This window comes from Nicotiana tabacum, chromosome 8 (assembly GCF_000715075.1).
Source record: "Nicotiana tabacum cultivar K326 chromosome 8, ASM71507v2, whole genome shotgun sequence".
Lineage (NCBI taxonomy): Eukaryota > Viridiplantae > Streptophyta > Magnoliopsida > Solanales > Solanaceae > Nicotiana > Nicotiana tabacum.
Genome location: NC_134087.1, coordinates 75,293,865 through 75,365,953, shown reverse-complemented (window position 1 = coordinate 75,365,953; position 72,089 = coordinate 75,293,865). Strand labels below are relative to the sequence as shown.

The window sequence follows — 72,089 nt, the reverse complement described above, 5'->3', positions numbered from 1 at the left end:
AGGATATGCCAAAGGAGGTGCACCACAGGTTGGAGGCATAGAGAGGATCAGGCAACCGGGGGCATGGGAAGATAGGTTTGTCAGTGAGGTCGCTTTCCACAAATTCAGGGAATGGTGGCCCAAGAGAAAGTTGATTCCGGAAAGGCGGTTCATAGATGCCGATCTTGTCCCACTCAACCCTCATGTGCAAGCACAATTCCGCACTAGAGAGGGGTGGGGATTCTTCAAAGAGCGAGTTGAAATTGCAAATGAGCACATGGTGAAGGAGTTTTATTGCAATGTCCACCACACAGTTCGGGACTCCAAAGCAACAAAAGTGAGGGACAAGATAGTGATGTTTGATGGGAAGTCGATGAATGACTTCTTGGGGTTTGAAGAAGAGGATGAGTCTCAGTATCTTGAGAAGCTGGCAATGAAAGAGGAGGTTCGTCCGTGGTTGGCCGAGCATTTAGCATCTCCAGGTACAGTCCATGTGTGGTTGAAGGCACATGAACAGATTTTTCGGAATACCCTCAACTTTGAAGCAAAAGGGTGGTTGACCTTCGTGTGTAGTCGACTTGACTCGTCTACACACGATCACTCTGTTCCGCTTCCCGGGCTGTCTTGGTAGCATCTATCATGGCGTGTTTCCCTCTGAATGTAGGTAATATAATGTCGAGAGTGATTTCTACTGTCGGTAATGAGACAAAAACAAACTACCCTTTTCCGAACACACTCTCCCTTTACTTCAGAGAGTTGAAAGTGAAGAAGAAAAGATATGATGTTACGGTACCTCCAGTGGCCCCCTACTCGTGGTATGATCAGTTGGGTCCGGACAACCCAAAGAGAGGCAAAAAGACTCAAGCTTCCACCCCCTCCGCACCTGGCCAGTCTGAAGAGCCAGTTGCTACTGAGCAGCCCCCTGAACCCACTACTGATGAGGCACTGCCCCCAGGCCCTTCCTCCATAGCTGATCCATCTGTCGCAGCTGATCCGGTGATTCCTTCATCAAAGACTCACCGGTTCACTGCCAACCAGCTCACTCACTCCCTTGCCAGTTTGAACAACTGGATATCAGTTGCGACATCCAAGTTGTCTACTTTGACCACTGTTGTGCAGGCACAGGGAGCACCAGCTACTGTTGATATTCCCTCCTCCATTGAGGATACATTGAAGAAGATCCTGGCCAACCAGGAAAAGATGATGGCGAAGCAGGATGCCTTGGCTAAGGCGGTTGGGGCACATGGAAAGGCTTTGGAAAAGTTGGCTCGGGAGTACAAGAAGCTAAGGAAGCAGAAAGCAGAAAGCTTCCAAGGAGTCAGTTGCACAGTTGAGAGTGGATGTGGACAAGCTGCTAGCGGATCAGATGCCACTCGACTTACTATTTGGAGATCCAGCTGGAGAGCCAGCAGCAATGCAGCCACAGGCAGAGGAGGATAGGCCAAGGAAGAAGAGAAAGCTCCCTAGCACAGAGGGAATAGTGATCGAGGTGGCTCCAACTCAGGTGGGCCCATCTAGTAATGCAAATGTTGAGCCCTCTTCAGTTCCACCAGTTGATGAGCCGGATCAGGAGCAGACACCTGTCCTAGCAGCACAACAGCAGCAGGCTGGGGACCAGTTTAATGAGGCTTGAGGGGCCGCTCTATATCCTTTGCTGATTTTTGTTGTTTTATCTGGTAGTTAGCATTGGGGACAATGCTAGCTTTTATTCGTGGGGGTGTGGTCCTACTATTTTGATTAACTGCTGGATTACTGTACATATTATCTTTACATTTAGCTTGTTGACATTAGTAATTGGTAGATGGTTTGTATATAACTGTTCATTCCAGATGCTCTTTAGATTCGATGTATATATTCACTCCCCCCTGGTTGTATATTCTACTCCCCTTTTGTACATATTCATTCGGTTTTCATTTTGTTTTTCTATTTCTCGTTAAAATTCTTCGTCTTAGTTGCAAAGTTAGGCTCAGAGCCTTTTTGTCTTGTTTTGGCGTTTGCAATAAGCCCTTGGTTTTCTTAATGCCACGGTTCTTTCCAAGGGCAGAGGTTGTGCGAACCGGGTGGCTCTTCCCAATGATAGATGGCGTGACAACCTTCTTAAGGGTTTGAGTCCGTTTTTGATTTTTCTTTTTGATTTTCAAGTTTTTGTAGTTAAGGGTACCTCAGGCAAAGCTTCACTTGGGCCTAGCACATTTGCCTTTGATCCTATGGTCAAAGACATTATGTTGTGTGTAGGATGGTGAAAGTTGTGGCCTTGAGACTCTTGTGTTGACCAAACAATCATCATGTGGTCATTTTGGGCCATTGTGCGCTTGAATCATATCTAAGGTCGTTGTGGGCCCTCGACTCCGTCTTAGTCAATCCTTGAGTGTGTGTAGTGAGAATTCGAATCGTGAGCCCAAGTACCGAGCCGATGGTCTAGAACTTGCCCTGAATGTTTGTTGAGGGGTAGGTCTCATTTTATTTGCTTGAGGACAAGCAAAGGTTTAGGTTTGGGGGAGTTGATAACTGTGATTTCTACATATTTTATACCCATTCTTACCTAAGCTTTGTGCATTAACTGCCGTAAATTATTCCCGAAATGCTTACAAGTTGCGCTTGATTGCAGGTTTGAGCGACAAGATGACAAATACTAAAGATCGGCTCAAAAAGGAGTGAGATCTGCCAAGTGTCAAAAGACAACAAAAGGGGGGGACAAAATGACCTGTGCGGTCCGCACTGTTTTGTCACGCGGCCGCACAGGAGAGTTCAGAGGCTGGGCATTTTCAAGCTCAACCTGCACGGTCTGCACTGTTTTGCCACGCGGCCGCACAAGAAAGTTCAGAGGCCATGCCATTTTTAAGTCAAACTGCGCGGTCCGCGCTCTTTTTCACGCGGTCCGCGCCCCTTTCCGTGCGGTCCACGCCCCTTTTCATGCGGTCCGCGCCTAAGAGTGTTAGAGACTCAATCATTCAAGGCAAAAGCCCACGCGGCCGCATACCTAATCAGTGTGGTCCGCGTGGATGAAGTTCACGCGGCCGCGCATCACTTTTATGCGGTCCGCGTCCCCAGTGCCAGAAGCAAGATATGAAGACCCAAAACCCTCCGCGGCCACGCGTCATTTGTGCGCGGTCCGCGCCAGACCCTTAGGGGTATTTTTGTCTGATTTTTCCTGTGTAGTATAAATAGAACATTTTACTTTTTAGCAGCAGTTTTTTTTAGATCTGTTTTGAGAGCATAGAGCAGCTGAACTTGGGATTTCATGATTTTAGCCTATTTTGGGCAATCTCTTCTAGTATTAACGTGGATTTGAGTAGATTAACATTGTAGTTAATTGTTATGTCAATTTCATCTATTATTTCTTCAATTTCTGTTCCTATTATGGCTAGCTGAACCCATTAGCTAGGGTTGTGGCTCAACCCTAGTGTGGGTAATTAATGGGTGTGATTGTTTAGTACATGAATGATGTTGGGTATTTGTTATTTGAATTAATCTTATGTTTTCATTAAGATTTGGTGGTTGCAAACACTAAGTCTAGCTTAGTGAGTCTTGACTCTTCTTGAGAAAGAGAGTCTATGACCCCAAGATTAATTCTAACAAGGAATTGGGATGGACCCATGAGAATGGTAGTCCCAATTAACGGGTTAAACCTCGAGAGAGTAATTACCCAACTTGAACCATAAGTTGCTTGGGCAAATTGGCCTACCCAATTGGTCTCGAGAGAGTCAATTGGGCAAAATCACTCTCTCTACCGAGAGGTGTGAGAGTGAGTGCAAAAGTGCAATGGTTATAGCATAAGTCCCATATTCATCATTCTTGCATTAGGAATCTCTACCCGTTAGTTGACCACCTAGGTACATGCCACGGCCCTAGTGCCTTTCTCTATATTGCATACAACTTAGAATCATAATTTTAGCATAACTTAGCTTTACAATTGTAGTTGATAAATTGTAGCTATTAATCAAAAGAAAACCAAAAATGTTAGAAGATCAATTAGGAGCTAAAATATAGTCCTAGACTATACAAACACGCAACTCCAAATTGAAGTTCCCTGTGGAAAATTGACCCCGATACCGCTATTGGGTAAAAGTATTAGCGCCCACTCTTCCTCAGGTCGAGTCCGCTGCGATCAGCTCTCACTCCCACGCCAGTTCTGCTCCTGCATTTGCTGTTAAGCCCTTTTATATCCTAGATCCTGAGATAAGATCTAGTGAAGAGGAGGATTTCCTAGTCAAGCGAAGGGAAGTGATCACCCCTGAGTCTTATACTAAGCGCCCAACTACAAGGTTACAGGTGAAGGTAGCTTATGATTCTGCCCTTCAAAAGAACAGAAAGAGTAGTCAAAAGAAAAGGAAGAGACTGGTGAAAAACAATGTTGTTGTGTGTGACAAAGAAGTCCCTGTGGTAGAAGTGGAAGAGGAAACACCAGAGGAACCTGGTTCCTTGGTGAGAAGGTCCCAGAAAAAGAAGCAGCCTGCTTCAGTCAAGAAAGTTTCAACACCCAGTTCAAAGTTGAAGGATGTTGTGAGTGAGCCCTCAATTTCTGATGAGGATGTGTTAGTCAAGTCTAAGGGAAAAGAGAAATCAAGTGGTGGGAAGTCTGGAAAACGCAAGTTTGGGACTGTTAAGGAACCTGTTTTTGTGAAAAAGCTGAGAAGTGAAAGCAGTTCTGTTTCAGAACGCCTAAGGCACCAAAAGGTTCTGTCGGGTCGTACTTTTGGCCCAGCAATCTCTTATATGACTGGTATGCGGCAAGTTCTAGAGATGGTTGAGTTTTAATGATGGGGGCATCTATTCCAAATGGATGCACCTAAAGTGTATGAGGATGAGGTTCAAAGCTTATTTGTCAGCCTCTTTCCTGTTGATACCGACCATGTAGTGAATGGTGTAGATATCGTGTTCGATGTGAGTGTGCTTAAGGATATTCTTAAGGTCCCTTCAATTGGTGTGTCCAGTGTGAAAGATGCGTATGGATCTAACTTCCAGAATGATGTGGTAAAGGATAACTCGAACCAAAAGGGGAACCATATTCACAAGAAGGCATTGCTCCCTGTTTACAGTTGCTCTTTGAGCTGGTGAACAAAGTTTTGTTGCCTCGTGCTGAGAGGAGGTCTATGACTTCTACATCTGATTTGTTTCTAATGGAACAACTAGATGGCTTTAACCCTGCGAACTTGCCTGCTATCATGATCGAACATATGCAGAAGGTAGCAACCTTCAAAGATGGCAATCATGGTCTTCCATACGGGTTTCTACTTATTCAAGTGTTCAAGTTTTTCAAAGTGCCACTGGGGAAAAGCAAGGTAGGAACCAAGAAGTAGACTTTCTCACAGACAACATTGGAATAACGTGAGTGCATAGAGAAGAATGGGGAGTTAGACAGTACATCAACCATCTCACAGCTCATTAAGCTCAAAATAGCGCAACTGAGGAGATTTGAAGGTTGAAAGCTAGGAATGCTATCCTGGAAGGTCAGCAGGCCCAAGGGGCTCCGGAGTCAAATGAGGAAGTGGCTCGTTTGACAAAAGAGAATGTTGATCTTAGGGCACAAGTGGAGAACCTGAAAGCAAAACTGCTCAATGAGCAAAAGTCGGCAAATGCTCGAATAGACCTAGTTCTCCAAACTCTTGCTGCAGCTTCCAAGCCCTCTACTCCTAGTGCCCCTAAGTAACCCCTTCAGTGACTATTTTCTGGGATGTTTCTTTTTGTTTTTATGACTTGGCAGATGTTTTATTTTTTTATGTGGTTGGGATGTAACAGTGCTGCTCCCGTTTTTAACAGTCCAATTCTGCCTTTGCTTTTTAAGCAAAGGCATATGTTTTCAATATATAAAATCTATCCTCTTTTATTATCTTATTGCTTGAGTTTTATGTTTCTCTTCTCTATCATGTCGTGTACACATATGTGGGGTGAGTTAGCTAGGCTAGACTTTTTTATGTTGTTTGACTACTTATATCTTTTTAATGATGCCTAAAGGGGAAAGTATAATCAAGGATCTGATTAAAGGGGAAGTATAAAGTTAGGGGGAACTTGTGAAGTTCCTATTACTTTATCTGGTTCTCTTTGCTCTAAATACATGTTATCAATGTCTAAGTTTGTCATCATCAAAAAGGGAGAAATTGATGGATTTTCAATGTCTTTGCCTTATGTTTTGATGATCTAACAAACTTACTATCAAGAACCAAATAGAGAACCTGACACACTTGGGCTATATTGCAAATCAACGAATTCCAGCTAAATGTGAACTGCTATAGCTTCAGGAGATAGAGAACCAAACAAGGACCTGATACCCTTGTGGTTCCCTCATAGCAGTACGAATTCAATTGGACACAGCTGGAAAGCAACGTGACTGCCTGCACGGTTTCTGCACTGCACTGTTTCCAGCGGTCACTTGTCCTTTGACCAACTAAAGTGCTTACATCATTCAAGTGATGTCATCAAGGTGTATTAACAAGAAGATTATATCAAAACATCACTTGAACACTTGACAATTCACCTCAAGTATTCAAGCCTTCTAAAAACAGTGAACTCAATTCTCAAGAGCTTGAAGAACAAAGTTAAACGCTACTACGGACCAGTTCCTAAAATCTAGTATTTTGTTGTCCTTAGTTGAGTTGTAACTTTGTGATTGTTTTTATTGTAATTCCTAAATTGCTTAGCTAGAAGCGTTGCTTAGGAACTGTCACGACCCCAAACTCGAACCCGGTCGTGATTGTCACGCCCCAACCTTGGGAGGCGTGGCTGGCACCCGGTGCCGCACTGGCCCGAGCGAACCACTCTGTAACAACTCATTCATTCCTTTGTAACTATCATGAGCCGACATGACCACAACTCGTAATGTATAACTATATGTGGGCAACACTGTATCACTGAACTATTTTTCTTAAATCATGAATACATATGGGCCGTCAAGGCCTCTGACATACTGTAAAAAATGAACATCTATCTACAAAGCCTCTAAGATAGCTTGACATCAAATGGGACAGAGTACCGACCTACCCATAAGTCTGTAGTAAAACTCTGACATGATGACTCATAGACTCGGTTGCACTCCGAATGAGATGGAGTCTTACCGATCCTTCATTGAATGCCAATCTCGTCTACGATGAGGGCTCGTCAAACTGATTATCTATACCTGCAGGCATTAATGCAGCGTCCCCAACAAAAGGACGTCAGTACGAATAATGTACTGAGTATGTAAGGCAGAACTGAAATATAACAATAAGTCAACATTAATTAATGACATATAAGAATCAACCTGCATCTCTGAAGCGCCACCGTATATTCATACTTGCATATATAATGCTTCGCTTTGAGACTATTATTCATATTGTATGATGCATGACTGCCCAACTGATCAGTGGTAACTACCCGACCGGTCGTAGCTCGGTGGTAAATGCATGACTGCCCGACCGACCGTAGCTCGGTGGTAAATTAAGATGCATATCTGCCCAACCGGCGGTAAATAATGATACGTAACTGCCCAACCGGTGGTAACTGCCCGGCCGGCTGTAGCACATTGGTAAATACATGAAGATGCATGTACATGTATCACTATATTATAAACATTAACTTCTCCATCATATACCATACACAACTTCATTCAACATTTTAATCATATTTATTTGCATAACATTAATTCTATTACTTATTACAACCTTGACACATTAGAATTATACTATATTAAACTATATGCACAATCGTATATCTTTTTTGTTAGTAACCCAAAAGTGGTCAAGATAGCCATTGTTAACAGTGCAATTACCAGTCATGACAATATGACTACTCTGCTATTAAATATCATGTAATAACATAATAGTGTAAATCTAATATTAAAAATAATCACGATATATTTGTTCATTATATGCATATAATTACTGCATGTTTAGCTAAACTATAAAAACTATATTTATAAACAAATCCCAACACATATATTTGTAACACAAGTTCTCTATCATATACCTCAATAGGGACTAGGGACATGCTTGAATAGCACTTTATCGGAATGAATAACATAGGCATTCTTAACTGCTAAGAGTAGAATCACTTATGGAATAGCATTACGTTTGCGTATCGTTACTTGGATCATACCAAAAGAAAGAAGGGATAGGCTTAACATACCTGAAAAATCGGAACAAATACCAGAATAGTGCTAATATAGTTGTGGTCTAAATAGTTTGTCCCATGCATAGCCAAAAGATAAGTTGTCAAACATAAAATACCAATGCAGAGAAACACCCAAAAATAGAAAAAAGTCATGTAACATGGATATAAAATTATCATATCACATAAAATTACACAGATCTGCACGAAACAATATAATAATCGTTAGATCTGCATAATCACACAAGAAAACACTAACTAAATTGATTACATTTCAATTAACCACAAAAGTTCAAAAATAAGCCATTTAGAAAGACCAAAAACCACAAACAGAAGATTTATTCAAAAAAAACATATACAATAGATATAAAAGAGTCCAAAGTTATCCTCCTAGATGCAATCAAACTATGGAACTAAATCGTAACAGAGAGCATATTCATGTTTACTCATTTATTACAATTATTATTTTTTGACAAAATCATTTCTATTCATTTATGCTAAGGTGGTTTAAGTCAAAGATTGATTCATGAATATTCATGTAAGACTAGGAAACTAAAGAGGGAGATATGTACTGATATTATTTTATTTCACCTTATATAGAATGAGGACCATACCACTTTAAACAAACAACTAAAATAAGATTCAAAATACATCGACAGTGTAAATAATTATAGAATTAGTGTAATTTAAATGATGATAACAATTTATTATTCTATATGCTATAATGCTACCATATAAGGCTTGCGATGAAAACTTACTTGTCTTTAGAGTATATGTTCATATACGTTAGTTACTTCAAAAACTCAATTTACGTCAAAATATCACAATACTGTCAAATAGCATACCTTCCTTGCAAACATACCATTTATAAGGCTTCACAAAATTGACAATACAAGTATACAGGCTTGTCCCTACACGTATGATGTCACAAAACATTCAAACTTCTGCATTTCGTCAGACTCGTTGTAAGCAAGACATTTAGGGAAAGTCAATTTAGAAGGCCAAGACGTCAAGTCTCCACTTACAGATTTTGGTACTTTGAAAATGGAATCCGGAACCAAAATGTGGTTTTTTTTACTCAAAATACGCAAATAAGTGTTAAAAAAAGGTTATCAAACTATATATAACGCCACAAATAGTGGCGCTATACAGTAACGTTAACTGCACCGTTACTGTATAGTGGCGCTATACTGACACACCTTACATAGCGCCATTAATAGTGGCGCTATACATTACCATCACACATAGCGCCATTAATAGTGGCGCTATACCCCTTAATACAAATCCTCCGTCTTCTTCTTCTTCTTCGTTCCATCTCCCTCATTTCTCATTTCTTACTCCCTTCTGGTCCCCCACCACCACCACCACCGATTCTGCCCAAATTTTGTAAAAAAAAAAAATTTGGGTCCCCCCGTCACATAAAAGTTGAATATTGGTGGTCCCACTGTCGAGTAGAGCTTCGTGTTATTGTGGATTCACTCTTCCGGAGTCAAAATTTTGATCTATTTACATTCCGAAAATTCTAAATCGAGGTATTTCGATTTATTTTAAGTTGAAACTTTTATAACAATGCATATTACTTTATTTGTATGTGTTCTATTTCGGTTTGTGTTTATTTTTTCCGAAACTAGCATGTTAAATTTTATCCGGATTTAATTTTATGTTGTATAAAAATATGTAAATTAGTCTAAAAATGTGTTTGTTAATATCCTCATGTATATTTATGTGTTTTTATGCCGTTTAGTTTAGATTATTTTTTAGCGTAGTAAAATGTAGACCTTTTTAGCGTAGTAAAACGTAGACCCTTTTAGCGTAGTAAAATGTAGAGCCTTGTAGCGTAGTATTGTGTAGTAATTGTTTAATTATCTTATATTCTAGCACGAAACCCATAATTATATATTTTATCCGAATTTAATTTTAATGTTGTATAAAAATATGTAAATTAGTCTAAAAAATGTGTTTGTTAATATCCTCATGTATATTTATGTGTTTTTATGCCGTTTAGTTTAGATTATTTTTTAGCGTAGTAAAATGTAGACCCTTTCAGCGTAGTAAAATGTAGAGCCTTGTAGCGTAGTATTGTGTAGTAATTATTTAATTATCTTATATTCTAGCACGAAACCCATAATTATATATATATAATTCTTACAATTAATTTATTAAAAAATATGAATAAAAATTATAAAAAAACATAAAATTATTAATGATAGTTTGGTACTACTGGGCCTCAGAAAATCTAGCACGAAACCCATAATTATAATATATATATATATATATATATATATATAATTTTTACAATTAAGTTATTAAAAAATATGAATAAAAATTATTAAAAAAACATAAAATTATTAATGATAGTTTGGTACTACTGGGCCTCAGAAAATCTAGCACGAAACCCATAATTATAAAATATATATATATAATTCTTACAATTAATTTATTAAAAAATATGAATAAAAATTATAAAAAAAACATAAAATTATTAATGATAGTTTGGTACTACTGGGCCTCAGAAAATCTAGCACGAAACCCATAATTATAAAATATATATATATTATTTTTACAATTTAGTTATTAAATAAATATGAATAAAAATTATTAAAAAAACATAAAATTATTAATGATAGTTTGGTACCACTGAGCTTCAGAAAATCTAGCACGAAACCCATAATTATAAAAATTATATATATATATATATATATATTATATATATATATATATAATTTTTACAATTAAGTTATTAAAAAATATGAATAAAAATTATTAAAAAACATAAAATTATTAATGATAGTTTGGTACCACTGGGCCTCAGAAAATCTAGCACAAAACCCATAAGTATATATATAATTTTTACAATTAAGTTGTTAAAAAATATGAATTTAAATTATAAAAAAACACATAAATTTTAATAATAGTTATTAAAAATTATGAATTTGCAGTTGACGACATGGATGCAACTATACATCCCGGCCCTCGGACGTCGGAGCTACTACCCCTACAGCCCCAGCATAGATCCGAGCATATATGGGGGGAGAGTTGCTTACGCAGACTTTTCGGGGCAGGAGAGTGGATTTATTGTGGGAGTTTTTGACTCCTCCCCACGTTCTACATCCCCGTGTGGTCCATCACCTGGAGGAGATGGGATTATATAGGATCATTAGCATTGGCCGGATATAGCTCGACTATGCTTTGATCACGGCGTTGATTGAGCGGTGGCGACCGGAGACGCACACTTTCCATCTGCCTATCGGCGAAGCCACCATCACACTCCAGGACGTCGAGATTTTATAAGGTCTGTCCACCAATGGCTTGCTAGTTTTACTGCCTGGGAATATGAGATATTTTAATCGGGCTTCATATATGGATATGCTGCACAGGCTCACGGGCTTCAGGTCCGAGGACCCAGATGTAGCAATTGGGAGCAGTCGTATGCAGTTGGTCCCCATTAGAGACCACTTAGTGTAGATCCACGATACTATCACCGACGACTCAGCGGAGGTGGATGTGGAGCAATATACGAGGCTGTTGTTGCTCCTTCTATTTGGGGAGGTCTTGTTCCCGAACACTTCGGGGAACCTAGTGAGCCTCTGTTTTCTGCATCATATTGCGGACTTCGATGATACAGTCAGCTACAGCTGGGGTGATGTTGTCCTATCTTTTTTGTACAGGCAGATGTGCCGGGCATCCATGGGCACACAGAGAGACGTTTCTGGCTTTCTGCCACTTCTACAGGTGACAACTTATTCAAATAATTTGTCGTTTAGTTACAATTCTATCTAGTTATTGTTAATCTTTACGTCAACTTTGTGTTTTAGGTTTGGGTGTGGGAGCGATTTCTGCAGCTTCGGCCACATCTACCACAGCTACCGGCTAATGTACATATTCCTGATCTCCCTCTAGCTTGTAGGTGGGTATTGCGTCGTAGACTTGCACGAGAGTATCATGGCCATCATAATCTCCCCTTCAGTAGGGATGTGTTGGATTTTATGGAGGATGCACAGGTGAATATCTAACTAAACTTACCAATTATTGTTTAACTAGGTGTTGCGCATACTAACGGTTTGTGTTATTATTTGATAGTTCATCTGGACGTCGTACAGCGAAGAGCTGATAGGTACCCTGCCAGCGTATTGCACGCACGACCGCCATATTTGGAGGGCTTCCGTCCCTCTCACGTGCCTCGATATTGTTGAGCATCATTCCTCAGAGCGAGTATTTCGTCAGTTTGGATTTTCGCAGTCTATATCGACTCGGCCTGCATGGGATCCTTTACATTATGAGAGGGATGATCGGATGAGAGTGGACGACACATTTATTGATTGGCTGACAGCACAGTTGGGTATTTGGGACAGCCGAGGGGACTTGACCCCAGCTCCGCAACACTTTCCTATCGAAGTTTATATGGCATGGTACCGCACTGTTTCCCGACTTTTTATCGGGAACCCAGTTCATCAGGTAGATGGTCGGTACGTCTCATACGCCGGGATACATGAGGCTCTGGTATGTTTTCTGTTATTATCAATTACATTAATAGTAATTTCTAGTCAAATACGTAGTTTATATTAAAAACTTTTGTGCAGGCGATTGGATTGCATACCGTATATCGTATGGGGCAGCAGATGCAGAGTTATGTCCACGATCCTGTGATCATGCAGGACTATAGTCGTCGCTTAATGGATGTGGCTGCCTAGACACTGCAGCGAGGCCGATCGGATCAGCGTTTGGCACACCAGCCAGATTATGTTGACCCAGCCACGTACCAGCGAGGTCGTGGTATACCACGAGGTGGTGGCCGACGAGCTGCTGCTGCTCCACGACGACCTGCTGGTGCTGGACGACGTGGTCGTGGGCGGAGAGGAGGTCCCCAGCAAGGGGGCTTTGAGGCTCCTGCTGATGATGTTGCTGCTGATATGGGAGGTGGCATGCATGAGACCGACATGCCGTCTTACAGCCTTGGCATTTATGACACTCCAAGGACGTCGCAGGTGACCCCATCGGGTCAATTCTTGATCACGGGCTCGGATTTTCAAGGAGTGGAGTTGGGTAGATATTTCCCTGGCCCGTCTACCACTTATGAGTCTCGACCGATCCGAGATTTTGATAGTGGGCACCGACTGAGTTATGGCAGCTCATCACATGCGCAGGTATGAGTTTATTAGTATTAAATTTTATTACTGTTTTTACTATAACTTATTTATTTTCTTTAACTTTATTAATTTACTTTTTTAAGCTTCATGCGATGCTGCGACATATGACTACATTCAGGATCCAGACACGATTATGGTAAGACAATATAAATTTTTGTGAATTGTTATGTAGTTTTCTATACTAAGTTTGATATTATTATGTAGCCTTCTACTGGACCTGACAGCACCACCGATACATGTCATCCTGTGCCGCATCCGGCCATAAGGAGACGACTTGATGATGATGATCCTGATAGCGTACCCGGGCGGCAGGGGATGCGCCTCAGGCCAACGACTACTTTGAGACACACCGGATGCGGGACACATTGATTCGGTCTTCCATATTTTTGTTTTTTTGGTGTAAATAATATTTTGTATACATTAACAGCAATATTTAATCGATATGACAGTTACTTTTTTTTAGTTCTCATTTCGTTTTATAGTATTTGGTATAGTAACACAACAACTTAAACTTAACTTCCACTTAAATTAAAATAAAATTTAGTACAACAAACAAGGAAAATATTACTACAACACAAACACAAACATAACAGGCCAACATAATAAAAATACATGACATATGAAAATGACACTAAACACATACACGCCAATGCTCCATCCTCAGTTGTCATTTATTCTTCGCTCCAACCACTTAAATCGTTCTTCCATTTGTTCTTTTTCTTCTTCTAACTCTTTCACTCTCGCCTTCACCTCCGCAAGTTCCCGTTTATATTTTTCGTTGCGTTCCTTGTGTGCTTCACAATTCCATTCTGCTCTCCATTTTTTATCTTCCACCTCCTTCAGTTTCTCCCTCATTTCTGTAATAATTCTATCTCCCTCCTTTTGTATTCTATGCTGGTATAACCACATATTATGAAATTCCTGTAATCTATCCCTGTAGCTTTCCTGATAACATGGTTCCTCAGCCCATTCATCAAATTCACAAGTAGGTTCATCGGGTTGCTTGTACAACGTGTTCATACAGCACCAATAGCGGCGTCCAGCGTTAGCACCTTCCCACCCACAATCCATCATGCATGGTTTTCCACATAAGCAAATTGGTGGACGACCAGGTTGAGCCATTTGTGAAATATTTGCTTATAATAAAAACCTTACTTACTTTTAATGAAATATTTCTTGGGGGAAATTTTTAGCACACAAAATAACTACAATGACCCCATTATTTATAGGCGAAACAACACACATATAGCGTCATATCTAATGGCACCATATCATAATGTTGACAAGACGACTTTATGTCAGCCGGTCAGCTTTTTCAGTTCGACAAGACAAGACACACATAGCGCCATATATAATGGCGCTATATTTTGTGTATTAAATATCGTGATAGCGACAAGACAACACACATGATAAATATACCGATAATTATATTAAATTATTATTTAAATAGGTAAAAAGGGAAAGTACAAATCATAATTAACAAACAAGAAAATATTATTTCATAAATACTTAAATCGTATACATAACAACTAATTATTACAACATGAACTCATGGGTAGTTAGGTACAATAGAAGAACACCCGCCCTGAGCTTGATTATTGTTGCCACCCAAAGGACATTTTCTACGGTCGTGGCCTGTTTGCGAGCATATACCACATTTGCGCGCATATACGATATCACTAACATCCATTTGGTTCCGTATACGTGTTCTCTTCTGCACCTGTCTTTTACGCAAATAGGACTTGTTACACACCATTTTAAATGGTTCTGGGGGCCAGTAATGCTCAGAACCCACTGGTTGCAACTGACCACTATATGTGTTTAGGTATTTGGAAACACTATATTGTTGATCAATATAGTTGGTCTCCGCATAACCAACACGTTGAAAACACTTGATGGCATGTGAACAAGGCATGTGGTAGATTGACCATTTCCCACATGAGCATAACCTTGTGGATTCATTTACAGTATGTACATTATTACCCCGATTATTATGGATAGCGGTGCGAACTTCAAAAATACCTCGTTCGTTATCATATTGCAAAAAGGAATGTCAATGTGCTCGCCGTCTGTATTTCTCTAATCTCTTCATAGGCACTGGCATAAATTCAACACCTCTTTCCATCAATTCCGTTGCAGTTGCAGACCATTGCACAAACCTCTCCGCCATCTGCTTGAACGACATATGCACCATGGCTGTGACGGGCAATCCTCTTGCCGACTTTAATAACCCGTTGAAGGATTCTGACACGTTTGTAGTAAGAATTCCCCAGCGTCTGCCACCATCTGCATGCAACGTCCACTTTTCAGGATCATGTCGCATTAACCAACGATATGCTGCCTCGTCTTCTTGCCTGATAGAATCCATATGCCTCCGGAATTTATGTTGTTGGTGGTCTGTTGCTGCCATCCACATCAAATCATGTAGATCTTTTTTGGGATGTGCCTTCTTGAAATTGGCCTTAAAGTGCCTCACACAGTAACGGTGGTATGCATAAGGTTCTTGCCAGGCAGGAAGGTTCTCCACAGAACTTAATATACCCCCGTGCTGATCAGATATTAGACAAATACCTGAACGATGTTTGACAACGTGCTCTTTCAAGTGGTTCAAAAACATTGTCCACGTCTCTGTGCTTTCATTTGCACAAATAGCAAAGGCTAGAGGAAATATCTGTCCATTAGCATCCACTGCCACGGCTATCAATAGCTTGATATCGTACTTTCCATAGACATGAGTTCCGTCTATGGATATTACGGGCCGGCAATACGGAAAACCATCAATTGCTGGCTTAAACGCCCAGAACACGTAATTGAATATATATTCTGGTTTACCCGGACTCCGCTCAAGCTTCCATTCAATAACTGTTCCGGGATTAAAGTGTTGCAGTGCAGCCATGTACCTAGGCATATCTGCAAATGACTTATCCCAGTTACCATAGACTATTTCAAACGCTCTTTTGCGCCCAAGATATGCCTTTCTTTTAGTAATTGTGTGGCCATATTCCTGGTGGACTGCTGTAATGCACTCTTTGATTTTATACCTTATGGACGCTTCGATGTGCGGAATAAGTACAAGAGATATCAAGTCAATATCCAAGTTGAAGTGATTCCCGTTGAAAGTGTCCATTTTGCATGTGTGGGTGGGAATGTATTTACCCACTTTCCACATACCTGTCTTCTTCTTCGACGCACGCAACATCCAATTACATGGCCAAAACCACCTGCGGCAAATAGCCTTGTATACCGTCGGACTTGACTCTGATACCTGCATCTCACGACACTCTTTAACATTGTGCATTTTACAAGCCCTGCTTACGCGTGCTTTATCAGGAAAAAGCATCCCCTTTGCAAGCACCGTTGGTCTAGACTCATCCCACATTGCTGTCCGGATTTCATCAAAATCCCTTGTGAGAGCTTCCACATCCGGCATGGCTGGCAAGTTATCAATATAAGGAATCTCCCTTGAATGAAACGGCACTTCAGACTCGTACACTTTTCGTCTATGGGGGGCTTTCTTCAAATCGGGTCCTTCCTCCTCATCCTCTTCATCACCATCCTCACGAGCAAATGGTGTCTCGTCTCCCGATTCATCGGCATTGTTATCGTAATCGCTGTTCTCTTTCTCACTCTGTGCATCTGCCAGATCCTGAGTAATACGTCGTTTTCGGGCAATTGAGTGAGTACGGGTAGTTCAACTTGCTCGTTTTCACTGCACATTTCAACAAAATATAAGCTACTAAATTAATAAATGCTTTATATATGGATGTAGCTTTTCACTTACAAGTCGTAATGTGATGACATTCCATGATGGACGTTTTCAGTTAGGTGATGACTACCGGATGGGCCACTTGTAAAATTCATATCCGGCCGGTACCCCCTATTAAATAAATGAGCGTTAAAATTAATTCAATACGCAAAAATATACATAATTAAAACAAATGAAAATTGAAGTTTACCACTCTTCTTGTGAATTATGTAAAGTAGGGTATAAATTATTTTATCGCTGCTCATTCACCGACGGTGATAAATTTAAATCAAGAAAAAATCTTTCATCCGGAACATGTCCGGCAAAAACTGATCCAGAATAACCACCCGATGACTGAGGGTTATCTCTACTACGCACAACCTCATTTTTTGGAACGTCTTCGACCTTCACGTACATCTCCAACATTGTGATTACAAGAAATTCCCGACATTCATCCGGAGTCCTCAAGAAATCACTCAAAATGTCATCATCGTCGATGTTAAACTCTGAGTAAAAAGCAACCCCTTGCGGCGTAACGGAATACGGATATCTTCCGGTTACTTTGAGTATCACTGAACGTTTTCTTACACTCATTTTTTTGCATAACAATGATATCAATGTTTCGTACTCCATTGAAAGTGGCAATTTAACATTACACTTAGCAGGTAAACTGTAGCCCACAAAGTTATTATCCATCACAACCTCACCCCCCCCCCCCAATATAATGATACTCTTATTCTACGTTCTTCAGACATAATGAAAAAATGCTGGAGAATTTAACAACAATAGAAACCAACAAGAGTTAAAAAAAAAATTTGAATGAAGTTGTGGCGGTTCTACGATGTTTATATAGGAAATGGCTAGCCGGGGGGTATTTTTTTTTTTGTATATAGCGCCACATAAAGTGGCTTTATACGCTTTTAAATTATTGAACCCAGAAATTATTGATGGGGTCAGGTAATAAGGGGTATAGCGCCACTATTAATGGCGCTATGTAAGGTGTGTCAGTATAGCGCCACAAATAGTGGCGCTATACAGTGCCGGTGCAGTTAACGTTACTGTATAGCGCCACTATTTGTGGCGTTATATATAGTTTGATAACTTTTTTTTAACACTTATTTGCATATTTTGAGTAAAAAAACCACATTTTGGTTCCGGATTCTTTGAAAATGTGTACAACTAAAAAAATGTCCAAAACAATGACAGAGTGATATATTATCACACAAGCACGAAACCCAGTCAGTCACATAAATCTAGTAATTGTGCCACCTCCCAATATTGTTTAAGAGTCATTAAAGGGGTAAAGGGGGTGTTGCCACGTGGTGGTGGGGTGGGAACTTAATCTTATCCGATAATCAATTAATTAATTAGGTAATATCCTGCTATTCGGTAATTAATCAATTACCCGTATAATTAAAAATTATCTTAAATTACTTAAAATTTTACTTATTTTTAACACACTTTATATAACTTTCTATCGTGGTCATGAGGTACCATATAAAATAAATACATACACTATTATTTAAAACATCCATGTAAAAATACATATATTTTCCCAACTTCTAATTTTCCTAACTTCATATAAAGAGTATAAATTTTCGTATGCTTAATTCTTAAAATGGTAAAAAGATAACCTTCTTTTCTTGTGAGAAAATAATTTCTATCTTTATAATAAAAAAAATCTCATAAACTTTCTTATATTATGTGTATAATTTAAAGCATTTTCGAAAGTAGTAATATTAATAACTATATAAAATCACACTTTTTAAATATTTTTCTACAATAAATATTCCACTCAAAATAAATACCATAAAATGTATCTAACGGTATCAATGTTGTTAAACTTACGGATTCTTACAATAACACAATCACAAATTCTCTATAATTTCATGAATGGTCTTAATCCCTTCTAGCTCATATGGATTACTATGACTAATTCAAATATTAAATTACGGGATGTAACAGTGATGGCGCCTCTCGCGAAAACAAGGCCAGCTGACACTTTCCATTTCAGTTTTAAGCAATCAAATAATAAGAATATATGTCTAAAACATGATAATTAATCCAAAAGTGAATAGTTAACATTATAGTTGCGGAAGATAAACCCAATACAGCCCGATGCCGGGGTGTCACTAGTCATGAGCAACTACCGAATCCGGATAATACAAGAAAGGTCTACAAAACTACTACAGAGACACTAATCAGGGACAAGAAATGAGATAAAGGGGGAGAAACACGGGGCTGTGGACGCCAAGCAGCTACCTCGTAGACTCCGAAGTCTGTCGGGAGCTCTCAACTCACGCTGGCAGGATCAGTAACGCTTGAATCTGCACACGGGGTGCAGGGAGTAAAGTGATTACTCCAACTCAGTGAGTAATAATCATAATAAAGACTGAAAGCACAAAATCACGTAAGGCACATTATAGGCTATAATGAAGCAGTAAAACAAGTAAGAACAGTGATTCAGTAAAGATATGTAAAATCATATACGTTCAGTTTAAACTTCAAGAAATGCCTATTCAGCAATTAAATAGGTAAATAACGGACAATTAAGACAGATAAGCACATAAAGGATTGCCCCTCGGGCACAATGTCAACAGTACCAGCCCCTCGGGCTATTTCTTACATCACAATGGGTACCCGCGCTCACTGGGGGTGTGCAGACTCCTGGAGGGGCCCCTTACGACCCAAGCGCAATATCAAGCCATCTCGCGGCATCATTGATCGCAGCGGACTCAACCTAAGGAAGAGTGGGCGCTAATAATTTTACCTAATAGCGGTATGGGGGTCAATTTTCCACAGGGAGCTTCAATTTGGAGTTGAGGGTTTGTATGGTCTAGGACTATGTTTTAGCTCCTAATTGATCTTCTAACATTTTTGTTTTTCTTTTGACTATCAAATACAATATAGCAACTACAAATTTAAAGCTAAGTTATGCTAAGATATTAATTCTAAGTTATATGCAATATAGAGAAAGGCACTAGGGTCGTGGCATGCATCTAGGTGGTCAACTAACGAGTAGAGATTCCTAATGCAAGAATGATGAATATGAGACTTATGCTATAACTGTTGCACTTTTGCACCCACTCTCACACCTCTCGGTAGAGAGAGTGATTTTGCCCAATTAACTCTCTCGAGACCAATTGGGTAGGCCAATTTGCCCAAGCAACTCATGGTTCAAGTTGGGTAATTACTCTCTCGAGGTTTAACCCGTTAATTGGGGCTACCATTCTCATGGGTCCATCCCAATTCCTTGTTGGAATTAATTTTGGGGTCATAGACTCTCTTTCTCAAGAAGAGTCAAGACTCACTAAGCTAGACTTAGTGTTTGCAACCACCAAATCTTAATGAAAACATAAGATTAATCCAAATAACAAATACCCAACATCATTCATGTACTAAACAATCACACCCATTAATTACCCACACTAGGGTTGAGCCACAACCCTAGCTAATGGGTTTAGCTAGCCATAATAGAAACAGAAATTGAAGAAATAGTAGATGAAATTGACATAATAATTAATTACAATGTTAATCTACTCAAATCCACGTTAATACTAGAAGAAATTGCCCAAAATAGGCTAAAACCATGTAGTCACGAGTTCAGCTCCTATCTGATAAAAAATCAAAACTAAAAAACTGCTCCTAAAAAGTAAATTGTTCTATTTATACTACACAGGAAAAATCGGACAAAAATACCCCTAAAGGCCTGGCGCGGACCGCGCACAAATGACGCGCGGCCGCAGAGGGTTTTGGGTCTTCATATCTTGCTTCTGGCACTGGAGACGCGGACCGCACAAAAGTGATGCGCGGCCGCGTGAACTTCATCCACACGGACCGCACTGATTAGGTGTGTGGCCGCGTGGGCTTTTGCCTTGAATGATTGAGTCTCTAACACTCTTAGGCGCGGACCGCATGAAAAGGGGCGCGGACCGCACGGAAAGGGGCGCGGACCGCGTGAAAAGGAGCGCGGACCGCGCAACTTGACTTAAAAATGGCATGGCCTCTGAACTTTCCTGTGCGGCCGCGTGACAAAACAGTGCGGACCGCACAGGTCATTTTGTTCCCCCCTTTTGTTGTCTTTTGACACTTGGCAGATTTCACTCCTTTTTGAGCCGATCTTTAGTATTTGTCATCTTGTCGCTTAAACCTACAATCAAGCGCAACTTGTAAGCATTTTGGGACTAACTTATGGCAGTTAATGCATAAAGCTTAGGTAAGAATGGGTATAAAGCATGTAGAAATCACAGTTATCAACTCCCCCAAACTTAAACCTTTGCTTGTCCTCAAGCAAATAAAATGAGACCTACCCCTCAATGGAAAACACCCAAGTAATTCCTGTTTATCCTAAAGTAACCTCAACAAGCATCAATTGGGACTAACAATTGCCCTCAGTGCGAATGCATCATTAACACATTTAAACTTTGAAAACTTGTGGATCAAGTGCGACACAAGAGCATCAAGAGTTGACACATTTCATCAAGGAACCTTTCTCAATTTCTTTGGTCATTGTGGAACCCAAACTCACACAACCTCGACTTTCCCTGAGTGAACCTCACCTTTTAGAGTATTTGCACACAAATCGAGGTGAATGGACTTCTCTTTCATCTCTCACAAAGAAAAGGCCCTAAGTCCGGCTCTAAGTACCATATGATTGCCCCTTATGTAAGTATCCACTAATGTAGGCTTCCCTCAACTCAAGATCATATAGGGCTTTTGAGGAGTTATTGTGAAGGCTTTAGGTAAAGGTAGGATGTGTTTTTGTTCAAATGGGTTCAATCTAGGGTCCACAACGACCTTAGATATGATTCAAGCGCACAATGGCCCAAAATGACCACATGATGATTGTTTGGTCAACACAAGAGTCTCAAGGCCACAACTTTCACCATCCTACACACAACATAATGTCTTTGACCATAGGATCAAAGGCAAATGTGCTAGGCCCAAGTGAATCTTTGCCTGAGGTACCCTTAACTACAAAAACTTGAAAATCAAAAAAAAAATCAAAAACGGACTCGAACCCTTAAGAAGGTTGTCACGCCATCTATCATTGGGAAGAGCCACCCGGTTCAATCAACACTCTACCCTTGGAAAGAATCGTGGCATTAAGAAAACCAAGGGCTTATTGCAAACACCAAAACAAAACAAAAAGGCTACGAGCCTAACTTTGCAACTAAAACGAAAAATTTTAACGAAAAATAGAAAACCAAAATGAAAACCGAATGAATATGTACAAAAGGGGAGTAGAATATACAATCAGGGGGAATGAATATATACATAGAGTTTGAGAGAATATGGAATGAACAGTTATATACAAGCCAACTACAACTACGAATGTGCAGAAAGTAAAAGAATATATACAGTAATCCAACAGTCAATCCAAATAGTAGGGCCACACCCCCACGAATAAAAGCTAGCATTGTCCCCAATGCTAACTATCAAGATAAGCACAAAAATGAAAGAAAGGATATAGAAAGGCCCCTCAAGCCTCATCCGTCACCCTGTGCTGGTCAGTGGCTCCTAAGTCCTCTGTACTGGCGGGGACCTCAGACTGGTCTCCGGCCTGCTGCTGCTGTGCTGCTGGGACAGATGCCTGCTCAAGAACTGACTCATCAACTAGTGGGGCAGTGGAGGGACTCTCCTGAACTGGTGCTACCTCAATCACAACTCCCTTAGTGCTAGGGAGTTTCCTCTTCTTCCTCGGCCTCTGCTCCTCCTCCTGTACCTGTGCAGCTGCTGGCTCTATAGCCGGGTCCCCAAATAGTAAATCAAGTGGCAACTGATCCGCCATGAGCTTGTCCACATCCACTCTCAACTGTGTCACTAACTCCTTGGAAGCCTTCTGCTTCCTCAGCTTCTTGTGCTCCCGAGCCAATTTCTCCAATGCTTTGCCATGTGCCCCAACCGTCTTGGTCAAGGCATCCTGCGTCGCCATCATCTTTTCCTGGTTGGCCAGGATCTTCTTCAATGCATCCTCAATGGAGGAAGGAATCTCAATAGTAGCTGGCGCTCCCTGTGCTTGTACAACAGTGGTAAATGTAGACAACTTGGATGTCACAACTGACATCCAGTTGTTCAAACTGGCAAGGGAATGGGTGAGCTAGTTTGCGGTGAACCGGTGAGTCTTTGATGAAGGAACTACCAGGTCAGCTGCAATAGAAGGACCAGCTGCTAACGACGAACCTGGAGGCAATGCCTCATCCGTAGCAGGAATGATGGAAGGCTCATTGGGCTGCTCAATGACCGCTGGCTCCTCAGACTGGCCAGGTGTTCAATCCACGCGGACCGCACTGTTTTGGTGCGCGGCCGCATGGGACTTTGTCAGAGACTTGGTACTTCTTGGTCCTCCAGCGCGGACCGCACAAAAATGTCACGCGGCCGCGCTGGGTCTTCTGGGTCTCAGCCTTTCAACTGCTCACACCTACGCGGACCGCACTGTTTTGCTGCGCGGTCGCGTAGGCCATATTCAGAGACTGACCATTTTTTTTTGCACATTTGCCCTGCACTGGTTCAACATTATCCCTGCAACACTTCACAAATTATCAGCTCAAAAATCCTACTCTTCAACAGAAAAACAAAGAAAAAGACATGGGTTGCCTCCCAAGAAGTGCCTGATTTAACGTCGCGGCACGACGCGTGTTACCATCATAGTCATTTCAAATGAATGAGCGCACCACGTGGTTGTCATCAATCTTTCCCAAATAGTGCTTGACACGATGCCCATTGACTCGGAAAACTTTACCATTCTTATTTTTGAGATCAATGGCACCAAAGGGAGTTACACCAACCACTTCAAATGGGCCGCTCCACTTAGACTTCAGCTTGCCCGGAAATAACCTCAACCGGGAGTTGAAAAGAAGAACCATGTCACCAACTTTGAATTCCTTCCCTCGGGCATACTTGTCGTGAAGGTACTTCATCTTGTCCTTATACAAGGACGAGCTGGAGTAAGCATGAAACCTAAATTCATCAAGTTCATTCAATTGCTCAACCCGGAGATTTGCCGCGACATCCCATTCTAAGTTCAACTTTTTCAGGGCCCACATAGCCTTATGTTCCATTTCTACCGGAAGATGACAAGCCTTCCCAAACACCAACCGATACGGCGACATACCAATCAGAGTCTTGAAAACTGTACGATAAGCCCAAAGAGCATCATCCAATTTCTTCGACCAGTCGGTCCTATTTGCATTGACAGTCTTGGACAAAATACTCTTGATCTCACGGTTGGACACCTCAACTTGACCACTCGCTTGGGGATGATAAAGAGTGGTCACCTTGTGGTTTACCCCATACTTAGCTAGCAAAGAGTCAAAAGCCCGGTTGCAAAAATGACAACCCCGTCACTAATGATAGCATGTGGAGTGCCAAACCTCGTGAAGATACTCTTTTTCAAGAACGCCACCACACTTCGAGCTTCATTATTTGGCAAAGCTATGGCCTCAACCCATTTCGACACATAATCAACCGCTACCAAGATGTAGGTGTTGCCACAAGAACTAACGAATGGTCCCATAAAGTCTATCCCCCAAACATCAAAAATGTCAACCTCTAGAATCGTGTTAAGGGGCATCTCATCTTTCTTCGAAATCCCTCCGGCACGTTGGCATTCATCATATCTTTTCACAAAGTCACCGGCATCCTTGAACAAAGAAGGCCAATAGAAACCACAACTCAACACTTTAGACGCTGTCCTCGCCCCGCCATGATGGCCACCATAGGGCGAAGAGTGACAAGCTTCCATAATACTCAATTGCTCTTCTTCGGGAACACACCGGCGAATTACACCATCGGTGCAAATTTTGAAAAGATACGGCTCATCCCAATAGTAGTCCAAACAATCCGCTTGAGCTTCTTCCTTTGGTTAGAAGAGAGCTCATACGGAATCACACCGGTAATAAGATAATTGGCAATGTCGGCAAACCATGGCATGTCTAGCATTGAGACCGAGAGGATTTGTTCATCCGGAAAAGCATCATTTATCTCAAGGTCATCCAAAGGCCTCCCTTCCTCCTCCAATCGAGACAAGTGGTCTGCCACTTGATTTTCACTACCCTTTCTATCAATAATCTCCAAATCAAATTCTTGAAGAAGAAGCACCCATCTCATTAACCTCGCTTTTGAGTCTTTCTTCGTTATCAAGTACCTAAGGGCGGCGTGATCGGTATGAATAATCACTTTGGCCCCCATAAGGTATGGGCGAAACTTCTCCATGGCAAAAACAATGGCAAGTAATTCCTTCTCGGTGACCGTGTAGTTCCTTTGAGCTTTGTTCATTGTCTTACTTGCGTAGTACACCGGATGGAACATTCTGTTGATTCTTTGGCCCAAGACCGCCCCCACCGCAACATCACTAGCGTCGCACATGAGCTCAAAGGGTAAGCTCCAATTTGGTGCGGTAATGATGGGGGTAGTCGTCAACTTTTGCTTTAGAAGCCGAAAGCCTCCATACATTTCTCATCGAACACATATTTTGCATCTTTCTCTAGCAATTTACACAACGGGTTAATTACCTTAGAGAAGTCTTTGATGAATCTTCGGTAGAAACCCGCGTGTCCAAGAAAACTCCTCACCCCTTTGACAGAAGTAGGGGGAGGGAGCCTTGAGATAACCTCAATTTTTGCCTTATCAACCTCAATCCCTCTTTTTGAAATTTTGTGACCCAACACAATTCCTTCTTCTACCATAAAATGGCATTTCTCCCAATTGAGAACCAAGTTTGTGTTTTCGCATCGGGCCAACACACGATCTAAGTTTTGCAAGCAATCACCAAATGAGTCCCCAACCACACTAAAATCATCCATGAAGACCTCCAATATGTCCTCCACCATGTCGGTGAAGATTGCCATCATACATCGTTGGAAGGTCGCCGGTGCATTACATAATCCAAATGGCATTCGAGAGAAGGCGAATGTGCCATAAGGACATGTGAAGGTTGTCTTTTCTTGGTCTTCCGGGGCAATGAGAATTTGGTTATAGCCTGAATACCCATCCAGAAAATAATAGAAAGCCCGGCCCGCAAGACGATCAAGCATTTGGTCCAAGAACGGCAATGGGAAATGATCCTTTCTAGTCACCTTGTTCAACTTCCGGTAGTCCATGCATACCCTCCAACCCGTCACAGTACGAGTCGGAATAAGTTCATTGTTGTCATTGGTCACCACCATCATTCCTCCCTTCTTTGGCACACATTGTACTGGAGAAGACCACGAACTGTCAGAAATTGGATACACCACACCGGCGTCAAGCCACTTGATGACTTCCTTTTTGACCACCTCTTGCATGGCCTCATTGAGTCTCCTTTGATGTTCAAGAGACGGCCTAGCATCCTCCTCCAATATTATCTTATGCATGCAAAACGCGGGGCTAATGCCCCGAATATCCGCCAAGGTCCATCCAATCGCCCGCTTGTGCTTTTGAAGAACCGCCAAAGTGGCGTCAACCTGCACGTTAGTCAAGCAAGAAGAAAGAATAACCGGCAAAGTGAAATTAGGACCAAGAAATTCATACCTAAGGTGAGGAGGGAGTGGTTTCAACTCCAACACCGGTGGCTCCTCAATAGATGGCTTGGTGGGTGGAGTTTTGCGGTTTTCAAGATCAAGAGATAACTTTCTCGGTTCATAAGAATACGAGCCCATGCCATGTAATGCGTTCACACACTCCACCCTTCTAGCATCATCATCAACATCCATGTTCAATAGCACGGCCTCAAGTGGGTCCTCAACATTTGCCATTGCGCTTGTGTCATCCACTATCACCGCCGTGACAATCTCAACAAACGAGCACACCTCGGTGCTATCAGGTTGCCTCATTGATTTGCATACGTGGAACACCACTTTTTCATCACCAACACGGAAGGTCAATTCTCCCGCTTCCACATCAACCAAGGCCTTCCCCGTAGCTAGGAAGGGCCTTCCAAGAATGATAGGCACCTCGAAATCCACTTCGCAATCCAAGATCACGAAATCGGCCGACAATATGAACTTATCAATACGAACAAGGACATCATCAATTATTCCCAAAGGCCGCTTCATTGACCGGTCCGCCATTTGAAGCCTCATAGAAGTTGGACGAGGTTGTCCGATTCCCAAGGTCTTAAAGACCGAATATGGCATTAAATTGATACTTACCCCCAAGTTACAAAGGGCTTTTGCAAAGTCGGCACTTCCAATGGTACATGGGATAGTGAATGCACCGGGATCCTCAAGTTTCGGAGCCATAGATTGCACAATTGCGCTCACTTGATGGGTCATCTTGATTGTCTCATACTCCATTGATCTCTTTTTTGTAACTAAATCTTTCATGAACTTTGTGTATCCCGGCATTTGCTCGAGTGCCTCCACCAAAGGCACGTTGATAGTCAAACTCTTCATCATTTCAATGAATTTCTTAAATTGGTTGTCACCCTTTTGCTTGGCCAACCGTTGAGGATAGGGCGAAGGAGGTCTAGGCAAGGGTGCCTTGGCTTTTGGCACCACCGGTTCGGGCATATCAATGACGTGTTCCCTATACGGGTTCACGGCCTCTTGAGTCTCCTCCTCACCCTCATCAATTTCAATTCTCACATCATCACTTGCACTTTGTTCAACAACATCCTCAACTACCAACGGGATCTCATCATTTCATAACTCATCTTCATCTACCGCAACTTGGTTTCCTCTTGAGGCATGCACATCACCACCTCTTCCACTTCGCGTTGTCACTGCCATCACATGATTATTGTGCCCACCCTTGGGGTTTACTACCGTATCACTTGGTAGAGCACCTTTTGGACGAGTATTTAAAGACTGAGAGATTTGGCCTAATTGCACTTCCAAGTTCCGGATAGATGTGTTATGCGAAGCTAATTGGGCCTCAGAATCTTGGTTCTTTTTCATCATTTGCTCGAACATGCTTTCAATTCTCCCCATCTCGCTTCCGGACGAACTCAGACCTTGAGAAGGAAAGGGAGGCTGGTTATTGGGTTGTTGATACATTGGGGGCCTTTGAAAGCCTTGCCCCCTATTACCTTGTCCACCATTGTTGTTCCAACCACCTTGACCACCATTGTTGTTGTTCCAATTGTTGTTCCCGTTCCAATTACCTTGATTCCCCGAATTATTGTTCCCCCAATTGCCTCCTTGATTGTTGTTGTAATTCCAATTGCCACCTTGTTGATTGCCCCAATTACCTTGGGGTCTCCATTGTTGATTCCCTTGATTACCTCTATTCCCTTGATAGTTGTTGACATATTGGACTTCCTCACTTTGGTCATCAAAACCTTCATTCGAATATCTATTACCATCATTGTTGTTGTCATATTGTTCACAATTACCTATAGGTTGTTGTTCTCTTTGCCTCCTTTTCAACATAGAAACACCTTCCATTGCGTTGACGTGGCGCGGGTTTTGGAAGCAGAAGAAGAATTAGTAGCAGGGTATCAAATCGAATATTCAGGACCAAACACCTACTAAATATTAAGGTTGAATTTTACTCTTATTTTTACAGCTTCATTGCACGTGAATGTACACAGTTTTAAGGTTCGTTTGTCCATAATTTTTTTTCTTTTTTCCAAAAATATGTTTGACTATGAAATTGTGTAAGTTTTTTGAAGACCGTTTTTTCAATTTTTTTGAAATTTTATTTTCCCTCTCACAAGATTATAATATTTTTTCAAGTGAAATGTATATTTTAAATTTCAAATATTATTTTTAGCTTAACTTCAAATACCATTTTTTTCAAAAATTATTTTTATGTTTAAACGCCTACTATCCTCACTTGTAGAATTTTATTGGGTTGTTATTATTGTATGTCCAAACACCTACTAAATTTCACCAAGTACCTCCAAAACGAAAAAAAGGATTTTTTTTAATATTCACCTCAACCTCACTAGTCATTAAACCAAATCAGTAAACAGTCGCAATTCACATGGCAGAAGCAACCACCAAAATTAAGAGCTCATTTTCCATATCTAATCAACTAACTAAAGTCATAAATTTCGCTTTCTTTACCCCAATATCTTATTGGTTTTCCTTATTTGTGTGCCCCATTAAACTTTCTTGTCTATATATGCATAATTTAGGCAGAACTAGAAGATGAGTTTCACCAATTTGGCAGCTCTCTTTTTTCTTGTTCTTGCCTTGTTCTTGTTCTATAGATACACTTCTTTTTCTTCCCCTCAAACTATGGCTGAAGGATCCCCCAAATCCATTTATGATTTCACTGTCAAGGTACATACTTTTTGGGGTTTCTTAGTTCTTTAGTTTTCAAGTCTAATTTTGATTTTTCCCCTGAAAATTGAATGAAGATCCAATTTTTATTGCATGATTGCTTTTGAACTTGAACTTTATGACATGAATTGAGCTGAAAAATGAAGCAGTGAGGATTCATATAGCCGGGCCCGACTTGTTTGGGACTGTGTAGTTGTTGGTGTAGTAATTGCTTTTGAACTTTGGATTTGCTGTTATCTGGTCTTATATTTGTATTTCCTACTTTTATATTTTATCTTTTCATGAGAAGTTGCAGGTACTGACTCTTTGTTTTTGTTTGTCCTAATGTGTACTTTTCAATTTTATAATCCACTTATTGTGAGTCTAGTTTGGATTTTGTAAAGTATTAGATTTCATATAGGAAGAATTTGGACTGGTAATTCAAGTTCCTGCTGTTTGGTGCTATATGATAACTTGGGATCTTCAGTCACTTATTAGGAATTTGAGATGGAATGTTAAACTAGTTACGAGCACAAGTCTTACCTTTTGGCATGATAATTGGATGACTTAAGTACAATTAGAAATTTTAATATTACCAGAATTCAATAGGCTTGAGTATTCAAAGATTAGCAAATTATGAGGGAACTTTTTCTTCTTTTATTTCTTAGAGCATGGTTTTGAAGTTGCTAATGAGATTGAGAATGCAGGATATATTGGGAAATGATGTACCTTTGAGCAATTATAGGGGAAAGGTTCTTCTTATTGTCAATGTTGCATCAAAATGGTAAGTGAAGTGATCTAGTTACTATTCTCGGGTGTTTCTTTGCGTATTGCTTGATCGCTGTGATCAGGTGTAAACTTTTAGAACTTGGATTCCATTTAGAAGTGTCAATTTCTTTGCTAATTAGACTTATTACGACAAGGGAATAACTGTGATTAGATTGAGTTGCTCCAGGAGACTGAATATATAAAATATTATTCTGCTATTGGGCGTATTTAAGTTTTATTGTGCAATGTTGATGTTAATTGGTGCAAACTCGATGTATTTTTTACGGGTTTATTTCTGTATTCTGATTAATATTGTATTTTGCGAGTTGGCAATTTCCTTAAGGATGTCTTTCTAATTTTAATCTTTTAAATTTATTTTGGTCCTTGTGGATCCTTTTATTGGCTTGCCTTACTAGAGAAGTTCATAGCCGGTTCTCTAAACTTCTTGTAACTATTTAACCGTACAGTGCATGTTCAAGAATGCACCAACAAAAATTTGGTTTTAGTGTTCGCTTTGGCCTGTCTTGGCTGTTAATGCTGATTGGTAACCACATATCACAATGTCTACAACTACATGCGCAGGAGTAGCTTAAGTTAGTTGAAACTAGCTGCCTCATACTGTTGAATAAGAGAATTATAAAATTTGTTTCTCCATGGTGAAGTTGATAAGTGCCGCTATTTCTTTGGTCAATAGTAAAGTTTATCGAATGCATGCCTTTTGAAACTGTAGAATAATAAGAAATACAAATCTAAGTTGTTGTCTTCTCTGGCTTTGTTGCTTTATTGAACTTTAAAACTGTGTTAACTTATGCCTTCAATTACTGCAGGTCTGTAATTTAGAGAATAAAACGGGGTGTTTGTTAGAGGCAAACTTTCCAGCTTTAATTGTCTTAGTTATCTCTCTTCCTTGCAGTGGTTTAACAGATTCAAACTACAAGGAGCTGAATATTCTGTATGAGAAGTACAAAGATCAAGGTTGGCAAGTCATTTTTACAAGTTTGTTTCTTCAATTTCAATCTGTGATGAAGTTTTCTGGTACTAAACCATATCACGTGGTCAGAAACATAATTATAGAAGTTTTATTTCAGGATTTGAAATTTTAGCATTTCCTTGTAACCAGTTCTTGTGGCAAGAACCTGGAACAAATGAGGAGATTCAGGAAACTGTATGCATCAGGTTCAAAGCTGAATTCCCTGTATTTGAAAAGGTAAAAGCTACTGTATGATAACCCAAACGTGTGTAGCTAAAATCATGCGCCAAAATTTGATCACGCCCAACTATGCCTTATAAAAAGGACTAAGCGGTCGTTGCAAATATAATCCGGTTTACAAGTCCGGAGTCGAATCCCATAGAAAACTAAGTCGTAGCTACAGTTGTTCAATATCGCTAAGAAACACAAGTCCAAACAATTTCCTAAATATAAAGATTATAATGTTTATTTTTATCTAATTAACTAACAAAAAAAAAAAAGCAGTAAAACTATCAATTAACAAGGCTAATGATTGGAGACAAGATTAAGGAGGTCTATAGTTATGATTTCCCCAATTGTCGGAATCCTTTCCGCTATATTTTCTATAAATTTGCCTAAGTCTTCTCTACCAATCATGAGCACTCTGACTGTCGTAACTCTCTCCCGAGTAATTACCACAATTTACTAGACATATTCTCCCGAATTACGCTAGCTGGCATTAAGTACGGCTCACTCGGATCGCACCAAGGTTTCGTTATCCCTAATCCCACTTTTAAACCCTCCGTATTGATCCCTCATATACGCTAGGAGTGATGTTGTTCAACAACTACCTAAATATGCACTCTCTCTCCCGAGTAAAACACACTAAATAGGCACAGTCGATTAAGAGCTTTTCAACCAACCACAATATAAACGTAGTCGAACAAATAGAGAAAAATCTACAACAAATCTATATTAACGTAACAGGAAAATCATCCTTCAATAGGTTCTATCAAAACCTTAGATAACAAATTAGCTAGTCATAATAGTATGCATAACTACAATACTAGAATTCATAACCAATAATGGAAATAGGAAGAAGGAAGTGAAAAATTCGTAGAAGAATTCTCCGCCTTGCTCCTAGTGTATTCTTGCCTCCTTAGGTCGAATCCCCGGTCTCCTTAGCTTCCTTAGGTCTAAATTATGTCCAAACTCGATCTCCCTCGACCGTCTTCTCTTCTCGGTCTAAATTCTGTCCAAGGTGACATTTTTAGGTCTATTTATGTGTAGGAAAAGACCTAAACGTGTAGACCAAGTCCTAGTCAAACCAGGAGACGAAATAAGTTTTCAAAATTCGAACTGGACCTGTCCCCAAGCCTAGCGTCGCCAGCCTAACGCCAGCCTCAGCCTGGCCTTTGGCTGGCCTTTGCCTGGCCTCTCATTTTCACTGTTCTCGAGCACATTTTCAACGTTTAAGTATCCCTTTTGTTCTACTTTCATCTCCAATCCACCTACACATAAAATAGACTCCATTATGTGCAAATAAAGTATAATTTATCATTAAAGCATATAAAATGCAAGGCAGATAATGTGCGAAACTATGGAATTATAGCCACACATCAAAGGCTTTCTTGCTTCTTAACTTGATCACCAACATTTTGGTTGCTTAATTTACATTACTGCATATAAGTACAGTCAGACCTCTCTATAACAACATTGTTTGTTCCAATACTTTTTGGCTTTTATAGTGAATGACTGTTATAGACAAAAATTATTCAAGAATTACTTTTTTTTCCTTTTTAATGTTACATATAAAAGATAATAAAAATTATTCAAATTTAAAATCTTAAAAGATATGCATATTTCACTAATTAAATATTAAAGAAAGCTAATACGTTTTTAATAATCCATAACTAGACGTACAAAGAACTCCAAGGCAAATATTTTAAAGCTACAAGAAAAATAAATTCTTTATTGATGGAAGAACTTTGTAATTGTAGCTTGTTTCGTAGATCCCATTCTCATACTAGCGATATAACGTTGGAGTTAGCGCAGATTTGTGTCTAAACTTTCACCAAAAGGATATTCGATAGTTTTTCCTTGAAGGCAATCTAAGAGCTTAACTGTTGAATCTTCTATCTAAATACTTTTTGGCATTTGTCTATTTGGAAAGATATTATATGCACATCTTCAAATCTTATGTATTATGCAAGATGAAAACTTTGTCAATGGAAAAAATTGCACGCAGATTTTTAAAATTATTATTAGTAATCTTAGAGATTCCATATGGCTTTTATAGAGAGGTAGTTTTACAAAGTACGCTCTGCTATAAATATGCATGTTGCTGTTATAGGTAAAAAGCTGTTATAAAGAGATAAAAATTAACTTAAAAATCGGTTTCGAGGAAAACTTGACTTTTATAGTGAATGACTGTTACATAGGGATGTTGTTATAGAGAGATCTGATTGTACTTTTTCTTTTTCCCCAACAATATTAACCTCTGAAGATTCAATAATTGAATTTTTACCTTCTGATCAATTTCTGTTGATGCATAGTTGAACCATACTACAATGTGAATGTCACGACCCGGATTTTCCACCCTCTGGAGTCGTGATGGCGCCTACTAGTGGAAGCTAGGCAAGCCGACCATTTGAACAAATTACCTTTTTCCCATTTTAATTCTTTAACAAGTGTGAATCAACAGTTTATAAACAGCGGAAATTTAAAACAAGCGGAAGAAACAATTAAACCATTTAAATAATTCCAACATGATTTCTTAATCAAAAACTACCCAAGACTGGTGTCACAACTCCACAGACGGTCTAAGAATTCTAATAACAAGGTCCGAAAAATAAATGCAACACTGTTTCTGGATTACATAAGTGAAACAGGAAGAAAAGATAGAGGGAGACGCCAGGGCCTGCGGACGCCTGCAGGACTACCTTGGATCTCCGTATGGACTGAAGGCAGCCACCCAAGCTAAGGTCCAAAAGCTGCTGCTCCGGGATCTGCATACAGTGCAGAGTGTAGTATCAGCACAACCGACCCCATGTGCTGGTAAGTGCCTAGCCTGACCTCGGCGAAGTAGTGACGAGGCTAGGACAAGACTACCAAATAAACCTGTGCAGTTAAAGCATATACATATATTGCAAGTAATAATAAAGGAAACTATCAGTTAAAGATGGGAAGGGGACATGCTGTAGGGGAATATCATTTGCCAACAGTAACTCAGGAGGAAAACATAAAAAATAATTTAAAATTCGCAGCAGAAGGAATAAGGAAACAAAACAAATCAATATCCACTTTTATCCTTTATTGTTGCGGCGCGCAACCCGATCCAAATCATATATAACTGTTGCGGCGTGCAACCCGATCCAAATATAATGTTATTGCGGCGTGCAACCCGATCCAAATATAATATTGTTGCGGCGTGTAACCCGATCCAAATATAATATTGTTGCGGCGTGTAACCTGATCCAAATATAATATTGTTGCGGCGTACAACTCGATCCAAATATAATATTGTTGCGGCGTGCAACCCGATCCCAACATACAAATCAACACCAAACACAAAAGAGTCCCAGCAAGGGAACAATAAGGAAACAACAATATCCCGGCAAGGGATTCGATAGTAAGAAGTAAATACGTCCCGGCAAGGGAATCAGCTATAACTAAACTTGTGCCAACATTTAACTTCACAAAGAAACCTCAACTAGCACCAATACTCAACCATAGGCAATTTCTACGAGAATAATCATAATTCTTTCCCAACACAGATAATCAACAACTTAAGCATTCGTAGTACTTATTAAGAACACAACAGTTTCAATTTAAGACTCACGGACATGCTTGACACCAACGTATAGATACTCGTCACCATGCCTATACGTCGTACTCAACGAATAGCACATACTCCATCCGTTCCAATTTATGTGAACCTGTTTGACTGGGCACGGAGTTTAAGTAAAAAATGAAGACTTTTGTAATTTGTGGTCCTAAACAAGTTCAAATGGGGCCCATAGTATTTGTGTGGTTATAAAAGCTTCTCATTAAGGGTAAAGTTGTAACTTTAAGCTAAATTGTTACCAAATTTAGAAAGGGTTCATTCTTTTTGGAATGGACCAAAAAGGAAATAGGTTCACATAAACTGGAACAGAGGGAGTAGCAAATAGGACACAATTCCTAATCCCTCAAGCTAAGGTTAGACCAAACACTTACCTCAAACTTTCGTGGCCAACTCAAGCCTCAAACATCGCTTTTCCTTTAGAACTCGCCTCCAAATTACTTGTATCTAATCCAAATTAATTTAACTAACATCAATAAATGCTAAATGATCCAATTCCAAGGCTATATTATAGGTTTATCATTTTTCCCAAAAAGTCAAAAATCGACCCCAGGCCCGCTTGGTCAAAACACAAGGTTCGGACCAAAACCCGATCACCCATTTACCCACGAGCCCGAATATGTAATTAGTTTCGAAATCCGACCCCAAAATGAGGTCTAAATTCCAATTGTTCAAAAAGCCCTAACTCTACCTAAATTCCCAATTTTCTACCATTAAAATCCTAGGATTTTAGATAAAAGTTGATGAAATACATTAGAGAGTTGAAAGAAATCAATTAGTGGACACTTACTTATGATTTGGGAAGAAAATCGCCCTAGGCCTTCCATTTTTGGTGAAAATTTGAAAGAGAAAAGGCTGAAGTTTATTTTAAAAGACTTCACTGCCCGACTCTCGCACCTGCGGTGCTTGGGTCGCACCTGCGCAAGCGCACGTGCGGAAAATTGACCGCTTCTGCGGAAATGACTAGGCCCGCTGAGGCCGCACCTGCGATAGGGGATCCGCTCCTGTGGAATCGCTTCTGCGGAAGCTTGTCCGCATCTGCGAGAGGGCTGGACCACATCTGCGGCCCTATATGCGCACCTGCGAGCTCACACCTGTGGTGCATGACTCGCAGGTGCGGTTACACCAGAACTGATGCAACAACAGTGTTTTTCCTAAGTCTAAACACCCCGGAACCTACCCGAAACTCACCCGAGCCCTCGGGGCTCCAAACCAAACATGCATACTAACTCAAAAACATCACATGAACTTATTCGTGCGATCAAATCGCCAAACTAACACCTTTAACAACGAATTTAACATCAAAATCCAAGAAAAATCTCAAGAACACTTAAGTTCCAAATTTCACTACTGAGGGTCCGATTCACGTCATTTCAAGTCCGTTTCTTACCAAATTTCACAGACTCAACTTAAATCACATATAAAACCTGTACCGGACTTCGGAACCAAAATATGGGCCCGATACTATCAAATTTCAAACACATTTCATTTCCAAAAACTCGTAAATATTCCATAAAATAATTTTTTTAAAAAATTCATTTCTCGGGTTTGGGACCTCGGAATTCGATTCCGGGCATACGCCCAAGTCTCATATTTTCCTACGGACCCTACGGAACCGTCAAAATGACGGTTTCGGGTCCGTTTACCCAAAATGTTGACCGAAGTCAACTTAAATTCATTTTAAAGGCAAAATTCATCATTTTTCACATATTTTCACATAATGGCTTTCCAGCTACGTGCCCGGAATGTGCACGCAAATCGAGGTGAGGAAAGGGGAGGCTTCTAAGGCCTCGGAACGTAGAACTTACTCGTAAATTAAGTGATGACCTTTTGGGTCATCACAGTGAACCGCGTAAACTGCAAAAGTTGTGCCTTGTCTCTGTCTTTTATCTCTCTTTCTTCTATAAGCCTTGCTCGGGAATTACCCATGGGACACAACATAACTCAAAAACTCTCCTAAGATGAAAACTCAAAACTATCCCCCTTTCTCTTCGTAGTTATGTTAAATGTATGTGTCTATAATACACAGACATACATAAGATGAATGAGGTATATAATGCCATACAATCCACATTAAGGAAATTTTTTAATTCAACAGGTTGATGTGAACGGGGATAATGCTGCACCACTTTTCAAGTTCTTAAAATCAGAAAAAGGCGGTTTCCTTGGAAATGCTATCAAGTGGAACTTCACCAAATTCCTTGTGAACAAAGAAGGAAAGATTGTGGAACGATATGCACCCAGGACACCTCCTCTTCAGTTTGAGGTCACCTAAACTGTTTTTCTTTTGTTCATTTATGTTCTACCTTTGCCTGTCAGTACTGGTCATTAAGTGTTCAGGAAATAAAAGGAAAATCTTTTCTTGTCTTAAGTGGTAAACTGTTACTCGTATTTTCGAGGCTGATATGGAAAAAATTTTTCTCTACATCTCGCCCAAATTTCCATCATGTGGTATACTGCAGAAGGAACATAATAAAGATTTGCGGTTCATGAGTATTATGGTTCTTTAGATAGAAAAAATAAATATATGCAAGAAGCAGATTGAAATAAATATTGCTGCAGCTCTTTTTTTTGGTCTGTTACTAATTTCTCTTCTCATTTTACAGAAAGACATACAAAATCTGTTGGGTTCTTCTTGAGCATCCAGGTCTGCAGCTTTCTTCCTCCCCCCTCCACCCCCTCCCCCTTTCTTTTTTCCTTCCTAATTTAGAAAAAATGGCAAGTTTGTATCCTTATTATGCATTGATAGATACGCTGTGAATAGGCATCATAAACCTCTAACATCATACTTGTTGAATTAGATATGAGTACATGCAGCGATGGAAGTAAATCCAATGTACTATTCTCATCATTATTCCACCGAATCTTTACAACTTTATTAGAAGAAAATGTTCCCGACGATTTTTCAATTTTCAGTTTAGCATTTAATAGTTGCTTTGAAATGTCCCTGGACTTCCCTGGCCCTCTTGAAATTTTCCTCGTAAACTACTTGCGCATGAAACAATTTTCGTAGTCAATACCTTTTTTATTGCACACTGGTTTATCAAAAATTGGATTTCTCGTGTTGGATATTTCCCCTAAACTACATATGCATCTGAAACAAACTAGAATTTTGAGAGAAGGTTGTCTTCTACTATTAAACCAGTGCTGACAAATAAATTAGACTCTAATTCAAAGAACAAAAAACACTCTTAGAATTTACTTATTGTGTCAAAATAGTCTTATGGATTAGTGTCTGACCAGGAAACATGATTTTTAGTAGTGCTGATCTTCATTTGCATAAAGTGCTATGGATTTTACCTAAGCTAACAATTATATTCTGTTTTATCTTTCAGGACTATCGAAAAAGAATCTGTTCTTTCTATAAGGCGAGTGTGAGACTCCAGCATATGCATTGACCTTTAGTTGGAAGGTTTAATTAGTTATATATTTTTTTCATCTTTCCTGCCCATGAGCTTGTTCAACCCCCCCCCCCCCCCCCTCAATTCCCCCTCAAAACCCCCTTCTTTTGCCTCGTTGATGTACTTTGGTTGTGTAAACTCCGTTCTTCACATTGAATTTGTGAAAATAAAAGTTGCAGTAAATAGATGGTTGGAAGAAGCTTTGTAAATAAAGTATATCGACATATAAGCATCTAGCCTCTCTACCTTGATAGGGTATGGGTATGGGTATGGGTAAGGGTAAGGTCTGCGTACATACTACCTTCCTCAGACCCCACTTATTGGAATGCACCGGGTATGTTGTTGTTGACATATAAGCATCCAGTGATGATCTTAATAACAATTGTGTCTGCAATAGCTAACTGGAGTATTATACGTAGTGCTACACGTCAAGGTGCCAAATATGAGGACGACCTCATGCTCTAGAAACGTGAATAATATCATGTGGCCACCATCAAATGATTTGTTAGAATCGGAATAAGCTTTTTGCCTTTGGAGTAAGACTTTTTTGCTTGTTTCTTTGGACGTCTCACCCCCAACGTGTGAAATATGCTTTATACTCAACCCAATGATTTATACTTTAGGTTCAAGTTGCAAAAAGTTATTCGACTCAGAACTTCATGCTAGTTTTCTTTTTGTTCCGTCTTATAAAAGCTTTCCAAGTAGTGTCCATTCACTTTGCCATAGGCATCTAATGAATTTATAGAAAATCAATCTGAAAAGAATATTACTAAGCAGTAGGTCGCTGTTGCTTATGCGACCTACCTTAATTTTTTATTTTTATTTTAAAATCTCAAAACTAACCTATCTAATCGGCCCTTTTAAATAATAGACATGTGTTATAGTCTAGTTCATGTTTTAAGGATATTGTTAAAAATATTTACTCATAATCGTAGTGGATCTAAGAATATAAGGAGATTAATTGATTGTTTACTTTCATCAACAGAGGCAAGAGGGCTTGCTCCAATGGCCACACCTACAACCTCAACATTGTGGGTTCGAGTTATTATTTAAAGGAGCAATAGCTCCAACAAAGGGGAATCAAAGGAGAGGGGAAATAAATAAAAAAAGAAAAAAAAATCCACAGAAAACATCTCTAGAGGATTGTTTCTTAAAAGTTACTATCTCTAAAAGATCAAACACAAACACAATTCATTCTAGCATGATCTGAATTTCCAGCCTCCGTGCCATCGCACTCAACACAATTCGAAAAAAATAAGAGAACTACATTGATGATTGAACTATGAAGATACAAGACTCAAAGATTAACAACAAAACCAGCAGCTCAGCTGCATAACATGAACTACATTGATGATTGGGGTCACGCTGTTGGTTTACTGATTCAAAGTCTGGTACTCAACTAATCCAAGGTCTCAAAGTCGTTCATGAACGTAGGCAGTAATGACTTCGAGTTCGGGATTTTACCACAACCGATTTGATTTATTGAGTTCAAAATCTATTATTTTATACTTATTTAACGGATTGATTCGGAAAATCCCATAAATAATTACTACTATTAACTATTCGGAATATCACATAAATAATTACTACTACTATTAACTACATCCTCCCCTGTTCATGAAGGGTCTGTAAGTACTCTTGGAACTCAAGAGTGGCAAATCCAATTTTTAAAGTTGCGGTTGAAAGGGTCTGTACCAGTTACAGCATTCCTGTATAACAATCATTCACTATAAAAGGATTTTTATGTTATTTTTATAATATATGATCTCTATAATAGCACTTAACTATAACATCCAAAAAATATCGGAATAAGCGCGTAGAAAGTTTTGACTTCATATATAAGATTCGACCAATGCACTGGTTCTGCCAAACTAGTTGGATCTGCAACTGGCACAACAGGAGAAGAAATTGATTTGTAGTCTAACCAAGAATAATTCTGTGTTTAATCAACCATACATAGTAAACAAAATTGAAACATGAAGAAGAATTGAGATTGATTTTGATGTAATGGTTTTTCACTTCAAACTTTCAATGTACTGATGATACAACAATGATGATACACAGGTTATAGGGGGGTCAGATTTATTCCATGTATTGTTGGTTAATCATAGATCTGAAACATCTCTTCCTTCCTCTTCATGTAATATTCTTCTACATGGCTTTACCCATCATTGGACAAGATTCTTTTTTTCCATCTGTCTCCAGGTAAAGCTTCTTGGCCCTGTGGCCATAGCACCCTTTTCAAGATCAGGCATTCCATAGCATGATATGAAGAAATCAACCTCTCATTTCCCTCTGATCTCTGCTTTTTCTTCCATAAACTTGTTGACTTCATCTTCTCTTCTAATTACACAACTTGACAGTGCAGGCAACAGCTTGAGCCCAGTATTTTAGCCTTGCTTTCACATCTTCAGGATCATCACCTGAGGTAAGAAAAAATGCCTTGAGAAAGTACAAGGTGGAGTACTATGTTCAAGAAAGAACAAGAATTGAGCAACAAATTGAGAGATTTCATAGATATATGCAAGACCCAAAATCTATCTAGGTACTCCAAGAAAGAAACAGACACCAAAAACAGGATCTTTTTTTGTTTCAGTTTCCATTTTGGGATTCTGAGGAGAGGGTGTTCCGGAAACAGCCTCTATGTCTGATTAAGGATAGAGGTAAGGTATGCGTATACACTACCCTCCCCAAACTTTGGGATTCTAAGGTATGTTGTTGTTTAGTTTCCAGTTTGGGATTAGTCCTTTTGTTCCAGAAAAATACTATGATCAGGCCGCAGATAAAGTTAAAAGGAACAAAAGATTCCTGAATCCAATACCAAAGACTACCTTTTTCTTTATAAAAATTGAAACTTTTTCATCTCGTAATTCCAATATATGCTTCTCAATCTAACTAGACAACAACAGACCCTTTGCCAATTCCTATTATATACACATAATTCTGAACAAATAAAAAATTCCAAATACTAGGAAAAAAGGGAACTGAAATTTAAAGGGGTTTTTCCAAAAAGAAGATAGAAACTCACCAGGACTAGAGATCTTCCAATTAGCAACATGACCAGATCCAGAAGAAGCAGTATCAGACATAGAATCAGGACACTTCTGATGTTCATCAATGTACTTTTGGCTCATTGAATAACAAAGTTCAAGAGCTGGTAAAGTATTACAAAGCTCAGGAATTTCCTCATAACTGAACCCAAAACCAAGATCCAAACACCCCTTTAACTCCTCCAAATCATCATCTGTTAAACTCTTTGTCCTCCCTAATTCATCTTCATCTGAATTTTCTACATACCCTTCAAGAAAAACTTGGTTTTTCTTCTTCTTATTACTTCTACTATTAAGCCATATTGGCTCCTCAATATTCTTGAACCAACCATTTTGTGGGATATTATTGGTATTTTCATCATCTTCTTGAATCATCCAAGAAACTTCTTCCTCCATTTGATCTTCCTCAAATTTAGATGATGGCTCAATACCATTATCATGGAAAAAGCTTTCATATGACCTAGATCTTGAAGATGTTAAATGAGAGAAAGTTTCCATTTTTCTTTTTTCAGTCTTTTTTCTCTCTGTAAAGAGTAATGATATGTGAAGGAAGACTCAGCTTATAAAGAAGACTCAATAATGGCCAGCTGTTTATGGGGTGGATGCACATAGGTCATTATGTACATACTACATGAAATTATAGACCAATATGCACATGCACATCACTTCAACATTATTTTGTCTAGAGTATATTAGTTTAGACTATACTTTATTAATTAGCTATATTATTATTTGTTGGGCTCTTTTTTTTGTAAAAAATGAAGACTATAATTTCCTAGTAACTGGTAAGTTTGTATAGAAATGACATCAGGTAGCCACTCTATTAAGCTGCTATTGAGGAATTAGCTAGTTTGTCTTTAATTTCAGTTTTTTTATTTGATTTTTCGAGAACAAAAATATTTTAAATTGTTCTAAAGTTAAGATTTTTAGTTTATAATTTCAAGAGAAAATAAATAATGGCTATTCTCTAAATAGCTTTCCCGAGAATGACTATTTGTGCGCTTGCCTATAAGTTTGTTGTATTTAAGAAGAAGATTTTGGAATTTATTATCTAATTATTTTTTGCAATCCAAATTAGAAAATGTATAATTACCTGTTAAATCTGTTCTATTAATTAATAATCCCTGCATTTATTTCTTAATTATTGCACAGAATCAATCATTAAAATTTTCTTTAAAAGATTTGCATAAATTATTGCGTGAATTATAGATTATGTAATCTGATATCTTTTCTAAACCAAGTAGGTACTAACTAGTCCCTCCATTTTATTTTATGTGAAGGAATTTATAATATGAGGATTAAAACTCTAAATTTTCAATATGAATTCATGCATAATTTCTTAATTTACATGCGGAAAGTTTTCTTAAAAAGTACCGGAAGTAGCAATAATATAATTTTTTTTTAAAATAACATTTGAAAGTCGTAATTAATTAAACAAATTATGGACTTCCCAAAGAATAGTAGTGTCACATCAAATGAAATAAGTGGAATAAAAATTTAACTTGGACAAGTAAAGTGAAAAAGCTAACAAATTAATTAGCTTCTTTACTTATTTGAAAAGTATTTGAGTAAGTTGAAAATTAAAAGATTGTTCTTTTCTTAGTGTTGGTTGAATTTTTCAAAAAAAAGCCTTTTGAATCAAACGCCACCTCAAGTAATCCCTTTCCTTGTTTCAACTCTTAATAAAATCATTAAATAATGAGATCTCAAAAACTTTTAAGTAGGACATTAAGTTAATTTCACATTAAATATATGATTACTAAAATAAGAGGTGTTTAGGTGGTCCATAGGAAAATGGCCAGCTGTGCAATAACAAGAAAGTGACAGAATTAAAATTTGAGGACACGTTGGTGATAATTGATGGACCACAAGACCTAAATGCTGGTGCCTTACTTTTGTATACTTTTTTGCATAGAATATGGTTGAGTTGTGGGGCCCGAGAAGAAAAGGACGTGAATGGGACCCACCCACGTTTACACGTTAGGGCCGGATTAAATTTGAATTCGTTTCGAGAAGTTTCACGTTTGGGATAAAGCGCCTCTCTAACACAAGAGACTCCATATTCAGGAGCTCGAACAGAAACCTTTGGTTAAGGATGAAAGAGTACTTCTCACTCCATCGTACATTGTTGTGATTTACGGACACCAATCAATTTGTGGTACTACCTGTTTTGATTCTTTGGTTTTGTGTGGTAACATTGCTTACATTTGTATTATCTCTTTTATTATAGGTTTGGTGGTAGTAGATGCTCTCCCATAGGAATTGTCAGACTCCCAATTAGTCTGGAAAAAGTATTACAGTAGTAATCCATTTTGTTTAGATATGAACTTATTTGGAAACTAGCAGTAGAAGGGAATAGAGGAAAGGAAAAAGAGAATTTTTGCATGTTCATGGTTTGGTTTGACAAAAGAAAAGAGCAAGAATTTTGTGGAGTACTGTGCTACTAAGTAGCAGAGTCAGAATTTTTATTAAGAGATATTAAAAATTAAATAAGTAAATACATGAATAAGTTAAGGTGATTCAATACATAGTATATATACATAAAAAATAACTTTTACTTATTTAAATAGTATAATTTTCCATTGAAGAAATATCAATTGACACCCCTTGCAGCTATATGGTTATGATAGTGATATTGTATGGTGGGAGTCTCCCACACACAAGTAGGTGTAGGCAAAAAATGAATACACGATTTAAATTTGATGGTTCGGTTAATAAAACTTTTAACATTGAATTCATTGTACGTTTAATATTATGAATTCAAATATAATACAAGAATAATTAAAATTTTAGTGATCTTTTACATGTTCTTGGCCGAAATATTGGATTTGAATAGATTTGTTATTGAAGTTGTATGTGCCCCTAGTATGAGTTTAATTTTTATTGTTCCCTTCCCCCTTCGGTTGGCTCTAATTAGATTGAAGGATGATCTACGCGGTATGCCCATTGAAAATATCAATTAACATCATATATAATTAAAATATTTATTTTACTCTGTATACCTATTTTATAAAATTATTTTACCATGTATAATTATTGTATTCTAAAATATAATACTGTATATTCCAAATTAGAATATTTTGATATATTTAGTTTGAATATTGTATTCCATATTAAAAATTATTGTATATTTGCATTGGATACTATATTCCAAATTAAAACGTTGTAGTATATTTGGTTTGGATACTGTACTCCAAATTAGAATAGTGTAGTATGTTTTGTTAGAATATTATGGTATGTTTACTTTGGATATTGTATTCTGTTAGCGGACACGTAAAAGAAAGAACACAAGATTTAACGTGGTTCGGATCAAAATAATCCTACGTCCACCAGAGAACAATTGCCCTTTTAATATTAACAAAGGAAGGAGAGATTTCCCAATTACACTTAAGAGAATTTCTCTCTTAACTCTCTACTCACTACAATGTATTGTATTATTTTGGGATGATTTCTACAAGTGAAGGAGTGCATCTATTTATAGAGGTAAAGACCTCCTCTTGATGTCATTGGTGACATCAAACTACCTCCTCTTGATGTCATGGGTGACATCAAAGGAGGAAGTTTCCTCCTAGCATCCACACCAACTCTTTCCACCAACTCTTCCAATTGGCATGCCATTGTTGACTAAACATAAACCAACATTTTCAGCATGCCATTGTTAACTAAACATAAACCAACATTTTCAATCTCCACCTTGGTTTGCGTTTCGAGCGTGTGAACAACTCTGGCCAAAACTTCTAAGCTTACTGGGCAACCCCGTTGTAAGAAACAAAAAGAATCAAACCATTGTTGAACATACCACCTCCACCTAGCAACTGTTCTCTTCGGAGTTGCATCAGTTGATGCACACCCCCGCCAAGTCCTTGCAGTGTGCAAACTTAGCGAGCGGGACTATCTTGGTCAACATGTCTGCAGCATTATCGTCTGTGATAACCTTCACGACCTTGATAGTTCCCTCATCAATAATATCTCGAATAAAATGAAATCTGACATCAATGTGTTTAGTGCGCTCATGAAATCTCTGATTTTTCATTAGATGAATAGCACTCTGACTATTACATCTAAGAGTTGATTCCAGCTGAACCAAACTCAATTCCGCTACTAAACTTTTCAACCAGATAGCTTCCTTTACCGCCTCCGCTGCTGCCATGTATTCTGCTTCTGTCGTAGACAAAGCGACAATCGACTGCAAAGTCGACTTCCAACTGACGGCACTTCCAACGAGCGTAAAGATGTATCCAATTGTGGACCTTCTTCTGTCAAGATCTCCTGCATAGTCAGAATCCACATAACCGAGAATTGAAATACCTGTACCACTTTTTCGAAAGGTAAGACCAACACCAGAAGCTCCTTTGAGATATCTCAATATCCACTTGACAGCTTCTCAATGCCTCTTTCCTGGGTTGGACATGTATCTACTTACCACACTTACAGATTGAGCAATATCTGGACGTGTGCATACCATAGCATACATAATACTACCAACTGCACTGGCATAAGGAATCTTTGACATATGCTCCACCTCATCCTCGGACTGAGGCATTTGTGACTCTGAAAGTTTAAAATGAGGAGCTAATGGTGTACTTACAGGCTTGCACGTTTGCATATTGAATCTTTCGAGAACCCTTTCAATATACCTCTTCTGAGAAAGATGTACAACATCGTCTTCTCTTGAAATCTCCATACCAAGGATTTTCTTTGCAGCTCCTAAATCCTTCATGTCAAATTCCTTACTCAATAGTTTCTTCAAAGCATTTATCTCTGTAATGTTGTTAGCAGCAATAAGCATATCATCAACATACAACAGTAAATAAATCATTGAGTTACCAGACATCTTCTTGTGATACACACAACTATCAAATGCACTCCTTGAGAATTCATGTGTAGTCATGAATGCATCAAACCTCTTGTACCACTGTCTAGGGGATTGCTTCAAACCATACAAAGACTTCTTTAGTTGGCATACGTGATCTTCTTTTCCCTCAGCTAGGAAACCTTCAGGTTGATCCATATAGATTGTCTCTTCTAGATCACCGTGTAAGAAAGTAGTTTTGACATCAAGCTGTTGAAGCTCCAAGTCAAATTGTGCAACCAATGCTAGTAGCACGCGAATTGAGCTATGCTTCACGACCGGAGAGAAAATCTCATTGTAGTCAATTCCCTCCTTTTGGCTGAAACCTTTTGCAACCAATCTCGCCTTGAACCTAGCATCTTCCACTTCAGGAATTCCCTCTTTCTTTCGGTAGACCCACTTGCATCCAACTGTCCTCTTCCCCTTTTGTCTTTTCACTAAGACCCATGTCTGATTCTTGTGAAGAGACTCCATCTCTTCAGTCATGGCTAACCGCCATTGTGCGGCATCCTTGCAAGAAGTTGCTTCAATATACGAGGAGGGCTCCAGATCTTTAATCTCTTCTTATGCAGCTACGAACGCATATGCAATCAAGTTTGCTTGATTTATAAGGCGTTCCGGTTCTCGTGTCTGCCTCTTCTCCCTCCCTTCGCAATTGTGTATGGTTCATTGACAACAAGTTCTTCAACGCCTACATCTTCTGACTCATCTTTAACCTGAGTCTCTTGATCCTTTTCCTTGGCAAGCTCCACCGGAAGCTCCACCTGCTCGTTGTTCTTGTTTCCTGAAAACTCCACGGAAACTTTACGGGGATCAAGTATAGAGGATTCATCGAAGGTGACATCTCTACTAACTATAAATTTGAGGAAAGACAAACACCAAAGTTTGTACCCTTTTACTCCATCCACATACCCTACGAATATGGCCTTCTTAGCCCTTGGTTCAAGCTTTCCTTCATTAACGTGATAATAAGCTGGACACCCAAATACTCGTAAGTATGAATAGTTAGAGGGTTCACCTGACCATACCTCATTCGGAGTCTTAAAGTCAATTGCCGATGCTGGAGATCGATTGACAATATGAGCAGCAGTGTGAACTGCTTCAGCCCAAAATACTTTGGACATTTTGGCTTGTAGGAGCATACAATGAGCCTTTTCAAGAAGAGTTCTGTTCATTCTCTCGGCAACTCCATTCTGCTGTGGGGTATGCCTGACAGTCCTATGTCTTGAGATCCCATGAACCTTGCAGAATTCATTAAACTCTTCATTGCAAAACTCCAAGCCATTGTCTGTGCGAAGATACTTGATTTTCCGCTCCATTTGATTTTCAACCAAAATCTTCCACTCTTTACATGCTTCAAAAGCATCACTTTTTGCCTTCAAAAAATACACCTAAACCTTTCGTGAGAAATCATCAATAAAAATGAGAAGATACTTCTTTCCGCCCTTCGATGGAAGTTTAGAAGGACCCCATAAATTTGAATGGATGTAGTCTAGCACTCCTCTTGTCTTGTGTTTGCCAGTGCTGAAGCTGACCTTCTTCTGCTTCCCTAGAATGCAGTGCTCACAGAAGTCAAGCGTGCTGATCTTCTCACCTTCCAAAAGTTTACGATTGCTCAACATCTCCAGTCCACGTGCGCTCATATGACAGTCTCATGTGCCATAATCTTGCCTTGTCATCATTAGATAACTGCACTGTAGATGCATTTGCAGAGCCAACAATGGTGCTTCCGGCCAATGTGTAAAGGCCGTTCTCCAGCTTGCCTTTCAGCATGACTAAAGAACCTTTAGTCACCTTCATAGTTCCTGCTTCGCTCATGTACCTGTAGCCTTGTTCATCCAGAGTACCCAAGGAGATCAAATTCTTCTTCAGATCAGGAACATGACGGACTTGTGTAATAGTCCTCACGATTCCATCATGGCAGCGAACCCGAACTGAGCCAATGCCAACTATTGCACAAGTTGCATTATTGCCCATTACTACGGTTCCTCCACTTTTCTCGTAGCTGCTAAACCAGTCTTTTCGGAACGTCATATGCAGAGTACAAGCAGAGTCTAACACCCATTTGTTTTCATAACTACTATTATTATTACACTATGTTGTTAGTACATAATCATTATCAAAATTATGTACCTGTTCAACTGTAGATGCACTCGCCTTTTCCTTGGACTTTGACATTGGGCAATCTCGTTCAAAGTGCCCCTTCTTGCCACAACCCCAACACTCTGTATTCTTCTTGTTTACACGAGACTTTGATCTGTGCTTTGATTTGGTCTTTCCCTGTTGGCTAGTCCGGCCTCTTACAAAGAGGCCACTTGCCTGGTCATCTCTATCTCCTTCAATGTGCCTCCGCACATCACTAGAGTTAAGTGTCTGCCGCACTTGCTCAAGCTTGATAGGCTCCTTGCTATACATTATTGAATTCTCAAGATCACGATATTCTGAAGTCAATGAAAATAGCAAAGCACATGCAAGCGTCTCCTCCTCCCTTTTAATTCCTGCAATCTGTAAGTCCATGACAAGTTTATTAAACGCATCTAAATGATCTTGTAACGAAGTACCTGACCCCATCTTAAATGTGTGAAGACGCCGTTGTAACAACATTCTTGTTGTCACTGATCGGTCTTGGTATAGCCCTTCTAGCTTTTCCCACAACTGTTTGGTCGTCTCTTCGGTACCCGTACTCACTTCACAAAGCACGTTAGGTGCAAGAGATAGTTGGATTGCACTCAATGCATCCCCTTCAATCTTCTCCTTGTCGGGAGCTGATATATCCGTAGGATACTTTCCGTCAATAGCATGGATTGAACCTTCCCTCCGCAGTAACGCCATCATCTGGATCTTCCAGATATTGAAGTTGTTGCGTCCATTGAATCTATCAATTTCAAACTTCATGGAACTCATATTTGCTTGTTCTTTCTCCTTGGATCGTTAAAGAATCCTGTCGCTCTGATACCAATTGTTAGCGGAAATGTAAAAGAAAGAACACAAGATTTAACGTGGTTCGGATCAAAATAATCCTACGTCCACCAGAGAACAATTGCCCTTTTAATATTAACAAAGGAAGGGAGATTTCCCAATTACACTTAAGAGAATTTCTCTCTTAACTCTCTACTTACTACAATGTATTGTATTATTTTGGGATGATTTCTACAAGTGAAGGAGTGCATCTATTTATAGAGGTAAAGACCTCCTCTTGATGTCATTGGTGACATCAAACTACCTCCTCTTGATGTCATGGGTGACATCAAAGGAGGAAGTTTCCTCCTAGCATCCACACCAACTCTTCCAATTGGCATGCCATTGTTGACTAAACATAAACCAACATTTTCAGCATGCCATTGTTAACTAAACATAAACCAACATTTTCATATTCTTCATTAGAATATTAAGCTAGGTTTGGATTTTTCAAATTAGAATATTGTGGTATCTTTAGCTTGAATAATATATTCCAAATTAAAACATTATGGTCTGTTTAGTTAGAATATTGTATTCCAAATTAGTATGTATGGTAAATTAGGTTTGGATTGTATTCCAAAGTAGAATATTATGATATGTTTTAGAATGTATGGAGGTATAGCGTGTAATATTTTTGGGATATTTGATGTAATTTCAAAATTTAGGTATATCATGAAAGTGAGTTTTATAAACGGGTATATCATGTAACTTCCCCTGGATTGAATGAACAATTGTGTGAAATTAAAAAAATAGCCAGATTTACATGTGGTAATTGAAAAATAGCCACAGTTTTAAAAGTAATCAAAATTTAGCCACTTTTCATGTAAAAATAAATTTGAACGAAAATATTGTTCAAAATCCGGAAAAAATTCCAGCATAATATACCGGAGTTCGAATTTTTTACATATGAACTTCTAGCATAATATACTGGAGTTCGAATCGTTTACATGTGAACTTCCAACATAATGTACTAGAGTTCCAGCATAATATGCTGGAAATTCATACAGAGGTGGTCCAATCTCCAGTATATTATGCTGGAACCTTTTGTGTTGCAGTAAAATAGTGACTATTATTCAATGACTTTGCAAATGATGGCTATTTTTTAATTCTTAGTCCGAAAACTGGCTAGCCCGTGCTATTTGCTGTGTCAAAAACAGGAAAGAATCGAAGGGTTTGATTCGTCTTTGAAAAAAGCTACTAATTATTCCACTATATATATTTTCTTTCTATATCGTGCTGTTTTTTCTAAATCTTTTTATCAATTCTTTACTAAATTAATGACAGACATTGAATAATTTTTCGGATAGTGCTTTTCGCATTTATGCCATCATAATAGATTGCTTAGTATTTAAATTATATATTTCCCGAAGCATTTAAATTGTCAGGCTTCTCAACGACTTGAATCATTTATTTTTTTGTAACGTTATAAACATTAAATAAAACCCATAGTCTTAATGGTATTATTCGATTATCAATAAATTGTGAAGTAAACACACCAAAAAACTAACCGTTTGAATTTTGATAAATCGTTGTTGTTCACTCCTTTTCTGTGCATATATTGCATGTTGTTACTTAAGGTGTAAATCGTTCAATTTTTTATTGTCTGATGATAATAAGCCAAAGTTATTATAACCTACAAAGTTCAACTGAAATATAAGTTGCAATATTTCTTTTTATATTTAATTAATGACATTTGCTTTCATTAGAATGATAATGAGTTGGGAACATGTGTGGTTCCTAATGAGGATAAAAAAGCATATAAACTTTTCTATCCAAAGGACCTATAAATCGCTTTCAAAAAGTTTTGAGGATAAACTTTTCTATGGTTTTTTCATGTGAAATTAAACATATCCAAATATAAGGCTTCTGTCTTTTGTACCTCGTCAGAGATGCATGTGGGTCTTCTTCACTTTGGCAAGATTAGATTTATATGGGGTAGATATATAAACAAAAAATTAAAAAAAAAAAACAGAAAAGCTAATAGAATTATTTGGTAAGCAATGATTATGTTTTCAGATATGAGTTTGAAACTTAGGAGTTTAAAGTGCAGGCATTTAAAACTTATGAGTTTAAAATTTTAGTCCTTCTAAGTCACTGAAATTTAAATTAATAGTAATTTATACATATTTAATTGATTTCTTAAAATAAATATAAATTTGGACCAAAATTCCGTCAAACCCTGATCTTTATTTTTATATAATTAACCATCAAATATCCAAAATTTACTGACCCGACTAAAAAGAAAAACGCTTCATACCAATGGCTTTTTCTTTCATAGAGCTCGAACCCAAAATCTCAAATTAAATATGGAGAGATCTCATCCATCACACCGCGCTCCTTGATAGTCATTTCACTGATCAATAGAGTAATGACTGAGAAAACTTCTTCAAATAACGAATATAAGTTGCTAAAATTAATTTGTAAGGTTTTGATTTTAATATGTTTTCATGAATACATGTACAGATTAATTACTTTAATTAATACGATTTCTTTTTATCATTCTTTTTATAACGACAGGTGACTAGTGATACATCATTCTATATCAGGAAAAGCAAGAAATTAAAAAGAACATCTTAATATAATATAACAAAACGATTTCTCAGATATAGTCAATGCAGAAGAGTAATATAGTAATATAGTTTCAGAAAAGTACTCAACCAGTGGAGAACGTTAACTGTCCATGCATGGGTTTCTTGCTATTGCAGTTTGCATAGACCCTCCTACTTCATGCAGTGCAGGTAAAGACTTATTGTTTCCTCTTATTTACCAGCTAGCGGATCGGAAAGATTTGTATGAAATATTCTACTACTGCCTAAGCTTTCCGATCAACCAATCCCGTATTTCAGTGTTAGGAAGGCCCTCCCCCATGCCCCAAGGTCAAAAATGATACAATAATAACTGAGTTCACAATTAAATATTTTATATATTTAGTGAATTTCTTAATAGAAATCCGGCGTCAAAGCAAATTATAGGGTTCCCAAGAATCCATGCACAATGCTCTAGATCCGTCATTGCTACAAAAATTTTCCCTTTTCTGGGGCCTACTGCATATATGAATCCAATACCTACACAAAATTGTGATACACAAAAGGGGTCGATTGGTTTGAATTTTAGGAGATATACTCTACACATAAAAATCAGCATATTTTTTTAGTACAATATTTAGTTGATATTTAAGTAGTTATAATTTTTACATATAAATCAGCATTGATTAATACAACGTTTAGCTGCTATTCTTCATAAAAAATACTTTGGGCTAATATATACTAATACATGAATTAAAACAATAAAATATCCAAACTAACCCTCATATAATAGTATGAACATTATGTTTAAAAATTAAGCAATACTTTTGATTTATAGAATATATACTAATATGTAATATATCAAATTAAACAATCAACGAGAAATAGTTTCTACATATACTATCATTGTATTACTAACCGTATATTACAATTTTGACATTACAAATTCTCGCATTATATAAATATTAAAACAAGAAAGTTACCATATATAATTGACATTATGGTTATGCCAAGTAGCAAGCTAATAAATGTCAATAATATATGGTAACTTTATTCTATATTTGACTATTATATATATCTAAAATTTGAATTAAAAGATAATTTTGAATTTATAGATAAAGTTTTAAAATTCGAATTTAAATTAAAAATAAAAGTTATCTTTTTTATCATGTTATCATAGTTAATTCGGTTAATGATCATATGCAATCATGTTAGGAACTTTTGTTATTTTTCTAATTATTTAAATACTACTTCGCCTCTAGAAAAAAAAACTACTCCATATAACTATAAAACTCTTTCACATTTAAAACCCTATAAGTATAGTTCTTTGAAACACTGTAACGAGATTTGAATAAAAAGAATTTCTTTTAAAATAAATGTAATATATAGCGTACACGTCTATGTTTATCCAAATAACTAAAAGGAGTTTACAAAACCAAATAAAAGTTTACTTACATATATAAAAAAGTAACCATACATGCTGGAGAAAGAAACATCACAAAATCAGTCAATATTAAAAAAAAATTATTTTTTTTTCTTCTTGAAGAATATTTGTTTGAAGAGTCAATTTGCATAAATGGACATAAAACAAATAACAAAACTTTGGTTATAAAATTGCTATCATTAATTTCAATTTAGCACATTCAAGGAATTAAAGGGTATAAGCTGAAACTCCTTTATTTAGCTGTAGTCAAGCCAATATTGAAAGGGTATAATATTTTTTTCGTTGAAGAATATTAGTTTTGAATCATTAGATTATGTGAAATATTTTTTTTTAAACTCAACAAGAGAGAAATTGGTTTCTAATTGATAGTTTCTATGGCGACTTTTTAAGTGTAACAAAGAGTATATAAAAAAATTTGTATGACGTGAAATATTTTTTTTTTAAATATAAACAAATTATTTCGAAAAAAATCTTTGGTTTTTTTACTTCAAAGATAATAAAAAGATATGATATTTTTCAACATTAGTAGAGAGTTTTAAAATTATTATAATAGAAGTTATATCATGGATAAACTCAAAAAACCGAAATCTTATGGAATATTTACATAATATCCGGTCATATTTATTATTTACTTTTTATAGCTAATATAAATAGATGATAGATAGACAACGCACGATTAGACACATATTATATATGGATTATATATAAATTACACGTCATTCAATTTTTTAGTTTAAGCGGTTGGGTGAGCACCTATTTAGGCTGATTAGATAAAGCCAAAAGAAAAATATGAAATAATTTCAACCTAAGACTAAAAATATAATTAAAGATTATATGTAGACAATTTTTATTAAAACTCATCATTTTATAGTGAAATAATTAAATTTTTTGTAACAAAAGAAAGAATGGCATAAAAAATAAGATAAAAGAAAATAAATATTGAAAAAAATATTAGAAAGATCTAAAAAACAGAAATAAAAGATGACAACAAATTTCTTCTTATGTTTCATCATTGTTGAGTATAAAAAATTTGAAAGTTAATCTCATTGATTTCATATATAATTTTTTTTCAACTCAAATACATAGATTATAAGATAAGGATATCTTTGAATATTTTTTTTAATTTACATTATGTGTCGTTTTTAAAAAATCACTATTACTAACAAACTGATATGATATTCGAATTTGAATTGGAATGCAATTTGAGTAGTTTGCATTGAGGTTAAACCAAGTATGATGTCGAAAAATAAACTACTTGGCAATTTTAAGATAATATATCCAATATTTTATAATAATAATCAACTAATTTAACATTTAGTGATTCAGAGAATAAAATTTTTGTATATGTAGGGTACTAAAAATTCAAATTTTGGGGCTAGAGATATCGATAAACTTAAAGTGGAGTCATACTGAAATAAATCTGGCCAAAGAATCATTTAAATTTTTAGATAGCCAATTAAAGTGAATTTTAAATTAAGAATAATATCTTCACTTGCATCATTACAAAGATAATCATTATTATAATATACATAAAGTTTTAGAAATTAAAATTTCAAAATAGAAATATATTTTGAAAGATAATATCATACCAAATAAGAGTTCAAGTCTTAGTATAAGAGTCACGCCGTAATCAAAGAATCGTTTATATCGTGTCAACCTTTGTGCTTTGCCATAAATATGAGTTATTATTTCACTTTGTGGCTATTTTTATGTTCCAATGACACCTATGAGAATAGTGCAAAAATAAAATTATCACTACGAGAATTGAGAAAATATTTGTCTTTTTTCATGTAGTGTTTCTTAATTAATATCTGACAATTATCTATAACTGTTTAGAAGGTTTAAATATTAAGGTTATTTACATATAATTCAAATAACTCAGATATTTAACATGATGAATGTCAAATATCAAAATAGAATAAAAAAAATTCACTAGCTAAAGAATTTTTTATATTTTTAGATAGCCAACTAAAATGAGTTTTGAATTAAGAATAATAATATCAATTACATTATTATAAAAATAATCATTATTGAAAAATAAAGTTTTAGAAACTGAAATTTTAAGAAAGAAATATTTTTAAGAGATATCAACACACCAAATAAAAGTAAAATGTAGTAAAAGAGTTAAGTCTTATCCAAAGAGTCATTCATTATCTCAATATTTGATTGTTTTGCCATAAATATGAGTTATTATTTTGCTTCGTGACAATTTTTAAGATCCAATGACACCGGCAAGAATGATATCAGAAAAAAAAATAGAAGAAATGGTTAATTTTTTTCATGTAGTTAATATCCAATGATTATCTATATTTCTGAGAAAGTGTAAACTTTAAGATTATTTACATACAATCCAAATAACTTAAATATTTGACATGATTAGTGTCCGCGCATCCGCACGGGTACTAATACTAGTAAATTATTTAAACCAAAAAACTCATGACCGCATAAAGTCTCGGACCCTCCCCGTAAGCAAGTTAATCGTGACCATCAGAAGTATATGACTTATTTTTTTTCCAAAATGTAAAGATTCTGCATATTTTAATTCACATAACTCATAGCATAGTCTGTATGGGTCCAAATTTGACCGATCACGACCAACGACGAGTACGACAAATGACCGGGTATCTTCGAGTCGACGTCCCAAGGGAGACGTCCCAAACTAGCTGTGGCCACCAAGAATATCAACAAGGAAAACGTGGTTACTCTCCTTCATTCAGCAATAGACCACGTCGAGGTACATTCTATAAACTTGACTTGGGACTGGCGTAACCGCTTCGCAGCCTATTTGCAGGATGGAACGCTCCCGCAAGATAAAAAAGAAGCCAAAAACCTCCGGGTACAGGTAGCCTGATACAGCCTAGTAAATGGTGATCTCTACAAAAGAACGTTTGGTGGCCCCCTAGCCAAATGTCTTGGGCCACATCAAACAAGGCTAGTACTGTAAGAAGTACACGAAGGGCACTACAACGCCCACACAGGAAATCGTGCCCTCGTCCAATGACTCATCCGCGCTGGGTACTACTGGCCTACCATGAAAAATGAAATCACGGACTATGTTCGGAGATGTAAACAATGTCAAAAGTATGCCCTTATGATACATCAAGCAGGGGAACTCCTTCATTCCGTCACTTCGCCATGGCCATTCATAAAGTGGGGAATGGACATAGTCGGCTTCCACCCAGCAGGACGAGGTAAGGTACGCTTTCTTTTGGTTTTAACTGACTATTTTTCTAAATGGGTGGAAGCAGGTGCATACAATCAGATTCGTGATTAGGAGGTTATGGCGTTCATATGGAAAAACATTATATGTCGTTTTGGCATCCCCAAAGAGATCAGCTCCGACAACGGACCTCAGTTCGTCGGAAAAAGAACGATTGAGTTTTTTGAAAAATGGCACATCAAACGAATACTCTCCACGCCATATCACCCTACCGCCAATGGTCAATCCGAATCCTCCAATAAAATAATACTGAATATATTGAAAAAGAAGTTTGAGGATGCTAAAAAGGCTATGGCCCGAACTACTACCGGAAGTATTATGGGCATACCGTACCACGCCAAAAACCAGTACAGGAGCAATGCCATATTCACTGGTCTACGGGACTGACGCAGTTATACCCGTCGAAGTCGGAGAACCCAGTTTGAGATACTCCAACGAGAGCGGAACAAGCAACGACGAAAGTAGGCTACAAGATCTGGATGAAGTCGAAGAATGGAGAGACATGACCCACATAAGAATGGTAGCCCAAAAGCAGCAAGTAGAAAGATACTACAACAAGAGAGCCAAGGTGCGACCACTCAAAGTCGGAGACTACGTCCTCAAGGCCAAAACACAAGCATCAAAAGACCCTAATGAGGGAAAATTGGGAACGAACTGGGACGAACCATACAAAATCATAGCTGCAGCAAACAAAGGAGCATTCCAGTTAGAAACAATGGAGGGAAAACTACTCCAAAACAACTGGAATGTCGCCCACCTTAAGTACTTCCACTTCTAAAAGAAGGCGTCACCTAAGTCGTACTCTTTTTCCCTCACCCGGGTTTTGTCCCAATCTGGTTTTCCCGGGAAGGTTTTCAACGAGGCGGCAAGGGAGACACCCCAAGGGTCGAAGTGCAGTTCATTACCTCGATCCATCAACATGATCTCCAGAGCGAAGTAATGAAGGGACTGGATATAGATAATCGAATCTCCATTGTATGTGCAGAGTCGACATGTGATTATCACAAGAATTTAATCAAATATCCATTATATGTGCAGAGTCAACATGTGATCCTTACAAGTATATAATTAAACCTCCATTGCATAAACAAAGTCGTCTTCCTACGGGAATACGATCAAAACCTCCGAGAAGAAATGGCCAAGGCCATCGACGATACTATGAGTTCGACCTCGTTCGAACTACGACGGGATCCTACTCCGACGACAGCTCGTAGCAACATCCCAATGGCCAAGGCCATCGACAATAATGTGAGTTCGACCTCGTTCGAACTACGATGGGATCCTACTTCGACAAAAGCTTGAAGCAACATCCCAATGGCCAAGGCCATCGACGATAATATGGGTTCGACCTCGTTTGAACTACGACGGGATCCTACTTCGACGACAACTCGAAGCAACATCCCAATGGCCAAGACCATCGACGATAATATGAGTTCGACCTCGTTCGAACTATGACGGGATCCTACTTCGATGACAGCTCGAAGCAACATCCCAATGGCCAAGGCCATCGACGATAATATGAGTTCGACCTCGTTTGAACTACGATGGGATATTACTTCGAGGACAACTCGAAGCAACATCCCAATGGCAAGGCCATCGATGATAATATGAGTTCGACCTTATTCGAACTACGAAGGGATCCTACTTCGATGACAGCTCGAAGCAACATCCCTATGGCCAAGGCCATCGACGGTAATATGAGTTCGACCTCACTCGAACTACGACGGGATCCTACTTCGATGATAGTTCGAAGCAACATCACAACAACCGAGGCCGACAGCAATAACAGGGGTTCAATAAACACAAGAAAGGACAAATTGACGAAATAAAGTTTATATTACATCAAAATATTATTTACACTTGCCCTTAGAGGCGGGCTCAAGTATGCCCCGCAAAAACCCCAAAACAAAAGTAAACATAAACAAAGACTACACATCACCCCCCGGGGGAGGGGGTAAGCATCTTCGTACCACGAATCAAAGGCAAGGCAGTTCGCATCATTAGAATTGATGTCGTCCCTGTCAAGTATGAGGGGGTCATACCCTCATGTTGCGAGCTGCATGAGCTTCGATGTGCACGGGCCGGAGCTCCGCCTCAGTAGCCCTTCTCTCGGCGTGAAAAGCCTTATACACGTCAACCCGAGCCTCCGCGTGGACCCATAACTCATATAAACGACGAGGCACGACCGGATCGGCTGAGGCACGAGACGTAGACGACTGAGAATGTTGACTTACATCCTCCACCCTCAGCATGGCCATTTGTCCAATCAGCTCAGCCTCCAGCTCTTTGATACGCCCTTCGAGCCCGGCAGCCTTACGACCAGAGGCTTCCTTCTCTTCGGTCAGTTGATCACTTCAAACTCCACACTACTAAAAAGTAGGAAGAGAGGGTTGCAATAGCTTTTACCCTATATGAGGGTCAGGATCGATTTCCATAGGGAGCTAGGAATGGAGTCGAGTATCTATCTAGACTAGAAGTGTGTATTTGTTCCAAATGTCACTTCCATACATTTTTAGGTTTTTAAATTATAAACTACTATTACCAAGCTATTAATTGAAACTAGATTATGCTACAAGATAATTGTTAAGTCATATATAATAGGAAGAAGGGCACTAGGGTCGTGACATTACCTAGGTGGCTAATTGACGGGTAGAAGTTACTAAAGTTTGATTGATATAATTGGGGCTTATGCTATAACCGTTGCACAATTTTACCCACTCTCACACCTCTCGGTAAAGAGAGTGATTTTGCCCAATTGACTCTCTCAAGACCAAACGGGTAGGCAAATTAGCTCAAGCAACTAGGGTTCAAGTGGGGTAATTACTCTCTCGAGGTTTAACCCTTTAATTGGGACTATCAATTCTCTTGAGTCCATCCCAATTCCTTGTTGGGTCAATTTTGGAGACTTGGGCTCTCTTTCTCAAGAAGAGCCAAGTCAACTTAGCACAAACCAGTGTTTGCAACCACCAATTTATAGATTAAACCATAAAATTGACCCAAATAACAAACACTCATAGTCAATCTAACAATAAATGGCAACACCCATCAATTACCCACACTAGTGTTGAGCCACAACCCTAGCTAATAGGTTTAGCTACTCATGCTTGAAGAAGAAAATAGAGAAATAGATGAAGAACAAGGCATATTAATTAAATTCTAAATGAAAATACAAGAATCTATCGTTAACTTGAAGCTAAGATGCCAAAAATGGCTACAGATGAAGTTCCCACGAGCGCAGCTAAGTTTTGGATATATCTCATAACCTAAAAATGATAAATTGTTATATTTATACTAGGCTAGAAAAACTAAACAAAAATACCCCTGCAGGGTCAGCGCGGGCCGCGTAAAATGGACCGCACAAGAAGGCATTGCGGCCGCGGAACCTTCACCGCGGACCGCGCACTGTGGACTGCGGCCGCGTTGCCTGAGGCCTGGCTTTTGTCATCTCTCTGAATACCTCTTCCGCGGACCACACAAAAAGGCAGTGCGGCCACAGAACTTTCACCGCGGGCCGCACAGAGTGGATTGTGGCCGCGTTGCTTGAAGCCTGATCTTGCCATCTCTCTGAATCACCTAGTGCGGCCGCATTCCATTTTGTGTGGTCCGCACTAGGCTTGTTTGCCCTCAGTTTACTTTGTCTTTGATACTTGAGTAGGTTTCACTCCGTTTGAGCCGATATTTGACATTTCGTCACTTTGTCGATCAAACCTACGATCAAGCACAACTTATGAGCCTTTTGGGACTATTTTGTAATGATTTATAATCAAAGCATAAGCAAGAAGGAGCATAAAACTCGTTAAAATCTCTACTTATCAACTCCCCCAAAATTAAGCCTTTGCTTATCCTCAATCAAACAAAATAAGACCCACCCCTAAAGGAAAATCCAAGTATTTCCAACTATCCTAAAATAACCTCAACAAGCATCAATTGGGACTAACAACTGCCCTCAATACGAATGAATCATTAACAACATTTTAACTTTGAAAAACTATGGATCAAGTGTGACACAAGAGCATCAAGAGTTGACTCATTACATCAAAGAACTCTCTCCATTTACTTTGGCCATTGTGGAACACCAAACTCACACATCTTCAACTCTCCCTAAGCAAACCTCGCCTTTTAGAGTATTAGCACACAAACCGAGGTTAATGGGAATTAACTAATCTCTCTCAAGGAAAAGTCACAAATCCGGCTCTAAGTACCATATGCTTTCCCCTCATGTAAGTATCCACTAATGTAAGCGTCCTTCAACTCAAGATCATATAGGGCTTTTGAGGAGTCAATGTGAAGGCTTTTGATTCAGGGTAGGAAAAGTTTGGTCTAAATGGGTTCCATCTTCCCTTAAGCACTTCTTTTGATTCATTTGGCACAATTCTCTTGACTCTTTGAGTATCTCACTTCTTTTTAAGGGGTTAGAGAGACGTAATGTCACTCTTTTTATTGCACTTCAAAGCGTTTCTCCTTTTTCAACTTTTTCCACACCTTTTTCTCTTTTGTTTTTTTTCTTGAATCCCTTTTTATTCTTTTTCACATTGGGCTTTCTTTTTATCTTTTTCTTTTCTTTTCTTTTCTTTTTCATTGCCTTCCTCTTCTTCGCTTTAGTACCTTTTACCACTTGTTCCTTCTCTCGTCTCTCCCCCCAAACTTAGACTTATGCCATTGCTCAAGGGAAGTTCGGGTGCCGAAAGAGGGTATATTTTAGAATGGATATAGGCTGATAGTATTGGTTCTTGAAAGAAAAAGGTTTAAGGCTCAAAAGGATTAACTAGGGAGTATATCATTGGTGGGCTATGGAATTGTTCAACTATCATTTGGATCAAGGAGAGCCTATAATCACTTCTCAAGCCAAATTTCACTTAAGATTTCACCTCAACAGACATTCAGGGAAAGTTCTAGACCATTGGCTCAGAATTTGGACTCACAATTCAATTTCTCACCACACAAGCTCAAGGATTGTTAAAGACATAGAGTCGGGGACCCACAACAACCTTAGACACGATTTGAGCACACAATGGTCCCGAAAGACCACATGATGATTGTTTAGTCAACACAAGAGTCTCAAGGTCACGACTTTCACTATCCTAAACACAACGACTTGTCTTTGAACATGGGATCAAAGGCAACTGTGTTAGGCCCAAGTGAAGCTTTGCTTGAGGAAACCTTATCTACAAGCTACCAAAAATAGAAACAAAAACGGACTCAAACCCTTAAGAAGGTTGTCACGCCATCCATCATCGGGAAGAGCCACCCGGTTCACACAATACTCCACCTTTGGAAAGAACCGTGGCACTAAGAAAATCAAAGGCTTATTGAAAGCGCCAAAAACAAAACAAAAAACTACGAGCCTATCTAAGGAACTAAAAATGATTTTTTTTTACGAAAATAGATAATAGAATAATGTGTACAATAGGGGATTTGAATATACAACAGGGATGAATATATACAATAATGTAACTTTATATACAGACCAAATGAAAGATAAAAATTGCGATAAAAGTAACTAAACGTAAAATTATATACAGACCAAAGATGAAAATCAAAAAGACATAAAATGTAACAATATATACAGTCATCCAAAAATGTAGAGCGCACCCCGTCAAATAAAAGCTGGCATTGTTCCTAATGCCAACTAAACAAATAAGCACCAAAAAGTATAAGGAAAGGATATGTGAACTCCTTAAGCTGTGTCCGTCTGCATGGGATCATCAGTGGTCCCTAGGTCCTCTGTATGCGCGGGAACCTCAAACTGGTTCCCGGTCTCCTGCTGCTCAGCTGCTGGGACTGGGGCCTGAACCTGGACGGGCTAAATATCAGGAACATCCTGTGGCTAACTAGAGGGAGCCTCCGATGGGTCCGCCAACTGGATGATCGCCTCATCTGCACTAGGGAACTTCATCTTCTTCTTTGGAAGCCTCTGTGTCTGCTCCTGCTGTGGCTCTGCTGCTGGAGCTGGATCCTCAAATAGCAAGCCTAAAGGCAGCTGGTCTGCCTTCAGTTTGTCCACATCTGCTCTAAGCTCCTTCACAGACTCCTTGGAAGCCCGAGTTTTGCGCAGCTTCTTGTGCTCCCTGGCAAGCTCCTCCAGGGCCTTGCCATGTGAATCTACTGCCTTAGCCAAGGCACCCTGATTACTGATGATCTTTTCCTGGTTCTCTAAGATCTTTTTTAAGGTATCCTCAATGGCATGTGGAAGCTGTGCTGGCTGCGGTGCCGACTGAGCCGCAATGGTAGAAGTCAAGGTAGACAACTTGGATGACGCAGCTGACATCCAGTTGTTCAAGCTATGAAGTGTCTGGCTCAGCTGGTGGGCAGTGATAGGATGGGCCCGGGAAGATGGAATCCCCGGGCCAGCTAAAGTAGAGGGACCAGCAGTAGTGAAAGGTCCGGAAGGCATGTCAGCAACTGTAGAAGCAGGCTCAATGGAGGGCTCTACCGCAACCGGCTCTTCAGACTGGCCGGTTGGGGTAGAAGCAGGCGGCTTGTAATTTTTGTCTTTAGGGTTGTCTGACCCCTTCAGACTGTACCATGAAAACGGAGCCACAGGTTTGACCTTGATGTCAAAAGGTCTCTTCTCCACCTCCAAGTCCCTAAAATACATAGTGAGGGTGCTGGGAAAAGGGTAGTTCCAGTCATGCTCAACCCCCACTGCAAAAATGACGCGGGACATCACATTGCCCACGTTGATAGGTATCTCGCCATAATAGATGCAACAAGAATAGCCCGGGCAAGCGGAATAGTCTGCTCATGGGTAGTGGGTCGAGCCGACTGCACACAAAAGTCAACCACCCCTAGCCTCAAAGTTAAAAGTCCTCCGAAGTATTTTGACCCCTGCTTGCAACCACTCTGGAACCGTACCCGGGACTGCTAGGTATGAGGCTAACCACAGACGAACCTCCTCGCCCATTGCCAACTTTTCATTGTAAAGGGACTCATCTTCTTCATTGAACCCCAGGTATTCATTTATTGCCTTCTCGGTAAATACCACATTTTTGTTTCGCACTTTGGTCACTTTAGTGCCCTTCAAGATGTGGGCCACATTGCTATAAAACTCCTTGACCATGTGCTCATTTGCTTTCACACAATTATCTTTGAAGTGCTCCCAACCCACTCGAGCTCGAAACTGTCTATGTACATTGGGGTGTAGGGGTAGAAGGTCTCTGTCAATGAAGCTCCTCTCAAGAATCAACTTTCGTGCCATCCACCATTCCCTAAACTTGTGGAACGCCACTTGGCTGACGAATCTATCTTCCCAGACAGTGCGATTTCTAGTCCGGTCAACACCCCTAACCTGAGGCACACCACCCCTAGGTAACTCCTCATCTCCCTCATCACCTCTAGCACCCTCTCCAAATATTGACGTTGTGGGAAAGGTAGAGTATTCATCTCCACTACCTGCCGCTGAGCCCTCAGACGACCTTGAAGAAATGTTGATTGAAGCTCGAACATCGGGGAAGAGGGAGAAGTGTCTCTATGTATGGCTTTCTCCGGATACGGGATGTATAGTGGGACTGAATCTGAAGAGATCTCCCGGGAGGGCTCGTACTCACTCCCCGAGTTGTCAATGGCTATGTCAGCCGCTTTGATTGCTTTCCTTATGTCTTTTATGTTTTTTCTAGCCTGGGGAGTGAGTTTTACCATCCTTTGCTTCCCTCCCCGGGAGGAATTACCTCGGCCAGGTTGTTTCGAGTCTTTGCCTCTTTGTTTGACCATTGTCTGCAAGCATAAACATCTAGCTTTGTTAGTATCAACACAAACAGTGAAGGAGATGTGGAAAATAAATTTGCAGAACAGAAGCCACAAGCTGCAGAACATGTTGCAGAAATAGTCCGCGGGCCGCACAAAAAGGAGTGCGGCCACACTGGGGGCACCGCGGACCGCATAAAGGCGACCGCGGTCCGCACTGAGGCAAGGTCTCTAACACCACCTCTCTGAATCCAGCCACCGTGGCCGGCACAAGGTAGCACCACGGTCGCGGTGGGCCAGCGCGGACCGCACAAAATGCAATGCGGCCGCACTGGGCAAGAGTTCAATTTCTGAAAAATTCTCACCGCGGTCCGCACAAAATGGCACCGCGGACCACGTCGAAGCACCGCGGACCGCATAAAAACGATCGCGGTCCGTGGTGGGTGCTTGGTCAAGGCACTGAGTTAGGGTTCTTGGTCTTGTATTTTTGTTCAAATTTTCAACTAACTTTGTCCCTACTCAATTTACCGAGTTAATAATATTTCTCAGGCACGCAAAACTTAACAGTTAAACTAAACTAACATCAAAATTGAAGAATTACGGGGGAAAGAAACCTACACAGTTAATAGAAAATGATATAAAATAAAATTAACTAATTAAAATAACAAGAAGTGGTTGAATTGTTACCAGATATTGAGAAGAAGTGAAAGAACACAATGCAAACAAGCTAGTATAAAGAAGAGGGAAGATGAACAGTGATTTTTAGGTCTCTGAGAATCAATTTTTCGAAAAGGGTAACCGGTGACCTCAAAGGTCTTTTTATAGAAAAGCACGTGGGACCCAGCCTCACCTACCAGCGCAGCCGCACAAAACGAACTGTGAACCGCACTGGGTTTGTTCAAAAGAAGCTTGAGAAGGCAACCACCGCGGTCCGCACAAAATCGACCGTAGTCGCGGAGGTCCACCGGGGTCCGCACTGAAAGGAATGCGGCCGCGGTGACAATCATCAGAGAGCACCTCACTTGTCCTTCACCAGTGCGGACCGCACAAAGTGCAATGCGGCTGCACTGGCAACTTCAGAGACTGTTCAATTTTTTCCAAATTATTTTGCACCGTATCAACACACTCCCTGCAACATCTCACAACCAATTAGCTCAAAAATCAATCCTACACTACAAAGAAAATGAAAGAAAACAAGAAGAAAAAGACATGGGTTGCCTCCCAAGAAGCGCCTGATTTAACGTCGCGGCACGACGCATGTTACCATCACATCACTTTAGATGAAGAAGTGCCACCACGTGGCTGTCATCAAATTTTCCAAGAAAAGGCTTGACCCGGTGCCTATTAACTCTGAAAACTTCACCATTTTTGTTCCTTAGATCAAGAGCACCAAATGGGGTCACAAACACAACTTCAAATGGCCCACTCCACTTTGACTTGAGCTTACCCGGAAACAGACGTAACCGGGAATTGAACAAGAGAACCATATCTCCAACCTTGAACTCCTTACCCCGAGCATATTTGTCGTGAAGGTACTTTATTTTGTCCTTATACAAGGATGAACTTGAGTAGGCATGGAATCTAAACTCATCGAGCTCATTGAGTTGTTCAACACGAAGATTTGCCGCAACATCCCATTCCAAATTCAACTTCCTCAAAGCCCACATGGTCTTGTGCTCTAATTCAACTGGAAGATGACAAGTTTTTCCAAACACCAACCGATACGGAAACATACCAAACGGAGTTTTGTAAGCCGTCCGATAAGCCCATAGAGCGTCATCCAATTTTTTTGACCAATCGGTCCTATTAGCATTGACAATTTTTGACAAAATGCTCTTAATTTCTCTGTTGAAGACTTCCACTTGACCACTAGCTTGAAAATGATAAGGGTAGAAACTTTATGATTGACACCGTACTTGGAAAGCAACGTGTCGAAAGCCTTGTTGCAAAAGTGAGACCCCCCATCACTAATAATCGCACGAGGAGTGCCAAACCTTGTGAAGATGCTCTTTTTAAGAAACACAACAACACTCCGGGCTTCATTATTAGGCAAAGCCACGGCTTCAACCCATTTTGAGACATAATCAACCGCCACGAGAATGTAAGTATTCCCACAAGAGCTAACAAATGGACCCATGAAATCGATGCCCCAAACATCAAAGATATCCACTTCAAGAATCGTATTGAGAGGCATCTCATCCCTTTTTAAAATTCCGCCCGCTTTTTGGCACTCATCACATCTCTTCACCAAATCGTCCGCATCTTTGAACAAGGTAGGACAATAGAATCCATAACTAAGAACTTTCGAGGCGGTCCTCACCCCACCATGATGGCCACCATAGGGTGAAGAATGGCAAGCCTCTAAGATACTCAATTGTTCTTCCTCCGGGACACATCTACGAATCACACCATCCGTGCAAATCTTGAAAAAGTATGGCTCATTCCAATAGAAATCCAAACTATCCCGCTTGAGCTTCTTTCTTTGGTTAGAAGAGAGCTCACACGGGATTATTCCGGTCACAAGGTAATTGGCAACATTGGAAAACCATGGCATATCCTTCATTGACACCGCAAGGAGTTGTTCATCGGAAAATAAATCATTGATCTCAAGGCCGTCATAAGGCCTCCCCTTCTCCTCCAAACGGGACAAGTGGTCCGCCACTTGATTCTTATTATCCTTCCGGTCAATAATTTCTAGATCAAACTCTTGAAGAAGTAGCACCCATCTCATCAATCTCGCCTTGGAGTCTTTCTTGGTCATCAAATACCTAAGGGCGGCATGGTTGGTGTGCACTATAACTTTGGCCCCCATAAGGTAAGGTCGAACCTTTTCCATAGCAAACACAATAGCCAACAACTCTTTCTCGGTGACTGTATAGTTCCTTTGAGCCTTATTCATGGTCTTGCTTGCGTAGTACACTGGATGAAACATCTTGTTGATTCTTTGGCCCAAAAAAGCCCCAACCGCAACGTCACTAGCATCACACATGAGCTCGAAAGGCAAGCTCCAATTTGGTGCGGTAATGATGGGGTAGAAGTCAACTTGAGCTTGAGAAGCTCGAATGCTTGCATACAACTCCCGTCGAACAAGAACTTTGCATCTTTCTCTAGCAACTTGCACAAAGGGTGTACCACTTTAGAAAAATCCTTTATGAACCTCCGGTAAAAACCCGCGTGCCCAAGAAAACTCCTCACCCCTTTGACAAAAATAGGGGGAGGAAGCCTTGAAATCACCTCTATCTTGGCTTTGTCAATCTCAATTCCTCGCTTCGAGATTTTGTGACCCAACACTATGCCCTCTTCAACCATGAAATGACATTTTTCTCAATTGAGTACGAGGTTTGTGTCTTCACACTGGGCCAATACTCTATCCAAATTTTTTAGACACTCATCAAAAGAATCCCCAACCACACTGAAATCATCCATGAAAACCTCCAAGATATCCTCCACCATGTCGGTGAAAATAGCCATCATGCAACGTTGGAAGGTTGCCGGAACATTACACAATCCGAATGGCATTCGAGAGAAGGCAAATGTGCCATAGGGACATGTAAAAGTTGTCTTCTCTTGGTCCTCCGAGGAAATTAAAATTTGATTGTACTCCGAATAGCCATCCAAGAAGCAATAGAAAGCATGCCCCGCAATATGATCTAGCATTTGGTCAAGGAATGGCAATGGGAAATGATCTTTTCGGGTCACCTTGTTTAGCTTCCGGTAGTCCATACATACTCTCCACTCGGTGACTGTGCGAGTAGGAATGAGTTCATTATTGTCATTGGCCACCACAGTCATACCACCCTTCTTCGGCATACATTGTACCGGAGAAGTCCAAGAACTGTCAGAAATAGGATAAACCACACCGGCTTCCAACCACTTGATAACCTCTTTCTTCACCACTTCTTGCATCGCCTCATTTAATCTTCTTTGATGCTCCAAGGAAGTCTTTGCATCCTCCTCCAAGATGATTTTGTGCATGCAAAATGCGGGGCTTATTCCCCGAATGTCATCTAGAGTCCATCCAATTGCCCTTTTTCGCTTTTGAAGCACCGCCAAAGTGGTCATCATAACCATCATTTTGACACCCATCATATTCATCAACAAATTGCTTAGAATTTCCTTGATTTTGTTTCCTCCTTTGCCTTCTCTTGTTGACAAGCATACTAACACCCTCCATGGCATTCACTTGGTGAGGATTCTGAACTTGTTGCAACTGTGCCTTAGCCAATTGATTCATCGTGGTGGTAAGCTCAGCTATCGCTTGCCCGTGATCATGTAATTCCTTGTGCAAATGGATAACCGTAGGATCACCTTGAGGCACATTTGCTCTACTCTGCCATGCTGAAGATATGTCCGCCATTTCATCAAGTACATCACATCCCTCCTCATAAGAAAGTTTCATAAAATTGCCCCTGGCCAATTGGTTAACAATGCATTGATTTGTAATATTTATGCCTCGGTAGAAGGTTTGTTGGATCATGGCCTCGGTCATATCATTATTTGGGCACTCCTTCACCATTGTTCTATATCGCTCCCAAATCTCATGCAAAAGTTCTGTTGGCTCTTGCTTGAAGGCTAATATTTCATCTCAAAGTGCCACAATATGACTAGGAGAGAAGAATTTGGCAATAAACTTATCCGCCAACTCATCCCAAGTTGTGATGGAATGGTTGGGGAGTCTCTCGAGCCAATCCAATGCCTTTCCCCGAAGTGAGAACGGGAAAAGTCTCAATCTCAACGCATCCCCGGACACATTCGTCTGTTTACTCCCCCAGCATGTATCTACGAACCCCTTGAGATGTTTGTAGGCATTTTGATTTGCAGCGCCCGTGAAGTATATACGCTGCTCAAGTAAGGTCAACATCACATTGGTTACCTGAAAGTTGCCCGCCCGGATTCGGGGTGGGACAATAGCACTTGCGTAGCCATGGTTCGGTAATACTCTGGGAGCCACTCTTGGGGGAACCGGGGGAGGGTCTGGAATATTGTCATTAGGATTAGCATTGGCATTTTGGCCTCGACGTTGTCCTTGAGGTGCAAAAGGTACCTCATCTTGCTCAAGATCATCTACCTCCTCCCCCGCTATCACGTTTCCAAGAGGGTCATTAGCGTTGTTTAAATCCATGTTGGTACTTGAGTAATGACACAAACAAGTAAGTAACAAGGAAGGAAAGAAGAACAATACACAAAACTAACTAAATAGATAGCCAAAACTATTAGCTCCCCGGCAACGGAGCCAAAAAGTGATCACTTCAAACTCCACACTACTAAAAAGTAGGAAAAGAGGGTCGCAATAGCTTTTACCCAATATGAGGGTTGGGATCGATTTTCACAGGGAGTTAGGAATGGAGTCGAGTATCTATCTAGACTAGAAGTGTGTATTTGTTCCAAATGTCACTTCCATACATTTTTGGATTTTTAGATTATAAACTACTATTACCAAGCTATTAATTGAAACTAGATTATGCTACGAGATAATTGTTAAGTTGTATCTAATGGGAAGAAGGGCACTAGGGTCGTGACATTACCTAGGTGGCTAATTGACGGGTAGAAGTTACTAAAGTTCGATTGACATTGGGGCTTATGCTATAACCGTTGCATAATTTTACTCACTCTCACACCTCTCAGTAGAGAGAGTGATTTTGCCCAATTGACTCTCTCGAGACCAAACGAGTAGGCAAATTAGCTCAAGCAACTAGGGTTCAAGTGGGGTAATTACTCTCTCGAGGTTTAACCCTTTAATTGGGACTATCAATTCTCTTGAGTCTATCCCAATTCCTTGTTGGGTTAATTTTGGAGACTTGGACTCTCTTTCTCAAGAAGAGCCAAGTCAACTTAGCACAACCAATGTTTGTAACCACCAATTCATAGATTAAACCATAAAATTGACCCAAATAACAAACACTCATAGTCAATCTAACAATAAATGGCAACACCCATCAATTACCCACACTAGGGTTGAGCCACAACCCTAGCTAATGGTTTTAGCTACTCATGCTTGAAGAAGAAAATAGAGAAATAGATGAAGAACAAGGCATATTAATTAAATGCTAAATGAAACTACAAGAATCTATCATTAACTTGAAGCTAAGATGCCAAAAATGGCTACAGATGAAGTTCCCACGAGCGCAACTAAGTTCTGGATATATCTCATAACTTAAAAATGATAAATTGTTCTATGTATACTAGGCTGGAAAAACTGGACAAAAATACCCCTGCGGGGTCAGCGCGGGTCGCATAAAATGGACCGCGACCGCGCTAGGCTCTTGGACTTTAATTATGGGTTCTCTGACTTGGGCTCCGCGGATCGCGTAAAATGGACCGCGGCTGCAGAGGCAGCTATCATTGTCCGCACAACAATGACCGCGGACCGCGTTAGCATTTTCCATCACTCTGAATATCTCTTCCGCGGACCGCACAAGAAGGCATTACGGTCGCAAAACCTTCACCGCGGACCGCGCACTGTGGACTGCGGCCGCGTTGCCTGAGGCCTGATTTTTGTCATCTCTCTGAATACCTCTTTCGCGGACCGCACAAAAAGGCAGTGCGGCCGTGGAACTTTCACCACGGGCCGCGCAGTGTGGACTGCGGCCGCGTTACTTGAAGCCTGATCTTGCCATCTCTCTGAATCACCTAGTGTGGCCGCATTCCATTTTGTGTGGTCCGCACTAGGCTTGTTTGCCCTCAGTTTACTTTGTCTTTGATACTTGAGTAGATTTCACTCTGTTTGAGCTGATCTTTGACATTTCGTCACTTTGTCGATCAAACCTGCAATCAAGCACAACTTATGAGCCTTTTGGGACTATTTTGTAACGATTTATAATCAAAGCATAAGCAAGAAGGAGCATAAAACTCGTTAAAATCTCTACTTATCATCAGTTCCGACCAGCAAACGCGGAGGGCATTCTCCAAAGATGCAGTTCCAGAAATAGCTGCCGCCTATTTATTAGTACCGATGCTCAGCTCGCCCTTAAGCCCCTCCACCTCTGTTGCTTTCGCATTCAGCTCAGCGGTCAAACCGGCCACCTTTGCTTGCAAGTCAGCATTTTCGGCCATTACCCCTTACTCAACTCCAGCTCGTCGTCTTTCATTTTGAGGGAAGTGTCGAGTTTGCTGTTACGAGCGACAGTTTTCATAAGCTCCTCGTCCCGCTCCTTCAACTCTTCAATCTTACGCTCTAATTGGTCCTCCCGCTGTTTGAGCCCCTCGCAAAACAATTGGAACTCAGGGTCCTGATGATAAATGTCGGACATTGCCCGATGCTTAGCACGATACTTCTAATAAAGGCCCGTCCTTCTCCTCTCTCGACGCTCTCTCTCAACCTCCATGACGAGGGTCTGGCAAAAAAATAGAAAGGGATAAGTTAGAAACAAGATACAGAACGACGATCACTACACAAACCCAACGACGAAAAGGGAAGAAAAGGCACCTACCTGCAGGGCCATACTAGCAACCTTCTGAGACAACTCTACGTCGCTCATCGCCCTAAGCACCTCGCTTTCAGGAGCGGCACATAAAGGCGCTAGGGTAGACGCCACCTGCTCGGTGTTCAGCAGCAAGTTGTAGTCCCCCAGGACGACCATATGACGGTCAGATCCGTCCATCCTAACCTCCACATGGGTATGGCGACCCACGAACTCATTAACATCCTTTGGGTCAACATCCAAACCTGAGCCGTCACCCTCAACATGACGGTCTCCAACGTTGGACGACGCACCGCCCTTAATAGAGGGCACTGAACCGGCTCCTAGGTAAACTTCTTCCACTTGGGGAGATTTCCCCGATAAAATGGCATCGGCCATAAATACGGGCACAGGGGCTGTCAGCGACACCCTGCTTCTATCAACATCCGTGGCCACACCCTTCCCAAGTTCTAGCCTCTTTTTTTTTCTCGACAGTGGCTCGTCTCCGTTAGAGGTTTCGTCCAAAGGGAGTGAGGCCGACACCGAAGAAGCCTCTTCCCTCACGACCACGACTCGAGGTGGACCTTCTAATTGAATAGGTTGAGGACGACCCTCTCGAACAGACTCACTTAGAACAAACTGCGTATCTGCAATAGCAACGGCTTGTCGGAAGGCGTGGACTGGCGCCCGTCGCCTAGAAGCTCCTCGACCTGTTATCATAAAGGGTCGTACCATTAAATAAGGTCGCACGGCCAACAAAGTAGTAAGTAAGACATTTACCAGAAGGGACTTTAGGGCTGTAACGCTTCATGTAGGCGGACCAATCTCGAGTTTCTGTTGCATGAGGCAACAGA

General features: G+C 39.5%; 2 protein-coding genes across 2 annotated transcripts; one reads left to right on the top strand and one right to left on the bottom strand.

Moving 5' to 3' along the window:
- Positions 1–28,983: 28,983 nt before the first annotated feature.
- Positions 28,984–38,299, top strand: LOC107779288 (putative glutathione peroxidase 2). The gene is made up of 7 exons (XM_016599679.2): positions 28,984–29,162; positions 29,849–29,925; positions 30,823–30,884; positions 30,998–31,116; positions 36,801–36,968; positions 37,309–37,349; positions 38,038–38,299. Exons 1-6 carry the CDS (start codon positions 29,028–29,030, stop codon positions 37,339–37,341), a joined length of 594 nt encoding a protein of 197 aa, XP_016455165.1. The 5' UTR covers positions 28,984–29,027; the 3' UTR covers positions 37,342–37,349; positions 38,038–38,299.
- Positions 38,300–40,100: 1,801 nt separating this feature from the next.
- LOC107779286 (uncharacterized) lies at positions 40,101–41,742 on the bottom strand. The gene is made up of 2 exons (XM_016599678.2): positions 41,132–41,742; positions 40,101–40,526 (listed from the first exon to the last, which is right to left on the bottom strand). Exons 1-2 carry the CDS (start codon positions 41,649–41,651, stop codon positions 40,447–40,449), a joined length of 600 nt encoding a protein of 199 aa, XP_016455164.1. The 5' UTR covers positions 41,652–41,742; the 3' UTR covers positions 40,101–40,446.
- Positions 41,743–72,089: the final 30,347 nt, after the last annotated feature.

Excerpts from the sequence above, each read along its gene's own strand:
- LOC107779288 (XM_016599679.2), top strand. The coding sequence starts at position 29,028 with ATGAGTTTCACCAATTTGGCAGCTCTCTTTTTTCTTGTTCTTGCCTTG. Across the intron at positions 31,117-36,800 it reads AATTCCCTGTATTTGAAAAG|GTTGATGTGAACGGGGATAA; the intron begins GTAAAAGCTACT and ends TTAATTCAACAG. Across the intron at positions 36,969-37,308 it reads CACCTCCTCTTCAGTTTGAG|AAAGACATACAAAATCTGTT; the intron begins GTCACCTAAACT and ends CTCATTTTACAG.
- LOC107779286 (XM_016599678.2), bottom strand. The coding sequence starts at position 41,651 with ATGGAAACTTTCTCTCATTTAACATCTTCAAGATCTAGGTCATATGAA. Across the intron at positions 40,527-41,131 it reads TTGGAAGATCTCTAGTCCTG|GTGATGATCCTGAAGATGTG; the intron begins GTGAGTTTCTAT and ends TTCTTACCTCAG.